Genomic DNA, 64,317 nt, shown 5'->3' with positions numbered 1-64,317 from the left:
GCGGCCGTTTTTCTCGCAGTGCTCGGCTCAAACGCATCAATTGTCGTCGGTAGACATCCCCCGTAATCGTTTCATTCGGTTTCAGTAGCTCATAATACACAACACCCAGCTGGTCCCACCAGATACACAGCATAACCTTCAGGCCATGAATATTCTGCGCCGACGTCGATGTTGAAGCATGGCCAGGGTATCCATACGTTGCCCGACGTTTTGGATTATCGTAATGGACCCACTTTTCATCGCCAGTCACAATTCGATGCAAAAAACCCTTTCTTTTGTGCCGTTGAAGCAGTTGTTCGCATGCCATAAAACGGCGTTCAACGTCTCTTGGCTTCAATTCATACGGCACCCAATGGCCTACCTTTCGGATCATTCCCATGGCTTTTAAACGTTTGGAAATGGTTGATTGATCAACTCCCAAAGTTTTTGCAACCTCTTCTTGCGTTTGAGCCGGATCTTGATCGAGCAATTCCTCCAATTCGGCATCCATGAACTTTGGCGGCGCACCCTCGCGTTCTTCGTCTTCCAAGCCAAAATCACCACTTTTAAAGCGTGCAAACCACTTCTGGCACGTTCGCTCAGATAGAGCATGCTCACCATAAACTTCCACCAAGATACGATGACTTTCGGCTGCTTTTTTCTTCATATTAAAATAATGAAGAAGAATTCCCCGCAAAAACACATTATTTGGCACGAAATTCGACATTTTCAAGTGTGGTAAAAATATTGTTGTTTACGCTTCAAATAAAAAACTTATACTGACGTTTGTGCCTTACGACAGTAGCTCTCCAATGAATGTTTGGAAATGTGGATCGATGGAATAATAATCAAGTTACGCCATCTGTTGTAAAACCGCACGAACTTATAAATAGACCTATTATGTATATAAAAATTAAGCCGAAAAAAGTGTGCATTTGTCCGAGGTAATCTCAGCAATGCGTGTAAGGAAAACAATGAAAGTTTCACACATTGTTGGTGCTGCTTTGGCAAAGGTTTCTGTGAAGTTTGGTTGAAATCCGATAACGCGTGTGTGTGCGGTACGTCGGTTAAGTGAGTGTGTTTTCGCTATTTGCCGCACGTATTTTTTGTACCGCACATAGCATTCATTAGAATTGAATACATTTTGGTCGTGTGTGTCTGGGCCGATTATTATGAAATTTGGTATATATATATATTTTTCCACGGTGAAGGTTAGTATAATATGCTTGTTGATTCCACTCGCCACCAGGTGGCGCTGCCGGAAGCCAAAACGAGGACCCGGGTAACCCTAGGATGTGTTTTTACATTGTGGGTATCAAATCAAAGCTACTGATGAGTGCTTTAATACAGAGTATTTTTTAGATCTCTGAGTACCAGGGTCTCGAGATATAGCCGAAAAGGTGGACCAAGGTACCCTTGGATGTGTTTGTACAATATGGGTATCAGATGGAAGCTGTTAATGAAAGCTTTTAAGTGAAGTAATTTTTACTGCCCGTTTCCGGGATAAAGAAAGGAGATGGAGCTGGAGATGGAAGAGGAAAAGGAATAGCTACAGGAAGAGGAAGAGGAAGACCACTTATTATTAAAAATTAAAAAAAAATTCTAAAAAAATTTTAAAATATTACAAATGAGTGGCTCAGTGCCATCCTTGCCTAACCCTCAAAATTTCATATATGGAGTTATTATGCGACACTACTTAGAAATACTCCAAACTATCCGTGCTAAAGTTTGCACATCCCTAATTTTTGAACGAGACAAGGCTGACACCTAATTAAATGATTCAAACCTTCCTAAAAAGGCTGTTTAATTTTTAATTACCTATTAACTTTGTCACTAATTATTAGGAAATGACTAAATTGAGGCTTAGGCAAGGATGGCACTGAGCCACTCATATACGCTTATTATATAAACGTTAATCTGAAGTCAGTTATAGTGAAAAATTTATTGTATCAATTCCGGTGTGATTGGTGATCGTTTCCTTAATTTTTTGCAGAAAGGTTATGCTAATATGAGATATTACCTATATCATTCATATATTTACGTATTACCTGTGTACTCACAAATATACGGTTGAAGCAAATATATGTCAGTTTTTTTACTCCGCCTGAAAAAGTTTATATAAATTTAAGAAGAGTAAATAGAACTTATTTTATATCAGACTTCACGCAAAAAAGTCATTTGCACCTGAACACATAGCTGGGTTAAAGCGGGGGTGAATAGAACAGTTCTCTTCTCCTTCTCCGCTTTTTCGCACACGTAATTGTATGGGATGAATGCACGATGGCACATAAAAAGTCACTGGAAGCGCTTGATAGGACATTACGAGATTTACGTAGTAAAAATGAAATGTTTGGTCGTGCCTTAGTGCTGCTGGCAGGTGATTTTAGACAAACACTGCCCGTTATTCCTCGAGCAACTGTAGCCGATGAATTGGCTGCATGTTTGAAATCATCATATTTGTGGAGACATGTTCAAACACTCAAACTAACTACAAATGTACGTGTTCTTATGCAAAATGATCCATCAGCTGCTGAATTTTCACAGCAATTATTGGATATTGGAAATGGCAAAGTTCCTTTCGATAATTTAACTGGCTTAATAACTTTACAACCAAACTTTTGTCAAATAAGTCAAACGAAAGAACAGTTAATTCAAAGTATTTTCCCAAATTTGCCTCAAAATTACAAAAATCATGATTGGCTTAGTGAACGAGCCATCATGGCTGGCAAAAATAAAGATGTGAATGAAATGAATGCGGCTATTTTGGCTAACATACCAAGTCCAGAACAAACATATCGATCCGTTGACACTGTTACAAATCAAGATGATATTGTAAATTATCCCACTGAATTGGTGAATTCCTTTGATTTACCTGGATTACCGCCACACGTGCTAAACTTGAAAATAGGAGCACTTATTATTATGTTGAAAAACATAAATCAACCACGACTATGTAATGGCACTCGATTAACAGTTAAGAGATTGATGAATAACGTCATTGAAGCAACAATTTTGAATGGAAAATACTCTGGGGAAGACGTTTTAATACCGCGAATACGAATGATACCATCGGATATGCCGTTTGAATTCAAACGTCTTCAATTTCCTGTTCGCCTTGCATTCGCGATTATTATTAATAAGTTACAAGGCCAAACTTTATCAATTTGTGGTATTGATTTAGAATACCCATGTTTTTCTCATGGCCAACTTTATATTTCATGTTCAAGAGTTGGTAAGCCATCGGTATTGTTCATTTATTCAACAACGCGTGGAAAAACGAAGAATATTGTATACTAAACAGCATTACAATAAAAAAAGTAATAAAGTAAATCACATCAAACGTTTTTTAATTGCTACTACTATTTAAAACTTCTTTCATTACTATTCATGCGCGAGAATTTTTATAAAATACACACAGTATTTTTCGGCTTAATTTAATTATTTAATCTAGATTTTTTTAAAGACGACCAGTGGAACGGGCGGGTTTTCGCTAGTCTACTATAGTATAAGTTCCCTCGATATATGCATAGTATGTGTGGCCTGAAATTATTGAGAGAATACTTCCAAATGAGTCAACTTCCAAAAATATTACTTAGATCAAAACTGTTCCTTAAAATAAATTTCGAAAATATTGCGAGCGTCTCTTGTTACCTGTAAACTTTGGCTTAGGATGCACTTTCTTTGCGATACGCTTTCCGCTTAAAGGGCTCAATAATTCAAATGGCCTTTGCTAGTTTAAGTTAAGGAGACTAAGGGAATACCCCTGGACATGTTTATAAACATACCTGTATGCACTCTGTGAATACTTAAAAATTTTGTCTTATGTATTAAATTAAGTATATATATTTTCTAACATAATTTATAACACTTAAAATTTATTCACATTTTTTAAAACTCACTTTCACCGACCATCACGCTACTTTCTCGTTCCAATCCTCTTCGATCACAATGGCTGCCTTTTCGGCAATGATCGTCGTTGGTCCATTAGTGTTACCACTCGTTATTTCTGGCATTATACTTGCGTCCACCACGCGCAATCCGTTCACGCCCCGCACACGCAAGCGTTGATCCACTACAGCATTCGAATCTGTATCGGCGCCCATTCGACATGTACCCACCGGATGCCAAGCGCCAATATACAAATATTTCACGTAGCATAGCCAATAAGCATCTGAATCGTAGGCCAACTTATCGCACTCCTCAATAGGCACATGTAACATTTGCAAGCCGTAGTTCCTGAATGCCCTTGTGGCACACATGCGCTGCACGAAGCGTACGTAGCGTAACAAAGTCAACTGATCAGCACGCTCGCTAGCATAGTTGTTGTATATGAGAGGGTGCGCCTGAGGATCCGCTGAGCGTAGACGCATCCTGCCGCGCGATTGTGGACGCAGCAGTGAACCGTATATTTGTAAGAGGCTGCGGTTATTGGCGGCGCGCGAAATCCCATCCACTATTTCATCGCGCAGTTGTAGAAATTCAAAGGTGTTGCGGTCGGTACCCGCAGGTACGATTGTGTGCGAAACTAAATGTAAATCAGGAAATTGACTGCTACTGCTGGCATTGGTATTAATGAAACCCATGATACTAATACTGGCGGCAAGTGGACCCGATTGGCGTAGAAAATAGTCAGCAACGCTTTGCGGATCGCCGACACTTTGTGAAACTGCAATTTCACGTTCAAAACTGAGTAACAATGGTAACATGCCATGATCGTGTAGGTTGTGCCCAACGGGCAAATCTGCGAGCTGAGGTATACCCAGCTCAATTAGGTTTTCACCTGGCCCAATACCGGACTGTAGCAAAAGCTTTGGTGAGTTAATTGCGCCAGCTGCAACAAGTACCTCACTACGCACAAGCGCTTTTAACTGGTGGCGACCACGCAACAAAAATTCTACCCCCACTGCACGGCTATTATCTGATGAGAAGAGTATCTTTGTAGCTAAAGCATTTTTGATGATTTGGAGATTAGGTCGGGTACGCGCTACTTCGCCTAAATAAGATTTCGCTACACTCATGCGCCTGCCGCTTTTAATATTCGCTGGAATAGCTTCCGTGTAGCCAACACGTGTACCCTCTGCCAAATCGGGAATATAGCGCAAACCCAGCTCGCTGCTGGCGTTGAGTACCAGACGCGTTAGATCGTTGTGTTCCGCTAGATGTTCAAAATAGTTTAATACTAATTCACCTACGGGTTTAACGGAGGCAGCATGCATTGACGCTGTGGTCGCTTTTTCATACAGCAACTGCATCTCCTCCCATGACCACTGGTCGCAACCTAACTGGCGCCAACGATCAAAATCTTGTTGATTACCCAGCAAGAAAATATTTCCACTCATTGAACCAGAACCACCAAGCATTTTGCCGCGCGGCCAATAGCAGCGACCCATACGCATGCCTTGGCAACAATTGGGATTGGTTTCGGCGTAATCAGTCCAGGCATATGAGCTACGATGTAGCGATGAACTCAATGTGAAGATCTGCGAATGAAGAGGTAGAAATAAAGCTACTGGTGCCAACTAAAGCGAAAGAGCGCAGCTTCAGCACTACATTGTAGTAGGTCGGTCGCACAGAATCAAATCACTCACCTCCGATTCAATTGGCGGATCATCGCCCGCCTCTAGCAATAACACTCTTATGCGCGGGTTTTCGGTTAACCGACTGGCGACTACCGACCCAGCTGTGCCAGCACCCACAATAACAAAGTCGTACTCTCGCAGACCGTTATTGAGCGCTTCTTCCGCAAAGTCGGCTGGCCACTGATCGGCGCGTGTCATTTCACACTTGGCTGCATTTATCGCTGTGAAGAGACTGCCAACAAGCGCTTCAGCGCTACCCACTGCTGAGCTGGCACAGCTGCTGCCTGGCAGTGTGTCATTTGTCACTGTCGGGGGTGAATCGCCGCTGATTACGCTGGCAAGCGTTGTGCTGGCGACCACCGCGATCACCACAATCACCAACAATAACACTGCTGTCGAAGAGAAGATGCTTGAAAATTAAATTTTGTTTACCGTTAAAAGAAACACTTTTACTAATTACCTAAAATGCAAAGACGGCATTGCGAAAAGGTAGCACTGAATATCATATCGAAACGCGCAATCAGGGCGTTGAGGCTTAACTGAAGATCTTACTTTTTCACACAATTAATTTGGAAAGCAGTGAAATGTGTTGATATGAAATTTTAATTATTTTATATTATATGGCTTTTTGTAATCTCTGTATTGTGTGAGCAAGCTTACAAAAACAAAGGCCCACATTTTTTTTTTAAATACATTGTTAGCGTGTTTTTCTTAACTTTGTTTTATAAACAGATTATCATATCAACTCGGCATACTTGCGCTGCAGTAGTCCGCTTAAGCGCCCCGGCCCCTTTATTATCTTGTTACTACGCCTGTTTTTTTGTTTTTGCGCTAAATGACAGGTACAGCTTTTTTCTGTTTGCGTACAGCGCGCAACGAACGATAGCACATCAGTATTTTGAACAGTTTTGACTTTATTTAGATAGGTAGGTAGGGTGGTTGTCGTAAGACACACTTAGACCTTCGGCAGGTCCATTATGATACCACTGGAGCTTATCCTTACTCTACGTGTTCCCTTTCAAACCATCCGGTTGCTTTGATAAACGAGCAGAGCTTCGTTAGTTTTAGATGGGCTATATCCGCTACATCGGTTAGAAATGCTGTATCGAGGGTGCGCAGCCTTCTCCTAGCTAGGCTTTCACACTCACATAAAAGGTGTCTGACTGTTTCCTCTTCTTCTGTATTTAGACAGCTTCTACAGAAATCGAAGTAAGGTAGTCCTAACCTTCTAGCGTGGCTGCCTATTAAACAATGACCTGTTAATACACCTATCATTTTTCTTATAGATTCCCTGTTGAATCTTAGCAAGATCTTCGATCGACCGCTGTTCCAGTTCGGCCATGTCTGTCTGCTTAGTTCGCATGTTGTGAGGTTTTGCCAGATTGTATTTACCTTTTTGATGGTTTCCCTGTCTATAAGTAATTTACAAGTGGCTATAGGCATGGGTATCAGCGCCTTATCCGGTTCGAGATCGAGCGTTGTACCGGCTCTTGCAAGTTCATCCGCCTTACAATTTCCTGGAATGTCCCTGTGGCCTGGTACCCAGATAAGGTGCACCTTGTAGCACTTAGATACGTCATCTAGTAGTTTAAAACATTCTAGAACTGTTTTTGACGAGTGCGTTTTTGATTCCAGCGCTTTTATTGCTGCTTGACTGTCCGAGTAAATGAAGACTTCATTTGTGGATAATACTCTCGTTTTTATTTCTTTAAGCCCCTCTTTTATGGCAGTGACTTCCGCCTGAAATACACTGCAATGATCAGGTAAGCGAAATGATTGGCATACTCCGAGTTTGTCGGAGTAGACCCCTCCACCTACTTTGTTATCCAGTTTTGAGCCATCTGTGTAGATGTTTAAGTCATTTATCTTAACAATGAGCCCGTTATCCCATTCCTCTTTGGAAGGAAATACTGTGACGAAGGATTTATTAAAATTGATGTCCTTGGTCCTACAGAAATCCGTTGTGTTGGGAATGCAGGGGAATTGTTCTAAAATTGAGGAGTGTCCTCTTTGGTTCGTTCTGAGTAGGCCGATTTCTCTTAGTCTGAGAGTTGCTTTGGCAGCTGTTTGCTTACCGTACTGCTCTATTGGTAAAATGTTAAGCATGATATTTAGTGCATCTGTGGGTGTGGTTCTGAGGGCCCCGCAGATGCAAAGACTGGCCATTCTTTGTACGTGTGCCATGGTTCTTTTAATGTACAATTTATCTAAAGCTGGCCACCATACTAATATGCCGTATGTTAGGATAGGTCTGACAATTGCCGCGTAAAGCCAGTATACGATAGATGGGGAGAGACCCCAACTTAGTCCTATCAGCTGTTTACAAGAGTATAGTGCTATTGTCGCCCTTTTTACTCTATCTTCGACATTTGCCTTCCATGTTAGCTTTCGGTCTAGTATTAGACCTAAGTAGCGGGCCTCATCACTAAATGACAGTGCCGTTCCACCTAGAGTCGGAGGAGTTATATTTGGTATTTTGTGTTTCCTGGTAAATAGGATTAGTTCAGTTTTATTGGGGTTGACGCTTAGCCCATTTGCTTTTGACCAGTTTTCAACCATATTTAGTAAATCCTGCATGACTTCTATGAGTGTATTGGGGAATTTCCCCCTTACTACCATTGCAACATCGTCCGCATATGCTACTACGTGTTGTCCTCTCTCCTCTAGGCTCTTTAGCAATGAGTTTAGTGCCAGCACCCATAGGAGAGGGGACAGCACGCCGCCTTGAGGTGTTCCTCTGCTAACTTTTTTCTTGATCTCTGAGGCCCCTAGGGTTGCGATCACAAATCTGCTCAAGAGCATGTTTTTGATGAACTCAACCAGAGCGCCAGAGATCCCGAAATCCGTCAGTGCCTTTATTATGGTATCCGGTAGGATGTTGTTGAATGCGCCCTCGATATCTAGGAAGGCTACCAGTGTGAATTCTTTATTATACATTGACTTCTCGATTTCTGTAACAAGTGAGTTAAGTGCTGTTTCAGTTGATTTCCCTTTACAGTACGCATGTTGTGAGATGCTGAGCTTATTAGGGCTGATGTTAGCCCTAATATGCTCTTCTAAAATTCTTTCTAATGTCTTTAGCAGAAAGGAGGATAGGCTTATTGGCCTGAAATCCTTAGGTGTTGTGTGTGAACTTTTTCCCGCTTTAGGGATAAAGACCACTTTTACCTCTTTCCATGTTGATGGGACACTTTTCAGTTTCAGAGCGGCCTTAAATATGGCCGTCAACCACTCCATGATGTAGTTGAGTGAGTGTTGTATTTGGGCCGGGAATAATCCATCTGGGCCCGGGGATTTAAATGGTTTGAACGTGTTCACTGCCCAGGTTATCCTAGTTTCAGTGATTATTTCAATTCAATTCAATTTATTTGATTTGTTTTGTACATAGTAAGACAGAGTCTTGTGGTAGTACATCTTCTTATAATTCTAGAATACGAGGATGGTATAACTACGTACTTATAACTACGTACTTATTTGTAAAAGATCTTTCCCGTATAATCTAGCACTCCGTCAGCCCTTTAAAACAATATCAATATATATAAACTTTTACTTTGTCTTCATTGTTTTGGACGCACTTAAAAGCGTACAAATGTCGCGTCCGTTACCGTGAAAATGCCCATATGAATCCAAATCTCAAAGTTCACAAAAAAATTAGAAAAAATCCACAAACTTTCCTTACAATTCCACGGTTTTAATTAGAATTTTTAGAAAAATTTCGAGTGTGCAGTTTTATAACCCACTGAATTCTAGTATAAAAAAGTGCAAGTTTGAAGTTGCTAGAACATTTTTTTCTCTGCCGCTGTTACGCATTTTTTCCATGTAACAAAAGCAGAATATTTTTTTTATATTTTGCTGAGCTTTCGTTTTGTGGCTGGGTGTACGTTTCTAGCTTGTTTCCTTATTGGCAGAAGCACTTGCTATAGCTGAAAAATAAATAAAAACTGCAGATTGTTCTTCTTTTTTGTTATTTGTGTTGAACAAAAGTTATTCGCTTGAACTTCAATTATTTAGCAATGCTTTCATAATTCAACTTTTATTATCTTTTCGAGCATTTAATAAAGCATTTAAATTTCGATAATCAGATTTAGCTGTTAACGAACTTTTTACATGAATTAAATACGATTCACCATTTAGCGCTGAGAATGTAGTGTAAGAGCGTGCGAGTGCGAGAGCAGGAGAGCGGAAACTCGATGCCAGCGAGCGGCGAAAATTGCTGAGTAGCGCGACGTTGCACAGTGCGACGTATTTTAGAGGGGGTTAAATTAAAATTTGTACTTTGGTGAATACAAGGAGGCCGATTGCAAAAAAGCAACTTGCATGTTTTTTCGTTGTTTTTATAAATTTCATACTTTCACTGTGTATGATGAAAATTTGTGTTCTTATTGCACTGAAATTAAATTGATACAAAATATAGGAATGATTTTTGTTAAAAACCAATGTTACTAGAGCTATTTACTCGACTTCCCGTTAAAATTTTTTTTCTATTTAAATACATTTTCGTTTTCTGAACTATCTGCTATTTATGTACATACAGCGACTAAAACTCGTTGTTCAAATTTAAAACAGCATTTCGGAACTGTTAATTAAGGGTACCCGGTGGTCTAGAGCACGAAAATTTCACATATTTTACGATTTTTTTTTTTTTGCCATTAAAAATTTAAAAAACGATGTTTCAACTTTTCGGGCTTATTAGAACGTTTATTGAGCATACAACAATTTTTTTTTTTTACTTTTGAAACAATATTTATTATTAAAAAATCCCGCTGAAGATGACCCTCTCGAAAAATCGAACCCGGACGGCGTAGATGATTTCGAGACTTCTACTCATCTGAAACACAAAATTCAAGAAGATTCTTAATCAGAAAGAGTGCAGTTATGGTCGGAACTAGAACAAATCGAAAAAATGAAAAATTGACAGAATGGCGCACTTTTGAAAAAAGTTCGTAAAATCGGGTTTTTTTCACTAGTGTTTTAGTTTAAAAAATAGGAAATTATTTAAACAAAATTATGATTATAGTTCCGACGATAGCGATACATGTCCAAATTCAAGTGATTCGGTTGAATAGTTTTTTTATTTTCATCCCCGCCGTGCCGAAAAAAGTCGTTTCGAAATAAATGAGTTTAAAGTTTGAGGTACAGGAGCGCGCGGACCGCTCTCTACCTAGTCAACGGGCTGTAGAAGCTATAATATTAGGAATTTACGCATGAAAGTTTCACTGTATATTCTAAAAATACTATACTTTCGAAATATCGAAAAAACAAAAAATCGGTTTTTTGAAATTTCTAGGCCACCGGGTGGGTGTCCCCTTAGTTAAGTTTGGAAAAAAGCATATTTGTCAATTGTTTAGAATCCACTCCATTAATTCCCTTAACTAAATAAAATAATGAAATAAAAATAATGAAAATCAATTCAAGTCCAAACGAATAATTACACAAAATTGTATGCCCTTGAAATATTATATAAAACTCCCTGATCAGTATTTAGTGCCTAATTCTCTGGCCTTTATTACTGTTTTTTAAACGTTTTGGCATAGATTCTATAAAGTTTTTACATATGTCTGGTGAAATATTATACCGGGTGGGCCATGTAAAATTTACTTTTTGAATCGGTTATAAAAAAAACCTAATCAATATTTTTTCAAACTTTTTTTTTTATTTTGAAGATTGAACATTGTCATTTATGAATGAAAAATAATATCGTTCAAATGACTGCCACGACTGGCTTTACAGTAGGCCATTCGATCAACCCAATTTTTAAGCACATTTTCGATGGGCTCCAATTTCATGAATGAAAACTTCGATTTCGTGTTTTAAAGCATCAATCGTCTCTGGATGGTTCGCATAGCATTTGTCTTTAACGGCTCCCCACAAAAAATAGTCCAACGGGCTTAAATCACAGGTCCGAGGCGGCCAATTGATATCGGAATTTCGGCTGATTATTCGGTTTTCAAAAAAGGTAGCCAAAAGTTCGAGTGTAACTTTGGCAGTGTGACAAGTTGCACCGTCCTGTTGAAACCAAATGTCGTCCATGTCATCCTCTTCAATTTTTGGAAACAAAAACTCGTTGAGCATGTCACGGTAACGCTCGCCATTTACTGTAACCGCGGCTCCTTGCTCATTTTCGAAAAAAAAATGGCCCGATGATGCGGCCAGATCAAAAACCGCACCAAACAGTGACTCTACAGTAACGTGTGGATTTTTTGAGCCCCAAATCCGACAATTTTGGTTATTGACGTAGCCACCGATGTGAAAATCAGAAAAGAAGAAGAAGACTCACCACTTTGGAAATAGGTTTTCCATATTTCCCAATTTTGTTCAAGAGTATGGCGTCCCATTTCGTAAATGTCAAACCTTTAAGTAAATTATGAACACATTTGACATGTCATTTGTATTACCATTCTGAAGAAAATAGGTGGTTCAAAAAGCAAACGTTATATGGCTCACCCTGTACCAAAATTCGCGCATACACCCTTTTTCGGTGTTTGGCCGAGCTCCTCCTCCTATTTGTGGTGTGCGTCTTGATGTTGTTCCACAAATGGAGAGACCTACAGTTTTGAGCCGACTCCGAACGGCAGATATTTTTATGAGGAGCTTTTTTATGTTATTACACCTTGTTTTAAAATTTGTTTTATGTTTTTATTATGTTTTAGTTTCCTTCATTCACTCTTCATATATGTACTTTATTTTATTTTATTTTTATTTCAATCCATTTCATATGTGCATAAATAAAATTTAGCGCTAAATCTGTTTTACTTTTATTTATTTTAATCGCCGAGGGGCGACCGCTGTTAGAAAAATGTTTTTCTCCATTTTAGTGTTTCACCGAGATTCGAACCGACGTTCTCTCTGTACGGCGGCCGCTAAAAAAATTAGTTTGTTTTTAATTTTTTTCGTTAATTTGTTTCTAATTTTTCTAGTTTTTTGGAGAATTTTTCGCAAGCACGCTCGATTATATTGAGGTCAGGTGATTGGCGGGGGTTTGGAATAGTTTAGGGCAGCTGTATATGAGCCGCATTGCCTAACATTATCTTTAAGGTTTGCAGATATTAAATTTAAATTAAAAAAAATTTAGTTATTGAAATTATAAAATTTTAATATTATATCACTTTCTAACTATAAAATAACTATTTCCCAAGCCTGTGCTTGAAACATACCTCCACTCTATCTCAGAATTACTACCACAGTAGCCTTTACATTATTCCGCTCAGTATTGGTCTTTTTTCAGTCATAACAGTTTCTATTCGAAGCTCTTCGGTTACATTTGCTTAATACCTTAATACAATAAAATAAGTACAAAAATAAGTGATTTAGTTATATTTTATATATGTACATTAGGGCGGGTCGATTTAAAAATCGCTCATTGCTCTGTGAAAATCGTATTCTAGGGATCAAAACAAGAAACTTTGCCGAAGGAACCATACCTCTAAAACGAATTCTGATGTCCTCCAATTTGGGTCGAACGAAAAATCCCACTTTGACCCATTTAGAGTGCTCCAATCGAGTCCAAATGTATGACCGACCCCACTAACTTTGGGCGGCCGATCCACCCATGCCAGTGGCACACCCCCTGGAACTCCCCTGGGGGGTTCCCCATACAATCATTTCAAAATATCACCATTTTTGGCCTTTACGTGAGAAAAGAAACTAAAAAGTTCGACCCAAATTGGGAGACATCAGAATTCGTTTTAGAGGTATGGTTCCTTCGGCAAAGTTTCTTATTTTGATCCCTAGAATATGATTTTCACAGAGCAATGGGCGATTTTTTTGCCTCCCCACAAATCGACCCGGGGAAGTCCAGAAGTCTATGTAAATTAAGTTATACTTAGTCTTGCCATAAATTCTGTGACCAATTTTGTAATGCATACAAGAGAGAACAAATTCCATTATTTTTGATTTTGTTCGTATGCATTGTCTACTCATAAATTATACTTAATTTCGTGGCAAATTTCTCTTGTTAAAAATGGAGTCGGGAGCTAAGGAAAATCGCATTGCAGTGATTGCATTACAAAAGTGTGGCAAAAAAGCGGGTGAGATTTACAAACTGCGGAAAAAACTTAATATTTCGAGAATGTTTTTTTACCGCACGATCAATCAGTTTTTCCAAACGTCTAAAGTGACAGGCAGTAATGAAAATGGGAAATGAATGTTTCGACCAGATCCATGTCAAGACTAATTAGTGATAAACTCCACATGAAAAAGTAGACTCAACAGATGCAAGCAGTTTCTTTGGTAGTACGCGCTTAACGGCCATGAAAATATTATTTTCACAGATAAGAAAATTTTTGACTGTGGAAGAAATTTTTAATAAGCAAAACGACAAAGTCTATGCTGACAATTCTAAATACTCGTACGCGTGACCACCATCCAGCCTCCGTAATGGTGGGGAGTGTCTTGTAAAGGCGTTACATCTCTTCATTTCTGCGAAAAAGGAATTAAGGCCGGGGCAAAAGTGTACCAGGAGGATGTCTTAGAAGGCGTGGTGAAACAGTTGAGGAGCAGTGTTCTCTTCAATAGAGAGCATTCGATTTTTTTATTTATTTATTTATTTATTTATTGTCTTTGAATGGATACATTCTTACAGACTATATTAAGCTAATGTACAATAGTTTAGTAGTATACTAAGAAAAGAACGATTTAAGATGATTGACTAATATGCCATACGGCCATGTATGGCCAGCAAGATTCCGCCTATTAAGGGCTCAAGCTACCAAAGGTAGTGGCTCAAAAACAATGTTCCTGGGTTCATAGTCGCAGAGTATTGGCCATCTGGAAGTCAAGATCTGAAACCATTGGACTACAGTTTGTGGTCAGAATTGGGGAACATGACCTATCGAAGACCTCACAGAAATTTGGAGAGTCTCAAACAATCTTTGGTTCGAGCAACGAAGCCAATATCCATGGAAACCGTGCATGCTACAATAGCTGAAGGCTTGCGTGAAAGCAAAGGATGACTATTTCGAATGAAAATTTAAAATTTTTTTTTTAATATTTATACGATAAAATAAGACTAACTTCCTTAAAAAAAGAGGCTGTCTGTAAAGTCGGTTTACTGACGATAGTTTAACGTGACAACGTCATAAGAAAATGCTGATGGAATGGTTGCATTTTTCAAAAGAAAATTTTAATTTTATTTGCTTGATAGATATTTGGTATGGATTTAGAGAAGAAGGTAAATGGAATCGCAATGGAATAGGTCAAGTTACATTTACACAAACGTGAAAAACTACGAAACATTTATCAAATTCATGAAAGATATGTTCAGTTTCGATTGTGCATCAGGCGTTAATAAGTCAACAACACTAAGAGGCACCATCATCGATTTGACTTTTTCAAGACACATTACACTCGAAACACTCCCTTTCATTTCCTACTTTTTCTATCATCGTCCTATTCTCAACAGAGAAATGGTTTATTACCATGCACACAGGAAGAAGGCATATGCAAATACAAGGTGGCGCAAAAGTAACCCTGCGATGTTTTTTGGCTGTAATTAAAAAAAAATGAAAAACTTTCATTCTTCTTGTGGATTATTTTTATTTGGTCTTTTAATTTTTTTTACATCAAGTCGAGAATATGACGTCATGTAAATGGCCGCCGCCACAGTTGATTGCCATTTGAGCCCTTTTTATGGCATTTTCCATCACTTTGGCCAAAACTTCCGGCGATAGGTCCTCACATTCTTGACGGGTATTGTCTTTAAGAGCTGCAAGAGTCTGAGCCTTGTTGACATAAACCCGCGACTTCAAAAAGCCCCACAAAAAGAAGTCTGGAGCGGTCAAATCAGGCAATCTTGCTGGCCAGTGCAAACCGCCAAAACGGGAGATTAGGCGCCCGGGAAATGCATCCTTCAGCATATCGGTTGTGGCACGTGCAGTGTGTGCCGTTGCACCGTCCTGTTGGAACCACATGTTTTCCAATCCCAATTCATGCTCTGTAGCGCTCACCATTCACAGTAACCGTTTGGCCCGCGACGTCTTCGAAGAAAAAGGTCGGATGACTCCTCCAGCGAAAACAGCACACCATACAGTGACTTTGAGCGGGTGTAATGGCTATTCGTGGGTTACACGCGGATTTTCAGTGCCCCAGAAGCCTAAATTTTGCTTATTTACGTACCCGCTAAGATGGAAATGGGCCTCACCACTCATGATTATTTTTGATGAAAAATCATCTTCCTCTTGGTGGTGATTAAGGATGGCTTGAGCGTATGTTAGACGCGATTGGCGGTCAGCAGCTAACAGCTGATGCACCGTCTGGACTTTGTACGGAAACATCTTCAAATCCTGTACCAAAATTCGTTGTAAAGACCGTCGACTGATACCCATTTGCGTGGCACGTCGTCTGGTCGATGTCGACGGCGCTTCCATGACATCCTCGGCTACAGCAGCAATATTCTCTACAGAACGGCTACTCTGGGGTCTGCCACGCCTGACAGCATCTCGTCTTGTGCCAGTCTCTTCGAGGCGAGCGGCTAAACGTCGCAGTGTTTCACCAGTAGGCGTTGAACGGAGCGTTCTGGAGCAGTGTAGCGTAACATTGTTTATTAACGTGTATTTCGCATGTGTTTACTACACAAATGTCAAAACAGAACTTACATTAGGGGCCAATTGCAAAATTTATAGCATTTTCTGATAGGAGGATTACTTTAGCGCCACCTGTTACAAATATGTCAATTTATATAATAAAATTATATAAATATAATATACATATGCGCATATACCTACATATATATGCTCACTCAAGTAGGAGAGATCTAGATGTCGAACGTTGCCGAACGCGGGGGCCGATTGTGCCTCTTTGTCGTTCGTTCCGCGCTCTCGTTTGCAGTTCAAGCAAGGTAACGACGCATGAGCAAGATAACGACGTACTTTTTAGTGCGTGCAGCCGGCTACATCAAAATATAAGACGTTATCACGTCAAAAAAGTATTATAATTTCATACCTATAACGGACTTAACTTGTAACAAAATTTATTGCAGCACTAAGTAGGTATAAAATAAGACTTTCAATATAATAATAATATTCTTTAGTAAAAAAAATGATCTTATGAGTTTTCAAATAATAAACCAATCAATCAATAAAAAACGACCGTCATACGAGATTATCCCCTTAACCCTTTGAAGCACACATTTTACTTACCAACCGCTTTTATGATTGCATGTAATTTTAAGGGTTTCAGGGGTCGCTGATTACGAATCTGAGGTCAGATTTGAGAAATTCAATATGGCGGATACAAAATGGCGGACCTATTTTTTGAAAACTTGTTGGAAACTCACCAAATTTGATATTAAGGGGTTTTTGGGGTCGCTGATTACGAACCTTGAGTCAGATTTGAGAAATTCAATATGGCGTATACAAAATGGCGGACATATTTTTTGAAAACTTGTTGGATACTCACCAAGTTTGATATTAGGGAGTTTTTGGGGTCCGCCATATTGAATTTCTCAAATCTGACCTCAGATTCGTAATCAGCAACCCCAAAAACCTTATAGTATCATGTCCCATCTTTATACATTATGTACTTTGTTGAAAAATGAATTTTTTCCTGAAAATAGACGATTTTTTCAATTTGTTTATCTGTAATTGTTTATAAATTCACGCAAAACAATTTTCTTAGTTTCAGTTACATTCTTTGATATATGGATTATCATATAAATAAATTTTCTCGGTCCCATTTTCATAAATATGAAATCTGTAGAGAAAAGTTGAGAAAAAAGAAGGTGGGAACCTGGCTTCCCACCATGCTCCTAAGGGTTAAATAAATTTTCGGAGGAAGGTTATACAATTATTTTGGAGATATATGCGAGTTTGCTAGAACATGTCGTGAAATTTAGCAATATTAAAATTGATCATTCCGGCAAGAAGTATCATGGGAGATGAAACAATAACGACACACAGAACAACGAAAGGAAACTGAGGCAATACACTAGCCAGCATGGCAAGGCTGGTAAATACACTTTTGTTTAGTAATTTTTTAAAGCTTCAAAAAAATCCATATGGTAAATAAACAAAAAAATTTGTAAGTTTCGACCTTTCATCGAAAATAAAGACTTATACCAACCTTGATTTATTTCGCCTCCAAACGGTAGCAACAGAAATAACTCTGTCGCCGACAGAGCAACAGAAATAAATTTCGCTTATTAACGGCAGCAACAGAAATAACTCTGTCGCCGAGTGCTTTTCGCCTTCAGCCATCATTGTGTTCAATGTTATTTGCCCTACTTATAAGTGCTCACCCAAGGCGAATTTATTACAGGTGACAGCAAACACATATAAGTAAAACCCTACATGTATTTGTTGTTGCGTTTGGTGCAAGCATCACGTCAAAATCAGCAAGCAAATGTAAACATACGAATGTAAACATACCAATACATACAAACAAAGCATATCATTTTGACATAAGCCATACCTACGGTGAAAAATTCAGCTGGGTGAATGCTGTCACCTTAATAAATTCGCCTTGGTGCTCACCACTTCACTGCGTGAAATTCGCTGGCGTGCAGTCGTCGTTCGCTCTAGTTGAGTTTAGGCTATGAAAGTGATAAATATAACCGCATTGTTTGAAGTGTCCAGTGCTTTTCAAATTGTGCTAGCTTTTTTGGTGAATAGTCAAAGCGTTGGCTATAAATTCTAAATGTACACATTAACCCAATGCTGTTCCAAACTAATTTCAATTCGGAGTGAAAAGAAATTAGAACTTCTAGAGAATTAAAGATATCTATACAAATACATATGTAGGTATGTCTATACTTCTCTGTATAAGTAAAATATTTTAAATGCTCAGTAATTAATACCTACATAGAGTATTGACGAAGAGGAAATACATTTTGCGCATGCACATCCGGCCGACAAAATTCAACTTTTGCGTGCACACATGAGCAAGACCTTCCTACATATGTACGTATAGTCTGAAAATAGGGCTGAAAATAGACGCTTGTATCTGGTCGTTTGTATAGATCAATGTTAGTACGTACAAAATTATTTTTAATTAAATTTACTCATACGACCTTTTTTAATCCAAGCAAATCTAAAGTACCTGTGTAACGGAACTGGGTTACCTCTCTGGTCAAGAGACTGGTTTATTGATTTATTTGTAAAACAAAATAAAATATAATAAAATGAAGCAAAATGAGATAGAATTAAATAAAATAGTAAAATAAATAAATGTAATTAAATCTAATAGGACTATGAATAAGTTCGTGCGGTTTTTTTTCGAAATTTGAAACTTTATTGACGTAAAATGGTTACAAATTTAATATTCAAAATATTGTCCATCGCTTACTACTACTTTTTCCCATCTTTCTGGCAATTCACGGATTCCCTTTGTGAAAAATTCGGTCGGTTTTGCCGCAATCCACGAATCGATCCATTTTTTGACTTCATCGTAATTACGGAAGTGCTGGTCAGCCAGGCCATGTTGCATCGATCGGAAGAGATAGTAATCGGATGGCGCAAGGTCTGGACTATACGGCGGGTGGGGTAGGACATCCCATTTGAGCGTTTCTAAGTATGTTTTGACCACTTGTGCAACATGTGGCCGAGCATTGTCATGTTGCAAAATAACTTTGTCGTGTCTATCGGCGTATTGCGGCCGTTTTTCTCGCAGTGCTCGGCTCAAACGCATCAATTGTCGTCGGTAGACATCCCCCGTAATCGTTTCATTCGGTTTCAGTAGCTCATAATACACAACACCCAGCTGGTCCCACCAGATACACAGCATAACCTTCAGGCCATGAATATTCTGCGCCGACGTCGATGTTGAAGCATGGCCAGGGTATCCATACGTTGCCCGACGTTTTGGATTGTCGTAATGGACCCACTTTTCATCGCCAGTCACAATTCGATGCAAAAAACCCTTTCTTTTGTGCCGTTGAAGCAGTTGTTCGCATGCCATAAAACGGCGTTCAACGTCTCTTGGCTTCAATTCATACGGCACCCAATGGCCTACCTTTCGGATCATTCCCATGGCTTTTAAACGTTTGGAAATGGTTGATTGATCAACTCCCAAAGTTTTTGCAACCTCTTCTTGCGTTTGAGCCGGATCTTGATCGAGCAATTCCTCCAATTCGGTATCCATGAACTTTGGCGGCGCACCCTCGCGTTCTTCGTCTTCCAAGCCAAAATCACCACTTTTAAAGCGTGCAAACCACTTCTGGCACGTTCGCTCAGATAGAGCATGCTCACCATAAACTTCCACCAAGATACGATGACTTTCGGCTGCTTTTTTCTTCATATTAAAATAATGAAGAAGAATTCCCCGCAAAAACACATTATTTGGCACGAAATTCGACATTTTCAAGTGTGGTAAAAATATTGTTGTTTACGCTTCAAATAAAAAACTTATACTGACGTTTGTGCCTTACGACAGTAGCTCTCCAATGAATGTTTGGAAATGTGGATCGATGGAATAATAATCAAGTTACGCCATCTGTTGTAAAACCGCACGAACTTATAAATAGACCTATTAGTAGAATAAAATAAAAAATGAGATAAACTAAAATAAGAAAAAAATAAAACAATTTAAAAGTTAACTTTTATACTGCAGATACTGCGAGGACGAAGATAAGGAAGTATCGAGCAGACATTTGCTGTGCAGTTGTCCCGGTCTAGCCAGAAGTCGCCTCGCTCTTCTTGGCTCTCCAACAATTGACAATCTTTCAGTACTCTCGAACCTGAAAATCGAATCTCTCATCAAATTCTCGAAACGAATTAATATCTTTGACCAAAATCCACAATAAAAATCTCAGTTAGGTGGGGAAATCATGTAACATAATGAGCTCTAGGGCAACACAACGGACCCAACTTGCGGTCTATGTGGCACTCCGATGCGGGGTCACCCTTAAACCAACCAACCAACCAACTTTTATTTATTTATGTATTAAACCAAACAATGAAAATAATTAGAAAAGAAAATAAATGCAAACTTTCATAAAAAAAAATTATTAAATTGAATTGAAGTTGATAGGATATAAGGATAAAATAATTAGAATAGAATAAATGAAAAAATGAAATAAAAATAAATTAAAAATGAAACAAATTAAAAGCTAGATTTTATTTTATTTTTGAAACAAAATATATTTCATTAAAAAATAAAGCAAAATTAAATTAAGTTAAAGAAAATATATTAAATCCAATTAAATTTCAATAATAGGATAAAATAATTAGAATAGAATAAATGAAAAAATGAAATAAAAATAAATTAAAAATGAAACAAATTAAAAGCTAGATTTTATTTTATTTTTGAAACAAAATACATTTCATTAAAAAATAAAGCAAAATTAAATTAAGTTAAAGAAAATAAATCCAATTAAATTGAATTATCTCTAATACAATAAAAAATAATAAAATAAATTAAATTAAATAAAAGTAAAACAGATTTAGCGCTAAATTTTATTTATGTACATATGTATGAAATGGATTCAAATAAAAATAAAATAAATTAAAATAAAGTACATATATGAAGAGTGAATGAAGGAAACTAAAACATAATCTATATATATATAAAAGAAAGTCATGTTAGTTACACTATTTATAACTCGAGAACGGCTGAACCGATTTGGCTGAAAATTTTTGGAGAGGTAGCTTAGAGCCAGGAGACGGGCATAGGATACTTTTTATCCCATTCGAACGCGTTTCCGTGAAGTCACTATAAAATGTGGTATAACAAAAAAGCATCTGATATGGAATAACAAAACGCAAATGACAGCTAATCGTAATTTTGTCTATGGTTAAGTAGAAAATTTGATAATATAAATTTTGTCAGAAATATATAATCACAGTAATTTGTATTCTCTTTGAATCATCATTATAAATGCTGCAAACAAGACGATCGAATCTTTCCCGACAAAGCCGTAATGCAAGAAGGATAAGAAACATTGCGGATGGCGTTCTACTGATGCTCTTGGTCGTATGTATACAGTTCATCCAAAGAATGATGAATGCTTCTATTTGCGGTTATTGCTGGCAAATGTGCGTGGGCCAACGTCATTTGAGTCACTACGGACTGTTAATGATACAATATTCCCAACATATCGTGCTGCATGTGAAGAACTCAATTTACTAGAAAACGATACCCATTGGGATACTACGATCGTTGAAGCCATTATCTCTGCATCTCCAAGTCAGATACGCACATTATTTGCTATCATCATTTCGACATGCTTTCCATCGAACCCATCTAACCTATGGTAAAATCCAAGGATAATATGCGAGAAGATATTTTACATCAAATTTGTGTCAGTTCCAGAAATCCGGATCTTGAGATGAATGAGGAGGTACACTCTTGATCGGGCTTTACTCTTGATCGAAGACATGTGTTACCTTATGTGCGGTAGTTTATTAGTCAGGTTAGGAATGCCAGAGCCAAATCGTAAAATGAATGACGCATTTAATCGAGAGTTTGAACGGGAACGTGAATATGAGCACCAGGAATTAGATTTAGTAGTTCTAACGAATGTACCACTGTTGAATCGCCAACAAAAAAACAAATTATAAAATAAAATTAAAAACTATGTAGAAATAAAATAAAAAACTGAATGAAATTAAAGTAAAATAAATACAATTAAATTAAATTAAATAAAAAAAATGAAGTAAAATAAACTTAATCAAATAAAGCAAATAAAATAAAATTAAATTAAGTAAAGTAAATTCAAATAATGCAATAATTGCAAATTATGCGATACCTTTTTGCTTAAATAGTATTTAATTGGTTCTGCCAGACGGACTGTTCATTAATTTTCTCTCTGAATCTGGTTACACAGTACAAGAAAGTCAGATTTTGGGGATTGGAATAGAAAAGCAATTACTTATATAGTCCTTTTCTGTCAAGAGTTTACTCATAATGAACAGAAATACTTGTCTAGCGAACATTAGATTTAAGTATGCAGATATTTATTTATTTCAATGCAATATTACGCATATTAGACAGATAAGCATTCCTAGAATTCTAACTGGAACTATTACTGCTTTTTCTTTCCATATATGTATTCTTTTATTTGTTAAAATATTTACAATATTTTTCATTATAAATATTTTTCAAATATAGTTAATTATATAACAAAAACCCTATCAATTAAATTTCCAAACTTTGTACCAAATTCACAAAAATTTAACAAATTTCATCAGAATCAGAATCTTTCGAAGACTTCTGGGTATGCAGTTTCATAACTAATTCAATTTTAGTATAATAAAGTAAAAATTCGAAGGCGCTCAAAAATCGCGTTGGTTTGAAAATTTTCTCTTTTACGATGTGTCGCATTTTTTTCCATGTAAAAGACTTCGGAACGTGTACTATATACGAAAGGAAATTTTGATTAATATTTTCGTGATAAATTTTCATTCTCAAACGTCCCATTTAAGATGGAGTTTTAGGTTTTTCTTAAGAAAGCGCTCAAATTGGCTTATAAAAAGTAAGAAGGAGATTAAAATGTTCACAAAAATTGTACTCATGAAGTTCTATTATAGAATATTGACAATTATGTGACAGAAATCCACGTGTAACACTTCTCACACATCACATAACGATTGGTATGGTGATCAACCGTTTAAAAGGGAAATGTGCGGCCTTATAAATTGGTTCTACAAATTGGGCAACTCTACTCCGAAATTATATCGGATTATGTTATATTATTAAATTTTACCAATGTTTCCAAAAATTTAAAAGAAATAATATAAGTTCAGCTATTTTCGTAAATTTTCCAGAATGCGCCAAAAAATCAAATTCTTACCTGCTCTGAAACTTAGAAAAGGAAAAACTCAACCTTCATTCCACACGAAACCTTTTATGATTAGTTTGATTTTTTGCAGTTTCGATCGATTACACACAGTTTATTACTGAATGAGCCATCTATCCTTAATATCTAAGCATTTCATCTTCTTCTTCAATTCTATTTACATACAAGTGACATTTTTTTCGATTACATACATACAAAAAATAAATAAATAGATTACAAAATGTCTCAGAATTACCCGCATAAATCCGAAGAAGAAATATTCTGCCCCATGAAAACGCAGACCCTAACCCGATCACCCTAAGCTACAAACTAAATTATCGTGTTTTTAATCCAAAACTCCTTGATCATGTCCGAGCCCTTTTCTGCAATCATTATTACCGGCGCATTTGTGTTGGCACTCACCAACTTCGGCATAATACTCGCATCGATCACCCGCAAGCCGCGTATGCCATACACACGCAATTGTGGATCCACCACAGCTTCGGGATCCCAATAAGGGCCCATTTTACAAGTGCCCACCGGATGATAAATAGTTACTGTGTAGTGGCGTATCATACACTCCCAATAGGGATCAGTGAACATCTGCAAATGCTGACAGCCGGGCCATTTGATCGATGAGATGCGCGAACCAAAGCGCTGCATGGCTTTTGTGCGCGAGAGCGCCACTGCAATCTTTGCACCCTCTACTAGAGACTTTGTATCGAGTTCATCGCTTAAGTAATTCGGAAAAATGTATGGGTAGTCGAAGGGATTGTTGCTACGCAATTTGATCGAGCCAATACTACGCGGACGCAACAACATTGGTATGATGCTCCAGGCATCGCGATTGTTTATCTTCTCGAATACTGCGCGATAGAAAGCGTCTGTGAGACCATGTGCTTTGCGCAACTGAGAACCGCCATCCGAGTTTGTCGAGCCAGACACGAAGTGAAATTCAATGTCAGGCCAATCAAGCGAAGCGTTGGCATATTTCGTATTCACAAAAGCAAGACCCTCAACGCCGCCAAGTATGGTGAGTGGTCCTTGTCCGAAAACAGCGTACTGCAGCACTGTCGACATGGAGTGAAAGCGGCTCTCCACAATGGAAACTGGTTGATTGACGAGAAATGTGAGTCCACCAAGCCCAATGTGATCCTGCATGTTCTCACCTACATTGAGGTCTTTAATGACAGGTATGCGATGTTTGGCCAACTCTTTACGTGATCCAATACCTGATAACATCAGCAGTTGTGGAGAGTTGACGGATCCACCCGATAAGATGACCTCTTTCGTGGCGCGTATGCGGTAAATGCGCTGATTCTTGACAAATTCAACACCGAATGCTAATTTCGTGACCGGATCGATCATGATGCGTGTAACGTGTGAATGCATAGATATGTGTAGATTAGAACGTAAGCGAGCTGGTCGTAGAAAGGCCTTGGCGCTGCTGCAACGACTACCGCGGCGAGTTGTGCCCTGTGCTATCATAAAGCCTGCCTGTTTCTCGCCATTCAAGTCCCGATTCTCGTAACCCATTTCGACACCAGCTTCAACGAAACTAGCCGCCAGCGGTGTGTGATAGGGAGCCTCACCCACTGTCAAATAGCCACCGGTTGAATGGTAAGGGGTGCTGGCCAAGTAGGGATTTGTATTATCTTCCGACTTTTTGAAGTAGTATAAAGCATCACGATAACCCCAGCCAGGGTTGCCTAGTGCCTCCCAGTTGTCATAGTCGATTTTGCTGCCACGTAAATACAACATATAGTTCAGCACACTGGAACCACCGAGCACTTTACCGCGTGGCCAATTACAGCGTCCATTATTCATAGCTGTGGAAAGAGGAAATTTTTATTGTTATCTTGTAAAGTAAAGTTATCGAGCTTACCTAAACAAAATTTGCCGGAAGGTTCCGTCTTATATTTCCAATCCATTTTGCTCAATTGTAGGTATCCAGCCATCAGTGGCACATCCGAAATTTCAGTTTCATCGCCGCCGGCCTCCAATAGGAGGACATTCCAATTTTCCACCTCCGTTAGCCGGTTAGCCACCACAGCGCCCGCTGAACCGGCGCCTATCACTATGAAATCATAGCGCTCAAGTATCTCATCAGTGGGCAGATCCTCCGCTCTCGACTCGGGATCCATAATCTCCTCGTACTGGAAATAAGCTATGGCCGCAACAAGCATCGGTATAAACCAGCTGTTGCTGGTGGCGGCCGTCACAGCCCCACCTATCGCCGTTGCCGCGCCTACAATTGCGCTCATTTTTAAGAATTACGGGAAAGGAGTTTTACTAGTTTTTACTACTTGTTTGCAAGCGCATTGGAGAAATCAACTGCAATAGAAAATAAAGAAAAATATTAAAATACTTCGAATATTGTTGAGTGACGGACAATATTAGGATGTGCATCTAAGATTTAAAGGCAAAGCATACTCAAGTCGTTTCTGTTTTACCAGACGACCAGTTGAAGAAAAAATACCATCCAAAGCGTATCATAAAATACGGCCGATGTGAAACCACTGCTGACATTAGTAAAGTTTTTAGAGAAGATGTAACTATTCAAGCGAAAATTCATCAAAGGCAACGTTAAAACTGAACTTATATTGTTTTTAAATGCTGTTAAATCTTACTTCGCAATATTTATCATCGATGACTTCATAAGCTCAACACTACCCGTGAATGGGTCCACAAATCTTACGCAGATACACCATGTTAAAAACTTCCATCATGTCGTATTATTTCATCATCTAGGCCTCTACCCCGTAGTTTACAGTGTCCAGTTTGTACAGACAAAACTTTATTTCTGAAGTAGTTACCAAGAAAGTGTTGCCGTTACATATCTTTAATGGCTTAGTTTATGCTGAGTGTCAAGTAACGAGCACAGAAAACAGCTCTGTAAATAAGAGTATTCCTAGAAAATAAAATCCTGGGAACTGGTTAGGCCAATATCGTCAACTTAAGTAGCTTACCATTCAGGTCCCCGGGATTACGTAGTATAATAAATGCACAAAAAAGTAAGTAGTCTTATAAATTTTCTATTTCGTCCTTCAAAGAATTCAGGTAAAGCTGTCTTTTTTTAGAAAACTACTTCCATCTCTAAAGATTCGAGATTCGGCACCTCCTTTTGTCTTACACACATCGTTGAATAGAAAAATTGAATCGTATAGAAGAGCCTCTCGGAGTGGATACCTTCGTTCTTATTGAAGAGGCTGGCAAAAATGTACCAGCTAAAGAAATCGGGGAAAATCTTTGGAAATCATAAAACTTTGTTGTGAACAACCTAAACCTATAGAAAGAACGCAAATGAAGAAGAAATTGTCCAAGCTAATATTATCAGGGCAGGTCATTAGGCATCATGTAATTCTGTTGCAGGGTTACTTAAATTTGGTTCTTAAGTGGCTAGATTGTGCCCATCTATCCTCAATTGATCGTATTCCAATTGTGTATTCTATGCAGAGCGACAAGGGACCTCTTTCCTGGTTTTACCTGGAGAGGGCTACCTTGAGTAAGTGTGTTAATAAAATACCGATTTATGGGGGATGAAATTTTGTAAGACAGGAGATGGCATTTTAATGGACAACAGCTAATCCCACGTTACCTGAATACGTGGGTACCAGATGAAATAAAAATAAATTTGTAAAAGAAGATGCACGCATTGAGATTGAAATTTGCAGTAACAACGTAAACATCCTCATAAATGTGGAGGAATGCTGCTGAAGCCACATCTCTTGTCCAGATATACATAAATCCAAGTTGTTCCGATTACGTAGAACCGCCTGTGGTTGGAACTGCTAAATTCAAAGAAAAACTCTGTGGAAGTGAACGACTATTTATCTTTAGCTCTGCTTATTATTCAAGTTTGAGGTTTCCAATCAAAACTATGTCAATGTTTCCCAACTAATTTTATTTTTTCAATTATTCTCCATACTTTTCCGAATTCCTTTACGACGCGTTTGAACGATTTGCAATAATCATGATTTCAATAACGAAGAAAAATGTTTAAAGCAATAATGTTTCATACTTCAAGAGGATTCAGGTAAAGTTCGCAGAGTAACGCTGTAATTGATCATCTTCAAAGTTTTCTAGACCATTCTTAGTTTTTTTATAAACAATGTTTTTATAATATCCTAATTTAATTGAGAAAAAAGTTAGGTTAAAATAATAATGATGATTTTTTATGTACTATATGAATGCATACTCAACTTATTATATCTGTCACAAATATCAGTCACTAGTTAGAAATTTTCACATAAGACTTAGTTTACGGTTTCAAAATATAAATAAGCAATACACTGACTGGGATTACTTTAGAAAGATACTGTCGGATGATAAAGACAATCCAAAAATAAATAGTAATGAGGCTCTTGTCGATGAAGTATTGATCTTGTCAAACAGCATAATCCGCGCAGCGTGGCGCAGTACCCCAGCCACAAGAACTATCTCAGCGGGGCATAAGTACACTAGAGAAATAAAAGAAATGGTTAGAGAAAAACGCAAAGCACGCCGACGATGGCAGAAATCCAGATCCCCACCTGATAAAATTACTTTAAATAAAATAACAAAAGAACTCTCTAAAAAATTAAAGGCTTTTAAAAACCGCTCTCATAGTGACTACCTAAAAGGCTAACAAATGACCACAGCACCGATTACTCACTTTGGAAATGCGCGAAAAGATTTTGACAACCAGCTATACAATATCCACCAATGAGAAAAACAGATACCACATGGGCAAAAACCAATTTAGAGAAAACTAATACCTTCTCTGAATAGCTTGAAAATATCTTCAAGCCACACGACGTATCAAGAGCGGCTGAAATAGAATCATGTTACCTCAACGAATACGTCGAGATTCCTGCAGTAATGGATTCTGAATTATGTGATGAAGCACACGACGTTTCATCATATCGGACTATATCCCTCCTACCTATTTTGTCAAAACTATTGGAAAAACTACTTGCCAAACGCCTTAATAATATTATTGAGCAAAGGAATCTGATACCAGCGCATCAATTTGGCTTTCGCCCAAAACATTTGGCAATCGATCAAGTTCACAGGCTAACTCAAGTTATAGAGAATGCCTTCGAAAAGAAAAAAGTGTGCTCGGCTGTCTTCCTAGATGTATCCAATGCTTTTGATAAGGTATGTCACGATGACCTTCTTAACAAAATAAAAGAGCTATTACCAATTCAATATTATAACGTTCTAAAATCCTATCTATCGATCATTTCTTTCAAATTAAATACGACGACACGTATTCTGACCTGAAAGAAATTAAAGCTGGTGTCCCACAGGGTAGCGTTCTGGGGCTCATCCTTTATCTAGTTTTCACATCCGATTTGCCTACCAATCAGAACTGCGTCATAGCAACGTTTGCAGACGAAACCGCTATCTTGTCAGTTGGAAATACACAAATTGAGTCAACTGCAAGTCTTCAAAAACATTCAAACAGAATCTATGAGTGGACAGTTACTTGGCGTATAAAACTAAATGAAACCAAATCCGTTCATGTTGATTTCACGTACAATAAAAATCATGTTGATTTCACGTACAATCCACTTATATATAGTGGAAGATCTATATATAAATGGATTACAAGTCCCGTATCATAACACGGCTAAATACCTGGGTATGACTCTTGACACCAAACTCAGATGGAATTCTCACGTAAAAAAGAAAAGAGAAGAACTCGATATTAAATTCAGAAACATGTATTGGCTTATGGGTAAAAGATCCGCTTTATCCATGTACAAGCAAATACTAAAACCAATTTGGACGTATGGGATACAATTATGGAGTTGCTCAAGCTCCAGCAACATACTTCAAATCCAAAGGTTCCAGAATAAAATTTTGCGATGCGCTACTAACGCGCCCTGGTATGTACGCATCAGCGATCTCGAACGCGATCTCGGCATAGAGCCAGTTGCCGTCGTAATTAAAAAAAATGCCCTATCTCATGTAAATAGGCTATCTCATCATGTCAACAGCGAAGTCTCAGCCCTCACTGACCAACATAAATGGTTTGTAAGGCTGAAACGCAAAAAGCCGCACCACCTCGTGCAGTAATCAACTCCTTTGCAACTCCATCATATTAATTGTATTATACAAAAACCGAAGAAAATTGTTCGTTAGTTTATTTTTGTTAACTAGTTACAATAAAAATGAATACAAGAAAAAAAAATTCAGTCAACCTTATTTTTTTTTTCCTTATCTACAACACCAAAACGCACACCACAAATAGGAGGAGGAGCTCGGCCAAACACCGAAAACAAAATATATAGAAGCGTTAAGAAATAGTGAGAAAAAACCTTCCAACCATAGTCGATGAGAAGCTTTTGCGATGATCGTTTGATTTAAACCGCCATATATCATATCTCTTACCATTAGTTGTGGGTCTCCTTCAGCAACTGCTAGTTTTAGTTTCTAATGTAATCGTCTTTCTTTTAACTTTTTTTCGGTCTCGCTTATTCATTTTAAGAGAGTATTTATATTAAAAAATTAAGTTAAAAGTCACAGAAAGCTTTATCAGAATGAAAAGGTAACTAACTTATCTTTACTGCCATTATAAATATAATCCTGCCTTTATTGTCGAAGGATATGGTATATAGTTCGATAATTTATTGCAGTTATAGGTTTCAATTCAGGTGCATATCTCAACTTAGTATAAGCATTTCCTTACATGGCATATTTCCTATTATAAATTTGAAAATTAAGCCTTAAAATGTAAGTTGAATGTCACACCTGCTATCGTGGAATGAGTCAAAAGGGAAATAGAATGGAAAGTAAATACTCGTATAAGAATATTGAACAGTTATGAAAAGAAAGTAAATTCGTTCATAGCAAAAGTAATAAACAAACACACGTTCTTGACACACAGATATCTTTTTCTAGTCAACCTAATCGAGGTGGACATTCCCAAACTGTATTTGCCTTAGCCCTAATTTGCTTGTATGAATTTCAAATATGCGTTATATTACCAAATTTCGTAATCGAAATGCTAATAATTTATGGGAGTACTCGTACATATCAATTCGTGACTCAGGTGCCAAGCGCAGCCGTAACTTCCGCCAAGTTTAAGCGCCATTTGCGTCTTTTCGAATTTGCGTCTACTCACTGAACAATGGTTTATGGCAAATTCGAAAAGACCGAAATCACAGTTATTTATTATTATGCACACATACATACATGCATACATTTATACAGTTTTGAAAAGTGGACTTGAGAAAATTGCAATGAAGTCGAAAATTACGTGGCCTGTAGACCGTCACCTCGCCTCAATCGCACCAGCTAATTGGTATGTATTTAATGTCATCAATGACTGCGTGCTAACCAAACGTTTCCGCGAAGAGTGCGAAGAGTTTGTGAATGTATATTTGTATGTGTGTATGTGTGTATGTATGTATGGATATGAATATCTACTGACATATATTTGGTCAGAAAGAAGAGCGAAATTTGCAAATTTAGGGTATTGGGCCTAAGTACTACACTGAAGAGCAAAACTGTAACAAAATGTAATACTTTCTATTTCAACACATTTTTTTTTAGACATGTTTTAACAAATCAAATATTTTTTTTGCATAACTTTATTGGCATGTATGTACTCTCTCTCTCAAACCGGTTTGGTGTCAATGCAACAACAACAACACTAGTAGCGAGCAATAATGCAAATAAAGACAAATGTTACAGTTTTGCACTCAACCCATTTTTTATTTTTTACAATAAATAAAATAAATATTAATAAGATGTCCAATATCCTTTGGATTTTTTCAGCTCGTGGATACGATTGGGCATACTTCGTGTATACCTCAAGACAAAGTCAGTCGGAATAGCATCCCATACATCGCGTGTTCGCTCCCACAGCTCATTAACTCCACTGGGCGGACTTGAATATTCGGCAAGCTTCGATTTTACATGACTCCATAAATTTTCGATTGGGATCATGTCCGGTGATTGTGGAGGCCACTTCAAGTTACGAAATTTTTGGCGTTGCATCCAATTTCGTACAACATGTGCGGTGTGCTTAGGGTAATTGTCTTGCTGAAAAATTACTTTTTCAGCAGCAAGACCCATACTTTCCACTACACCCGGCAGATTTTGTTGCAATATGGCCAGGTATTCCTCTTTCCGCATTATACCGTCTATTCGTACTAAAGGACCCACACCATTTTTGGAAATGCAGCCCCACACCATAATGGAGCCACCACCATGTTTTACTGTCTGCTTGATGTGATGTGGCTGGACTGCATTTGGGTCTTTAACCCAATACCAGGCCCGACCATCTGACTGAAATCGATTGATTTTGGTTTCATCAGACCAAATAACCTGCAATCGTTTTGAAATTTTATGAAAAAAGGTCTTTTATAATCCATTTATAAAGACGTACCTGATCCCAATCTTCAACTGTCCAGCTTTGGTGAGCCGCAACAAAATCCCGCCTCAACCGCACATGTCTTTTTGTCAGCATTGGCTTGGTTTTCTTCTCCGCTGCCTTTAGCCCCAGTTTTGACAGGTTGCGCCTGGCTGTCCACTGACTGGCATCAATATCCAGCATCTTTAGTGCTTCTTTGGGAGTGACCGCCTTGCTGCTTGTTACCAAATTTGCCAGATGGCGGGCATCGCGGTTTCTTATCTTCCTTGGCCGGCATCCTTTGTTACTGGGAACAGCGTCTGGTACATTTTTCCGCAGCCTTTGCACAGCCATGTGGCTCACTTCGAATTTTTTAGCTATTTTTCTTATAGACTCGCCCTTCTTCAGCAAATCAATTATTTGGCGTTGTACTTCCCGATTTAACATTTTGTCTTATTCACGGTCACGTTTATAATAATTAAAAATCCACCAAATATATAATTACGAGAAAAATAACGGAACATTTGAAAATTAAGAGTGAGTGCAAAACTGTAACATTTGTCTTTATTTGCATTATTGCTTGCTACTAGTGTTGTTGTTGTTGCATTGACACCAAACCGGTTTGAGAGAGAGAGTACATACATGCCAATAAAGTTATGCAAAAAAATATTTGATTTGTTAAAACATGTCTAAAAAAAAATGTGTTGAAATAGAAAGTATTACATTTTGTTACAGTTTTGCTCTTCAGTGTATATGTGCCTTTGACACAATTTTTATTTTAAGCGTTGGCGCATAATGGCATATTTTAAAAGGAAAATTTTCATGCTACCAAATAACTTGCTGGCATTCCTCTTCTGAAGTGTTCAATATCAGCAATTCATGCCTCTTGGGAGTTCTAAAAGGGCTGTGGGTAATATAAGAGAAGCCTAATTTTATACAAGACAAACCAGTTACGAAGGTGGAGGACAAGCAAATTAGTCAACTTGTCTTATTAACACTGAACTCACAGAGAATGTAACTGGTCCCTAGTACTATCAAAAGATTGTGTGTGGAGGCCTTAGATCCTACTAACGATGTACTATTTCGAGAGTTTCAATGAGAGAGAATAGAAAAATAAAGAATCGGGTATATACATAGGTCTGCGATCTGCAAATTATTTAACCAGAAGGCGCCCACATAGTACAAAAAATAGAGTGTGACCAATATCACACCGTTAAAGGTTCTCAGCGAGTTTTAAAGAATCAGCCGATTTACTGACGTAACCGAGGTTATGACAGGGGTTTGTTTACAAAAAAACTAAGATTGTATTGGTGATATACGAAAGAACCAACACAGTCTGCACTCATGTTGCTTCGTTGCCGTCTGAACCAGCACTGTTTGAACGAGTGTGTGAAATGAGCGGACAGTATCCGGACAGCTGCAGAGTCCTCGGTGACGTAGCAGCCGAAGTAACTCCCTCAATTTCGTTTATCACCATAGCTAAAGGTCAAACTTGGTAATCTATCATGCTTGAGTATCCCAACTAGTCACCAGTCTAGAATCTGTCCTTGAAAGTATTAGCAGAAAGTTGGTGGTTTCTTGTGCTACATGATCTAGACATGGCTTTTGTATTTCCACAAGATGTTAATGCATACCACAAGTTATTCGTCTGCGATAAAATATCAAGGGGGACTAAATGTGTGAAACGTTGATAGGTTTGCACCGATTTTGGATCTAAAATTTGCCCACTCCTTACCTGCTCTCTACCTCCCAGACTGGTATAACGTCTTCCAAGCTGAGATCTATGCTGTAGGCAAAGCAGCAAAATCGCTAAGACTAATGGGGTCTGACAAACCTTACCATTTTTGTTGATATTTATTCCGTCAAAATTATTGCCTCTATTCAAGTGAAGCGGAATGTATGGCACTGGTTTGGTTGGTTGGTTTAAGTGGTGATTCGTCCAGAATCCAACTAGCGCTTCCGCACCATTTTGTTGCCACATCCTGGACTCTATAGCACTACTTTATAATCTTTTTGAAATCCAAAAAGGGAACTATGAACTTCTCCGCGTAAGGAAGGATAGGCGCAATTTCAGCTTTATTCTTCCTCAATGTGATTTGTCTATGTTGCTGGGAAACTTAAGTAAAAAATTTAAGTACAGGGCCCGCCATCTATCATTACGGATTTGAACTAGGTATTATTTGAAGAATGGTAACACTTAGCTGCCATCTGATTTGACAGAAAATTAGTTTTATTTTTCCGCTGAACGAAAATGGTTGTGTATACGCTCAAAGAACGCTGGGAAATATTGCGTTTTCGCTTCGCTTCATGGGCTTGGGATCGACTTGAAGAAGATGAAGACTTTTACCGAAAAATCATCTTTTCGGATGAAGCTCATTTCCATCTCGGCGGGTATGTTAACAAGCAAAATTGCCGCATTTGGGGCTCAGAAAACCCGCACGCACTCGAAGATCGCATTATCAGCCGAAATTCTGATATCGTTTGACCGCATCGGAGCTGCGATTTGACGCCGTTGGATTATTATCTTTGGGGTGCCGTCAAAGACCAGTGTTATGCCATTAAACCAGCAACAATTGATGTACTGAAGACCAACATACGCGATGTCATAGCTGAAATACAGCCGCATACAATCGAAAATGTGTTGAAAAATTGGACCGATCGTATGGGATGGTGCATGGCTAGCCGAAAAAACACAGTTTGGAAAAATATTGAGTAGTTTCTTTTTTATAGCATTTTTAATTCTGTAAAGTTATATGGCGGACCCTTTACATCCCAATGTTTTCCTTAACGTCGCCAGATAAAGGCTCAATAAAACATGTTGTCATTTTCACCTTAAATTTGTGAAGTTTTTTTATTTTATTACGCACAAATTCATGATCAATTAATAAAGTCCCTGCTGTTGCTGAGTACTTCTGCTTAAAATATATTTAACTTTTATGAAGCAAAGTATTCTTGCTATGGAATTTATTTGCATTTAATTAACCCATTTACTGTGCTTTTCTCTGTATGCGTCGATTTGTTGAGATTTTTAATTTGCTCATTTCTCCTCTTTTTACGTCTTCTGCGATCAATATTTACTTTGTTCTAGAGTTGTTTTCGGCAGCTTGCTTCGGAGAAACTATCGAAAGTGAAATTTGCCAAAATTCATGCGTAAATTGTACTTGTATTTGTATGTATGTCTATGTATAGGTACACTTTTTTAACAGTTTCTTTATGATAAGTGTTTAATCAGTGGTTAAGTTATCGGTCTTTGTTATTGTATAGGCCATGCATACGTAGGTGCCCATAATTATGAAAATTTAAAATAAATTACTTTATTATTATCAGTTATTTCACACCACTTTATTTTAAACTAAATTTATTCAATGTAATTTTTACGATATCTTTCACAATGCTTGTTCAGGCCAAAATCGTAACATTAAGATAGCATTAACTAGGGTGAAGATTGTTTAGTCATCAAATAATATCATGTGGGCTGAAAAGCTCGGTGCTAACAAATGGCACTAGTTTTATTGATACACCAGAAAACATCAAAAATCCTCAGAATCGTTTTGAATGATCGAAAAGTGAAGTTGCGTGAGTTAGCTGGCATCGTAAAGATATGTCGTGTTGGCTTTATATTGCATGAGGGGGATAGTCAAATATCAACAGTCCCCGTTTCTCTTTAACATCGTTTTGGGCGTTGTCATGTAAAACGTCTCGTCATCTGGAGGCAGTATTACCTGGGGACTGTAAGGACGCCTAGCGGATCTTGGCTATGTAGATGACATCTGTCTTCTGTCCCACAACTATCTTAACATGGCAGCGAGTCAAGTCGTGCGAGAAGCAGCTCAGAAGATCAATATCCAGAAAACCAAAACATAAGTATAAACACAGGAAAGACGCGAAATTTCTCAATTGATGTATCGATTTCGAAGATGTAGAATCTTTCTGGTATTTAGACAGCGTTATATCGGTCTCTGGAGGATCGAGCGATGATATCAGAAAGCGTATAAAGAAAGGTGGGGCGGCATTTGGCTCTCTGCAAGCAATTTGGAATGCATCACACATTTCACCACGCACAAAACTGCGATTTTTTAACTCCACCGTAAAGTCGATTTTACTTTATGGTTGTGAAGCATGGAATGCGACGTCAGCTGACACAAGCTCATTACAAGCTTTTGTAAACAAATGCCTTCAAAAATTCTCAAAATATTCTGGCCAAATATTATCTTCAATGCTGACTTTTGAGCCAGAACCCAGCAGAAGCCAATACATACTATTAGAGGCCTGAAAGATAAAATAGGGCTAGATTAGCCATGTTCTATGCAGCGGTAATGGTAATGGTAACTTAGCAAGGGCCGCCATTGACTGGAACCACCAAGGAAGCCACAGACGTGGAAGACCAGCGAATACCTGGAGAGGACTGCTGGAGTCAGAAACCCGCGCCATGCAGTTTAGCTGGATTGAAGTTAAGAGATTGGAAGTTAAGAAATTGGATTCTTCGAATGGAAGCAATTCATTATGGAATTCATGACGATGATGGTTTGACTATGAGAAAGCTTTACCAAAAACAAGAACGTCTTGATGTATCTGAACAATGGCAAAACTACATGAATTGAACTTCAAATTGCTCTCACATCCACCGGATTCGTCAGATTTGGCTCGAATGAAGAAGTTATCGCTAAAACCGAGGCGTATTTTGAGGCAAAAGATAAATCGTTCTACAAAAGTGGTTTTGAAATATTGGAGCAGCGCTGGAATGATTGCGTTGTTCTTCATGGAGATTACATGAAAAAAGCTTTTTGTTAAAAACATTGCGATAAAAAGAGCCAAAAAAACTGTGAAATAAGATTTTTGGTTTTTAAATAACAGTAACGTACGTACACTTCAGTTCACAATAATCAGAGGGCAATGATTGCCAAGTTTTGACTCTTGTATTTTTTTAATTTTATTTGTTTATAAAATTTTAGGGCATTTTACAGCAAAAACAATATAATTCAAACATTCAGCAGAATATTCATCAAAATTTTCAATTGTTTTTCAGAATGTTTAGAAAACTTCAACTGCTCATTAAATTTTAATCTGATGGTGTAGAGCTTTGAAGTTACTAAAAAATCGCGTTGATTTTTGAAATTTTAGTTTTTTTGTTTTTTTTGGGTACAATGTTGACAATTTTCTGTCTATATATAGTATGTATTTGTATGATACATATATGAAAAATACTCAACACTTCGGCGCAAAAAATTGTCAGAAGTCAAAGAAAGTTTTGAGCCACTTGCAATTCGCACTTTATTATACAAGGTGGCGCAAAATTAATCATACAATTTTGTAGGGGAATAACCTTTTTTCTAAATAAAAAAATGATTTTGAGTGGTGGAAATCTTTATTCTGAGCCACTTGAAATTCGCACTCTGTTATACAAGGTGGCTCAAAATTAATCATCAAATTTTGTACTGGAATAATTTTTTTTTACCAAATTAAAAAAAATGAAATGAACATTTGGTACAAAAATTAGTTTGTGAGGGGGGAAATCTTTATTTTGAGCCAATTGAAATTTGCACTTGGTTATACAAAGTGACGTAAAATTAACCATCTAATTTTTTACTTAAATATGTTTTTTTACCAAATAAATAAAATGATTTTGAGTGGTGGAAATCTTTATCTTGAGTCACTTGAAATTAGGAATTTTTTATACAAGGTGGCGCCAAATTATTTATACCATTTTGTACTTGAATAATTTTTTTACCAAATAAATAAAATGATTTTGAGTGGTGGAAATCTTTATTTTGAGCCACTTGAAATTAGCAATTTATTATACAAGGTGGCGCCAAATTATTCATACCATTTCGTACTTGAATAATTTTTTTACCAAATAAATAAAATTATTTTGAGTGGTGGAAATCTTTATTTTGGGCCACTTGAAATTAGCAATTTATTATACAAGGTGGCGCCAAATTATTCATACCATTTTGTAGTTGAATAATTTTTTTACCAAAAAAAAAAATGATTTTGAGTACTGTAAATCTTCATTCTGACCTTTATGCGCTCTGTTGCTTGTTTGTTTATATACAGCAGCTGTCTAGTACCACAAGTGTCAAATATTATTATAAAACTTATTAAATTAGATTCAATTAAAATTATAAAACTTATTAAATTAATTATTTAATTGCATTATTTTAAATTTAAATTAAATTAATTTGTCGCTGCCTTGCAATAATATCGAATATATCGGATACAAAACTGCACACCTAGAACTTTTTCTACAAATTTGGAGAAAAGAGTAAAAATCTTGATGATCACTTTTTAAATTTGTTAAATTTTTGTGGATTTTGTAAGGAATTTGGAGAGTTAAATGGGTTTGTTGTAGAATGCACAGTATTTTGATAAAAGATAAAAATTAAACAAATTTTAAGAAAAAAAAAATAACCACAACTTGGTAACTTGTCGCGCTCCTATTATGTATACTGAACGTGGCTGTCATCAGCAGGGTTGGTCATCGTGTAAAAAATAACACCGGTACACAAAAAAACAAATTAAAAAAATAGCGAAAATTCGATGTTTTGGCAAAAAAAAATTTTTGAGATCTAAGGAAAGCATAATTTTTTATGTATTTTGATCCGTTATATACTAATTTCGATCGTACTTACTTTTATCGGAATAGAGAAGAGGAGTTCCGGAAGTTTTTCACAAAGGACGATGAGAACTCGGTAGTGTACTGTTCCAAAGTTAAAAGCTTGGTTGATGAATTAAAACCTAATATTATATCTGTAAAAACGATGAGTGGAGACTCTTTATAGATTCATCAACTAGAAGTCTCAAAGTTGTCTTGCTTCACATTGGAAACATATTAGCGCCAATTCCAATAGCCCATTCGACGAAGCTTAAGGAGACCTATGCAAATTTGGAAATTGTATTGGACAAGATAAAGTATTCAGAACACCAATGGTAAAATTGCGGGGATCTCAAAATCGCAACACTTCTTTTAGGCCAACAATCAGGATTCACAAAATAGTCTTGCTATCTATGTTTGTGGGATAGTAGAGACAGAGAGAATCACTATGTGAAAAACGAATGGCCTACGAGAGTGCAATTAAATGTCGGTACTCAAAATGTAATACGAACACCATTAATTCAGCCTTCAAGCTATCTGCTACCGCCACTTCACATCAAATTAGGTCTCATGAAACAATATGTCAAAGCTCTGGACAAGGATGGTGATTGTTTTCAGTACTTGAGAGAAAAGTTTCCGGCGATAAGTGATGCCAAATTAAAACAGGGAATTGTTAATGGACCCCAAATTAGAACTCTATTTCATGATGCTAGTTTTATAAGTAAATTTAATGACGCGGAGAGAGCTTGGGTAAGTTTAAAAAATGTGTGTCGTAACTTTTTAGGAAATAATAAAAGTGAAAATTACAGGACAATAATCGAAGAATTAGTGACAAATTACAAAAGCTTAGGATGCTTAATGAATCTAAAATTACACTTCCTAGATTCTCACATCGACTACTTTCCTGAGAATCTTGGGGAGTACAGTGAAGAACAGGGAGAACGCTTTCATCAAGACATAAGTGAAATGGAGACTAGGTATCAAGGAAATTGGAATATCAACATGATGGCAGACTATTGCTGGACACTCAAAAGAGATATACCAAAAGATAATAACAAACGAAAGAGAAATTCTCTCCGTAGATCATTTGAAAATAAAAGAGTTCGATACCACCGGACAACAGTTTGAAAGTTAGGAAAATCGTTCTTCTAATTCTTTTTATACGTTATTTTCATAGATTTTACAATTTTTTTGCATTTTCAGATTTTAATCTTGTATTTTTTTAATAAACAATACAATAAAATTTATTTGTGTTTAAAAGTTTTTTTTAAATTTTTTCAGCAGCAATTTTCTGCTATTTTATCCATTTTTTGCGAATTTTCGCTAATTTTTGGGGGTTTTTGCAATTTACTCGTAATTGAAGGCTGAACGGCCCAAGGTGACTTGAAATTCGTATTCAGCGGGTCGAAAAACATGGCCGTAGATAGGTGGCACCCGGTGTACAGACAACTTTTTTTTTGTGTGCCAGTGTAATTAGTGCCATAAGCGAATAGTTAAAACACTGAAAAACTGAAAAATGTATTAATGATAATGACTATTATTTTAACTACCACTAAAAAATTAGTGGAAGTGCAATTTAGTGATAGTGCAAAATGCCCAACCCTGATTATCAGGTCCCCAGCATGAGAAAAAAATATCTAACACTTTTGCCACTACATTTTTATACAAACAACAAATGCGAATGATAAAATACTTTCGTGATTTATCACGTGCAGTATTTTTTGTTGACACCAATTTTATGAATCAACCTAAATTTTCATTAATCACACCAGGTTCAAATGAATTTGTATCTTGCCTGCATTTCGCTGCGAATAAATAAATAAAAAATGCGAGATTAACTGCAATAAAAATTAAATTCAAAGTTGATAATAAAATTAATCTTATATCTCGCTAAAATATGAATTAATCATTTTTATGGTGCCAACAACACTACCCATGTATGTATGTATGTAATTGCCTTGTAATTACAGCAAATGTTTCCGAATATCTGTCGGGCAATGCACCCAAACAAATGATGCTTTTACTACTATTTTCTTGAAAACGTTCGACTTCACTTTACTTTTTCGTGTTAATGATACTGTTACGTTATTTTACAATAACTCACATGAGCATGTGCATATGTGTATCTGTATATGTATGTATGTTCATTAGGGGTATTCCTTTTTATGCAATTTTTGTTAAAAGCCTTTAGAATGATGAAATAAGATTTTACTTAAATTTTTTAAGACATGTAAATAATTCAAGACATATAAAAATGCTATAAATGTTTGTTTTTAATTTTCTACATAATCTCCTAGTATGTAAATAAGCAGTGAAGAACTTAAGTCTACATACAGCAGCGTATTTTTAATCCGCAGAAGATATACAATAATTGAAAACAACTGCTAATGTATTTTTTTATTCATAAATTTACAAAAATTAAATTATTTCACTTGCTTTATAACAAAAAAATTAACAAAACAAGAAAAAAGCGGTATGACAAAAGTCTACATAGTGTTCAATTAGCTTGAAAAAACAAATTTATTCATTTTAAAACTCGCTTTTTTGAATACTTTTATTATTTTTTATATATTATTTATATTTTATATTTGAAAGGTCCACCATCGTTATCAAAACACTTCCTCTTCCAGAAACACTTCTATGGCAGCTGTCAGTTCACTCTCGTCGGAAAATTCTCTGCTTCAGGCAAGGAAAGAGCTAGAGCCTTGAAAGATAAGTAAGGTTTTCCAGCAATTCGAAGACCACTTCCAGCAACCAATGGCAACTTCAATTTTAAGTACGGTTGCATTGTCTTTAGAAAACGGGCGAATATCGTTGTTTAAGGCCAAACTGAACCGAAACCGAACAGAACTGACAAAAAATATGTTGTAGGTTGTTGTTAATTTTAATAGGTTGTAGGCGTTTCCACCTTGCTAGCTGCACCCTGTATCGTTATACAAGTAAGGCTTACCGACAGCGCTGAAAAATTGATCCCTACTCCCTAAATTGACCACACTCGATGGACGAACAGATAGATATTGCAAGGAAATTTTTTTCAACAGAAATTGTGAGCTTTTATACTATTATTCAAAAAATGTTACTAAACCTCAAAGTTTGTACAACTTTTTAACAAAAAAAAACAAAAAAATAAGAAATTGTTGGCCAAAGTTCGTTATTTTCTTGGCCGAATCCCAACTAAACCCAATTCAATTTTCCTGTTCGAGCATCACCGCAGCTAGGTCGTCCCCTAGTTGTCTAGTCGCCGCATGCGGATGAGGAGGTGTAAAATGCCTAATGCATCATTAAAGCTGCCGCCGTCGCTGCAATGGTATGTTGCCAACCGCGGAACCGCTTTCGCATTAATTCAGAGTTTCGTACCATCTTCCTCATTACAACATACGTCCAGGTCTCGCTTTTTCAACACGAGAATTTTTTTCGCGAAACCACTGATGATTTTTCACGTTTCGTCGCTGCTTAGCATTTTGTCGTAAAGATTTTCAGTGGTTATGTGACCGGCTGCATCCTTCAGTCTCTGACGTTCTTGTGCCAAACGCATGCATTGGAAAAAGGTGTTATCTTTGGCTACGTCCCGTATATGCATGTGGGATGTTCGCATATCCCTATTTTGAACAGTTCGTTGCACCCATGCTAGGAGCTTGCACTAGTGATTTGCCTTTCAGTTCAGCTCCGTATAAGAGAACGGAGAGCGTTGATGCCTACATTATTTCTCGTTTCCTTTGGGTTGGTCCCCCTTTTTTTGCCATCACTCTACTGAGTAGGAATGCCATCTTAGTGGCTTTCTCTGCTGCGCGTTTTATTTGTGCTCTGAAAGTTGGTACTTTATAATTTTTTTGTGGTTAGTGTTAGTGATGAAGGTATCTTCCAGTTCATGGGCTGTTGTTTCGTCTCTCCAGCTGGCGCAATTTATTCGATATTTTTAGGTATAATACGTAATTGGAAGCACGTCTTCGGTCGATGTTCTGCTCAGCTTAAACCGTTTGGGATATTAAAAGCTGTACGATTTGAAATGTGTAGTTTTACAACAGCAGCGTAAATTAGAGTTTTTTTTTAATATTGTAATACATTCGGTAAGACCCATGAAAGGAGAATCGACACACATAATCTCTTTGTCAATTTTAAAGCTGCACTCGACAGCTCGAAAAGGAGTTGCTTATATGTCACGATGTCCGAATTTGGTAACTCCGCAAAACTAATACGGCTATGCAAGATGACGTTGCTTAATGCTAGTAGTGCCGTCACAAATTGGGACTTCGTAGGACTACTTTAAGGTGATGCTGGAAAAGTTCATGCGTGTCGCAGAACTTAATCGCCCAGACACAAGTTTCTATGGGGCGTAAAATTGTTGGCGCATGCCGATGATTTTGACATCATCGGCCTGAACAACCGCACTGTTAGTTCTGCCTTTTCCAAACTGGATAAAGAAGGAAAGCGAATGGGTCTGGTGGTGAAAGAGGACAAAACGACGTACCTCCTGCCGTCAAACAAACAGTCGGCGCACTCGCGTATCGGCACCCACGTCACTGCTGACAGTTATGATTTCGAGGTTGTAAAAGACTTTGTTTATTTAGGAACCAGCATTAACACCGATAACAATGTTAGCCTTGAAATTCAACGTAGAATCTCTCTTGCCAACTAGTTCTACTTTCGACTAAGTAGGTATTTGAACAGTAAAGTCCTCTCTCGATGAAGACAACTAAGTATCTCATCATGCCCGTCTTAACGTAGGTGGTGTAGAAGCTTGAACGATGACAATATCCCATGAGGCGTCCCTTGGAGAGTGTTTGAGAGAAAGATTCTGCGGAATATTGGTGGACCTTTCACGTTGGTAAGGGCGAGTATCGCAGGCGATGGAATAATCAGCTGGATAAGCTTTACGACGACATAGACACAGTGAAGCGAATAAAGATCTAGCAGCTTCGTTGGCTGGGTCATGTCATCCGAATGGAAACAAACGCTCCGGCTCTGAAAGTATTCGATGTAGTGCCAGCTAATGGTAGCAGAGGAAAAGCAAGGCCTCCTCTGCGTTTGCAAAAATCAGCTGGAGAAGGACTTGACTTTACTTAGTGTGCCCAACTGGGGCCAGTTAGCACGAAAAAGAAACAACTGGCGCGCTTTGCTAAACTCGTCCAAAGTCGCGAACGCGGCTTTCGCGCCAATCAAGAAGAAGAATACGGGTCTCGCTAAGTAACATTGCTCGATAAATTGCAAGTCAAAGTGTAGGGGCTTGTAATTTCTTTGCCAGAACGATTGCAAAGGAGCCGATTTTTAGTGGTCAAATTAAGTTGTCATATTTGCGACCAATCTTTAAAGTATCAATCTGAGTCAATCTGAGCTAAATATGATATAGGATTTTCCAATCAGAGGTGTTATTTTATATTCAAAAATGCTAATGAAATTTTCCATACCCGAATTGCAAAGTGGCTGCCTTATGTCCTCGATAGCCTCTCGAATTCCATCTTTGAAGTATTGAATCGACCCTGGGCTGTTAGCGTGGACCTTCTCTTCCACGTGGCCCCAAAGAAAAAAGTCACAAGGTGTTAAATCACAAGATCTCGGTGGCCAATTGAGATCACCTCTTCGAGATTTCGTTGCTTGTGTAGCACCCAGCGCCGTCTTGTTGAAAATAAACGTTGTCCAGATCAATACAATCTAATTCCGGCCTTAAAAAGTCGTTAATCATGTCTAGGTCGCCTTTTATATATTTAAATAACACCTGTTATTGGAAAACCCTTTCTAATTTCCAGGCAAATGAAATTAAATTTCTGGGAAAATTTTTTCTTCAGACATTTTAACCAATTATTGTCTCTGTTCATTATATTTGACTTGCAAGTACCTAAAATTGGTCCTGCTTAAAAAAAGAGTTAGAGGGTTAAAATGTTTAGGAAGTATATTTTCTGGAAAATTTCGTTATGGGTATTCTTTCACAAAAACTTTGTGGTTCATAAAAATCCGAAAAAAATTTAGAAAAATACAAGTACGTAAAATTTCTCACAGAAACTTTATGTGAATAATAAAAATCCAAAAAACAAATAAACAAAGGAATACGGAGAAACCTCACTTGAGCGAACACGCTTCGTCAGTCAACTTTGGCCGCTCCAAGAGAGATGTCCACTCAAAAACTTCTTCCGACACACAAGATTTAGTACCTATAGAAAAAAATGTTCGCTCAAGGAAGGTATCCTGTTAATAGAGGTGTTTGTTAAGGGAGGTTACACTGTGCATACTTACAGTCCTGTGCAAAAAAAAACCGGACAGTCTGAAAACTCCATTTTTTGAAGTAATATGGATTTTATCAAATATGTTTGAATGTGGTTATATTCCATTGTGTTTTTAAACAAAATTATGAAATACAATCAATAAATTTCATACGTGTTTTTAATATTTTCATACTTTATTTGTTTTAGCATAGTCAATAACGAATGTTTTATTATTAGTTTATCCTTATTATATAATCTTACACCTAATTAATTCAAAACAAAATTAATTATTTCATTACAAATGTTATAATTTGAAGTTTTAATACTTGGTCGCACCGCCTTTCGCCTTAATTACCGCTTTAATAGGTCTCGGCATTGATGTAACCAGGGTTTGCAACAATTCCTCCGAAATATCGTTGTGCCAAGTGTCCATTATAATGTTATCCAGGTCAGTTTTGTTCTTCGGCTTTTTTTCAGCTGCCTGCTTCTTTACAATGGCCCAGAGGTTCTCAATTGGGTTTAGGTCGGGACTGTTACCCGGCCATTCCAATTGGACAATTCCGTTTTTTTCCATAAATTCTTTTACCTGCAACAAATAAGGAATAAATCATTGGTTTTTTGATTCGACATTTAAACAAAACACTCGGGAGATTTAACAAAAATCATAACTTACTTTGTGAGATCGGTGGCATGGCGCAGAATCATCCTGAAATATAACGTCCGTTCTTAGAGAATACTCCTCCTCAATGACAGGTATTAAATGTCTATTTAAAATTGAAATGTAAGCATCTCCGTTCACCCGACTATCAATAAGAGTCAGTGCTTTCATTCCGTCATAGCTGAAGCAGCCCCATACCATTCTACCAACTGACTGTCTTACAGTAGGCAGTATGCATCCAGTTTTATATCCTTCGCCAGATCTGCGCCTCACATGGTGGATACCATCCGATCCAAAGAGGCTAAACTTGGATTCATCCGAAAAAATCACATTCTTCCAGTGCTCGACAGTCCAGTTTTCATGAGTTTTGGCCCATCGGTATCGTTTTTGACGCATTTTTTCGTTCAAAAACGGCTTTTTTTCGGGATGTCTTCCTACAAAACGGGCATTTATCAATCTCCTACACACAGTAGATGAATCTATTTCGACGCCAGTTGCATCCAAGAACTCCTTCCTGATGTCTGCCGAAGATTTGAAACGGTCCTGGATACACATCCGCTTAATCATCCGGTCTTCAGCAGGCGACGTCCTTTTTTCGTCGTCCAGATCCTTTCTTTCGCTCTGTTGAAGCCGTTTCTGCAAATTTCTTTAAAAAAATCGGCAACAGATGATTTGCTGCAGCCTACTTTAGCAGCAATTTGACGTACGGACAATTTTTTCTGTGATAGTGCAATAATTTGCCCCTTAACGACAGCTCCCATTTGCTTCGATCTTGGCATATTTTTGATATTAACACTTGCCACGTATCGACTATTTCACTTATTGGTTAAATTATGATACAAATTAATTCAAAACTGTTCTATTTATACACAAAAAAAGCTACTTACCGCCAAGAAGCTTTATACTCAAGCTATAGAAATTTAAATAGGATAAATTAGCTGTCCGGTTTTTTTTGCACAGGACTGTATGTTATAATCTTTTCGCACAAATCTAGTCCTTGGGGGGTGTTGACGCCATCGTTTTGCAATTAAATTTCTCTTCCCTCAAAACGGCGTCGCACAGTGTAAATTATAAGAAGCAAGAAAAGCATTGGCTCGAGGTGACTACTCCGGAAATAACTGTAAATCTTTTCGTTTCAAATTCCGTACATAGCTCCATACAGCTCGCTTCACACACAACAAATAAATACTTTTATCTTAAACGTTTCCCTATAAAGTGTCAGGCATTCCTCTTTATTTTTAGTGATTTTCACTAATTAATTTGCGAATCAAATGTGTCGACTTTTAATTTATTTATTTATTTTCCATACCTAGCTTTTGCTAACAAAAAAAAAAAAAATACTTAAATCCCAATCATTTCACCCAAGGCGAATTTATTAAAGGTGGTATCGGTAAATCAGCTGTTTTGCTTTTTTTCTTTCGTTGTGCCCATGCGGATGTCAGCTCAGAATGAAACAAGACGAATTCATTCTTTGTTTTCTACTTTGTCGTGACGTGCAAACGCTGTTGTTGGTTGAATGAATGCTCCTTGATTTCAGCCATTCCTCTTTTTTCTTATTGATTTTCACTACGAACTCAAGTGTAACTATGACATTCAGGTCCTACCCCTAATGCACATTTACGTGTACGTAGCTGCACATATTGGCAGATTAAATATTTGAAAGTGAAATTTAACGCTTGCTCACTAAATAACAACAAAAGCGCCGTAACGGCGGACAAACGTAATAATGACAAGTAAATAAAAATTATCAACGAAAATAAAAATTATCAAACAAAAATATAATAAAAATAATCAACAAAATTAAAAAATATACTCGCTGACCTAAGCGCTGGAGCGCATGTTATGTACATACACATACACCTATATATTTAGCTGCACCTATGTATGTATAGATGTATGTGTGTATGTACCTATAAATGAAAAATGTTGCAATCACTTTGTTGATTGACTTTGCGTTGCATTTTTTGCTTATCTATAATTTTTCTTACTCTACTCCCACTTCCATTTGCTTCACTTTTGACGTTTTACAAACCAGATTGCCACTTGCAACAAAAGAACTGGTTTTCTTCCAAAACTCGTACACTTTAACAGTCGACTATTATTTCTTTAAGCGGTTTTGTTTTTATCATGTCTTCTGTTTTGCTATATGTCTTCGTGTGTGTGTGTGAGCGTGTGCAATAGCTTGTTGGATTAGCTCGATTACCCAAGAAAACCTGCTGCCGTGCGAAATGCAGCGCTACTGCAGTGCCCATAACAGTTGGAGTTGCGAGTCAAGTTCAAGGCTCCTTCCCCCTAATTTGTTGGTTAACGTACGTTTTTCAGGGCTCAACTAATAAAGTTTGTCATATCAATTATTTTGTCTCTGTATAAGCACCCTTTCGTGCTAAATTAAACCTTAAAAAAAATATTTTTTTAAATCTGAATAGTTTTGTTTAAAAGCATATGCAATTGAAGAGAAAAAGCTGCGTATGCAAAGTAAGTTACTGCAGCGGCTTTTAGATATCGAGCGGGGCACCCACACTTCCATAGCCCAAGCAGTTTGACATACCGATATTGAGTGTACACTATTTTTGTTTTTTTTTTTGTTTTTTATATTCTTGAAAATATTGTGTATTGCTGGCCAGAACTCATATCCACCTTTTTGGTAGTATAAGAAATTGAGCCTCAAAAAATTGCTCGTCCTTCGACTCAATTTTTGAAATGCACATTTAAATAGGAGTACTAATATTGGGTTGGGGAAAAAGTAATGTCGTATTTTGTCAATTGAGCGCGACATTTAAACATATCTTGCGTTGTTCTAATTGCATCGGGTCACACTAAACGGCGATTTGAAGACGACAATCTGTACTACACGTGTCTCTTTGACAGTGTTGTGATCGTACCTTTCAGTCTTAAGTTATAGCGCGTCAAAGATGGAGTCCACCAAGCAAGAAATTCGTCATATTTTACGTTTTTACTACCTTAGAGGTAAAAATGCAACGAAGGCGGTGGCAAAAATTTGTGAAGTTTATGGGCCTGATACTGTAACGATTCGCACAGCATAGCGTTGGTTCCATCGATTTCGTTCTTGTGTAGTAGATGTCGAAGATGCACCCCGTACTGGTTGGCCAATCGTCGTAGAGACTGATAAAATCGTTGAAATTATCCAAAGAGACCGGCATGTGAGCATTCGCTCGATTAGTCAGGAACTAGGTGTAGACCACAAAACCGTTTGGAACCATTTGCAGAAGATTGGGTTCCAAAAAAAAGCTGGATGTTTGGGGGCCACACGTGTTGACGTAAAAAAATCTCTTGGACCGAATCAACGCTTGCGATTCTCTGCTAAAACGGAAGAACTTGACCCATTTTTGAAGCGGAAGGTGTCTGGCGATGAAAAGTGGATCACGTACGGCAACGCCAAACGTAAAAGATCGTGGTCGAGAAGCGGCGAGCCGGCCCAAATCATCGCCAAGCCTGCATTGACCGCCAGGAAGGTTTTGCTGTGGGTTTGGTGGGATTGGAAGGGAATTATCCACTATGAGCCGCTCAACTATGGCCAGATCCTTAATTCGGTCCTCTACTGTAAGCAACTTGACCGTTTGAAGCAGGCGATTGACCAGAAGCGGCCAGAATTGGTCAATAGGAATGGTGTTGTGTTCCACTAGGACAACACTCGTCCTCACACATCTTTGATGACCCGCCAGAAGCTACGGAAGACTGGATGGGATGTCCTATCGCACCCACCATATAGTCCGGACCTGGCACCAAGTGACTATCATCTCTTCCGGTCCATGCAAAACGCCCTTGGTGATACCAAGTTGGCCTCAAAAGAGGCTTGCGAAAACTGGTTGTCTGAGTTTTTTGGAAATAAGGAGGGGGAGTTTTATAAAGGGGGGATAATGAAGTTGCCTTCTAAATGGCAACAAGTTTGCGAACAAAACGGGGCATATTTGACTTGAATCGGATAATTCTAAGTACGTTAAATAAAGCGTCAAATTTCGATCACAAATACGACATTTCTTTTTCCCCAACCCAATATTATAGTGATATGGGCAGGTCGATAGTCTTAGCTCTACTGCCTTTCGTAATGTAACATAAATATTCATAATTATATTTTTAATTAATTAATATTTTAAATAAAAAATTATGTTTGGAAGTCGTAATGAGTAATACCTGGCCTATAGGGTGGGTGATGTAAGAATTCCTATTACCAATGGGGGCAGACAAGTATGTTTTATTGACCGTAACAACAGCTGATCGAGCTTCGACGGTCATTGGGTTAAGTTAGCTGGTTGCCATCTTTCGCCTATGTTCTCTAAAATAATAGCTGTTTTAAAGACAAACATTGCCAGGCTGAACACGCTTGCGAATTCGTCCATCACAGGGAATTTAGTAAATCGATTTGAAGAAAACTATGTACTTCTATTTTAAAATCGAAAAAATTGCCATGTGGAGATTTTAGTGATATTCAAAGCGGACTTTGCATTGAAAAGGTGTAATCGAATTATTTTCAAACTTAAAATCTCAAGAAAAGATGAAAACCCAGGTGACACATTGAGTTCTGAAGTCTGGTGTATTGAGATGAGAATAGCCCCAGTTTTGTATTGAGTGTATTTGAGTTAAACTTCAAAAAATTTGATGCAACGCAAAGTCATCCCACTATTTTTCAACCAAAGACTCATTCTGTTATTTTTAACCCTCCGGGTCTGGCTTTTTTCGTCCTATCCGAGGATCCTTTTTATAAGGTTATATATTACATATCCGTAGAAATATGTTAAATTCACGTCCAAAGCCGACAAAATCTGGCCAGACCGGAGGATTACTCGTAAAACTAGGTGTAGAAATAGGCCGAAGTGCTCAATTATTAGTTATTATTATTATTTCCAATGGTTCCATGAAGGAAGTGCTCAAAGTGCTTAATTAAATTGGGAGAAATATTTTAGAAATTCGGACAAACTCTTTGTTTTCGCTACAAAAATATGAAAAAATCCATTCGATGTTTTTCGTTTTATTTTATTTTAATTTCAGTCTAATTTAATTGTTTTTTTTTTCATTTTTGTTTTAATATTTTTTCATTTTATTTTATTTTATTATTTTGGGTTGTTGTATATTATTTTATTTTACCTTAATTGATTTTATTTTTAATTTCGTTATTTTAATATTTAATTTATTTTATATTTAATTTATTTTATATTTTAATTTATTATTTGTGATATTTTGTTTTATTAATATTTATTTTAATTCATTTCATTTTATGTTTTTTCTATTTCAATTTATTTAGTCTGTTTTATTATTATGTTATTGAATTTTTTTTTTGTATTTCTTGTTTTCGTGTTTTATTTTTACTTTATTTTATGGTATTCCACTTTATTTATTTTATTATTTTTTGCTCGCATATTATATCCATTTATTTAATTCGTTTTTAATTTATTTTAATATGTAATATTTTTAGTATTTTGATCTTATTTCATTTTATTTAAATTAACTTTTTTTATTAATTTTAATTTTATTATAGTTTTTTAAGTTATGTCTCATTTTTTTTTCTTCATTTTTATTTTAATTAAATAAAATTTATTTTTTCATATTTTTTTTTTTTTGCTTTTTATTTTTCATTTAAATTTATTTTGATTTATTTAATTTTAGTTATTTTATTTTTTATTAATTATTATTTTATTGTATTTTTTTTTCGTATTTCATTTTATTTTATTCCATTTGAATTTATTTTGTTTTATTTTTTAAATTTATATTATTACAATCTGTTGTATTTATTTTTTGGCGGCCGCCGTAGCCGGTGAAACAGCAAAATGAAGAAAAAGTTTCTCCCAATAGGCAGGCAATGGCAAACCTCTGAGTGTATTTCTACCATGAAAAGCTCCTCATAAAAGCATATCTGCCGTGCGGAGTCGGCTTAAAACTGAAGGTCCCTCCATTTGCGGAACAACATCAAGACACGCGCCACAAATATGAGGAGGAGCTCGGCGAAACACCCAAAAAAGGTGTACGCGCCAATTATCTATTTATACAATACTTTTTTATTTAATTTATTTTATTATATGTGACCTGGTCCACGAAAAGGTACCTTACGTGCGAAAACAAGTTTTCGAGAAAACAGCTGTTAAAGTTTAAACTTCTAAAAGCCCTTGTAACTTTTTTAAATATTAATATTTTTCAATCCGGTTTGGCTTATTTTCTTCAGCATAGATCACAGTATCAATAAAATCACAGAAGCGGTGAAATATTATTATTATATTATTATTAAATATTTTAAATAACTTTTGATGTTGAAACAATGCCACAATTCGTGACAAAAATTTTGACAAATCCTTAAAAACTACCATTTATAAAGTTATGAATACATTTTTTGTAACAAATTTTTTGTATCGTATTCATTACACCTCAGACTGTCCAGGAATGGTTCAGTTTTTAATTTGCACAAATTATTGTCTTCGTTATTCTAATTTGTATCATGACAAAAAAATCAGTCTTTTTCTTATTTGTACTTTTCTTTTTTTTTACTTTTAACAAACATTTAAACAAATTATGACTTTCTGGTTTTCACCATTTTAAAGAGCCTTTCAAACACTATTCGAATCAACAAAAAAGTGAAAAATGATTTTTTGACACGTAAGGTACCTTTTCATAGACCAGGTCACATATGGTGTAAATTTAGTTTATTATATTAAATTTTATTTTATGCTTATTTTAATTTTTTTAATTTCAAGTTATTTTAAATTATTTCATATCTTTCATTTAATTTTTTTTTACTCTTTTTTTTTTAGTATTTCATTCCATTTTATTTTATTGTAAGTCATTTTATTTCAATTCGTTTTATTTTAAGTCATTTTTTTTAACTTTATTTTATTTTAATTAAGTTTATTGCAACTTAATATATTTCATTTTTTTTATCTTTCATTTGATTTGTTCCTATTTTAGTTTATTTTTTATATTGTATTTTATTCGCTAGTTTTTCTTTATTCACATTTATTTTATATTATTTCATATTTCTTTATGGTATTTTATTTATTTCATTTATTTTTTATTTTATACTATTTCATATCATTGTGATTTATTTTATTTTAATTTGTTTTATTTTAATTCACTTTTATTTCCCTTTTGTTTTATTTTCATTTCATTTTATTTGTTTTTATTTTAATTTATTCTATTTTTTACATACTTTTATTTTATTTTTTATTTTCTTTCAAATCCATTGCAACAACAGTACTTACTGCTTCAATATTCGTTCGTTGATCTCCTCTCTTAATTCTGCGTGAATTTTCGTTACTCTTCTTTAGTCGCAGCAATTCTAGATATTCGCAGGCTTTGTTCGTTGCTTCTCTAGATTCGTTACACTACTTGCAATTTATTTATACTTTTTTGAACCTTTTCGCATTGAACTGTTGCTTTGCTTTTCACTTCACTTCACTTTTTTACTACAAAAACTTTTTTGTATTTATTATTTGTATTGTTTTGCACATAAGAAAATTCCACATGAATATTTCTTTCAATATTTTATGCACTTTCTTTTTTACCACGCATTCGCTGATCTTCGCTTTTCGCTTCGTACGCTAACAATTTAACTACAGGTCTTTCTAGGCCGCTTGACGCATGCGCGACGACTGTTTGATCGCCAAGTGAGTTGGTACCTTCAAAACCACAAAAACTACCTTTCTTCAAATTGCTTTCCACACACTCTTTCTTACCACTCAATGTACCTATTGGCCAAATACAGCAAGAGCATTGAGGTGAAATGAGTAGCAAAGAAGTTGGCGCGGTCAGAGCTCTCTTTTACACAACTTTAACTGGCGTTTTTCTGTTGTCGATTCAAAAAAGTTTGTCTGCATTTCAAATGGAAAATTGTGCTTACAAACAAATTTTACTTTGCCCAATTTATTTTAGTGACTGACTGATATGATGACCAAGATTTGAATTTGCTCGTCACAAAACAATTGCCTAGTCACTTCCAACCATTATATGAATGCACATACATATGAATGTATATATGTATTTTCAAATGTTACCCACTTACCATCACTTCCTCTACTTTAAATGTCAGCGGCAGTGCCATTACATCTAACCTTTCATAAGTGCTCTGCGTGCGTTTGTAAAGAGCGCCACCCGACGTGGTTGTTTGCACGTATGATAGTGGACCGTGTGCGAAATGCAACTGATTTGACTTTCCGCTTTTCATTGCTTTCTCCATTAATCATACTCACGTTCCTTCATATTTATTTTCATTTGCAATGCTCATTACTGCCATCGTCTGCTTGGTCATGACATTTGGCTACAATTGACAAGTGCCAACAATTGGGTTCGTTTATGAGTATTTCAGTTAGGTACGCAGAGAGTGTATGAATATCACTTTCTCTTGAACAGTGAACTATCGAATATTTCTCTCTTTGGAATACTAAAAAGAGCTGAAAATGATGTTGCTAATTGATTAATTATTTAAGTATTGGGTTTTCGGCGGCATCATTAACTTTACTTGAATATCTTATGTTTACCTATTATGGGTCCCTACTTACTTTCCGCCATCAAATTTGATGATTTTCATACTGTTTTTTCATAATCAATGCAAGATCTTCAGATTATTTATTGTAAGTTGATTTGTATGCACTAAAAAAATGAAAAAAGAAAAATTTGGAATAAATTAAAAACCCTTCCGAGATTCTCCTATCGAATGTTTAGTTTAGTCATTAATTTCCTTTTTTAATTCATTACATTTATCGAGTCTATAGTTACAACATTACGGATTAGAGATACAAGGCGACCTAAAAGTAATCGATTCCAGCTTAAATAAAAAGGGACCTAAGAGAGATAAGTGACCTAGGAAGGGTGAAATTAAGACCAGAAATTTTGAAAAGTCTATTAAATGCATCAATTCCTATAGTTCCAAGTAGGAGCATAGGGCCACCTAGTAATGGATGCATAATTTAAATAATGTAATGGATGCATAAATAAAATAATTGTTTAAAAATTTGAACATGCAACGGAAAGTGAAAACGCAAAACCCTTTGGGGAATATTTAAGCTTATCTGCTCATATGGGCAAGTAGATATGGGCAATTAAAAACTATCATCATCATGTCAATTTCAGTTCGGGGTAAGTCAATGCTCCCTTCACAATCGCGCTCAATACGTCTCGGTTGATTGCGTCGCTTCCCTAGCATTTATAAGACGTATATCTGCATCGTCTGCCCATCTTCTTGGCGGTCTTCCACGCTCTTTACAGCCCATAATGCGAGTGTTGAAGGTATTTTTCGTAATTCTGCTGTCGTCCATCCTGAGTAGGTGTCCAAACCATCTCAACTGCCGAGCTTTAACGAAACGTACAATGTTTTGACCTAAAATCAGCTATTCGATCTCATCATTATGCATATGTAATTCTGTAATTCCCTTACTGGTCCTTAATGGTAATTTATTTTTGAAAAGTTTCAGATGAGAAAAATAACTTATATTTGCACCTTGTAGTCTATAAGTCACGCCGATTGGGAGCTCTACAGCGCTGCTAAGGTTGGCCAATTAATGATACATCTGACAATATCATAGACTTGCACTGGCGAGTCTATTATACGCCTTGGGGAAATATATTTTAAATTTATTAACATACAGCGGGCCCCATTAGACAGGCGTGACTCATTAAAATGAAGCCATTGCAGAGCAAGCCGAGAAAGCTGCGTTGAACTCTTTCGATTGTTTATGGTAGGAATAAAGAGTGTAAATTGGACTCCAAACTACTTAGGCGTACACCAACTTTGAATTCACTTGATATTTCTAAAGCGTTTTCTTAGTATAAGGATCCTTCAAGTCTCGCGCATAATGTCACAGAAAGTCCAAGTTGGAAAAGGGTTTAGAAATAATGGTACCCTGGAAAAACCCTGAGTCAAAAAACATTTATAGCAAAAAGGCGAGCATTAGAAATGTTATAAGTAAAGGTTATCGGATTTCGAACTTTAGCGAAAGTCATGTGAAATCATTTACCGATATAAAATGACAATTGGTTTCTGATACTCCATTCGGATAAAGCATTTAAATCAAGAATAAATAAAGTCAGTCAAAGGGTTTTTCAATTGGCGCGGGTTCGTTTTGGCGCCCTGTGGCAGCCATTTTGTTTGCGCGCATTGCGCCCATTTTTCGGTAGACGTGGTGGCCCTTCAAAGTCGACTCTTCAACGTTTGGTGGCCAAATTTGAGACGACCGGGTCAGTAAACAATCAGCCAACACCCGTACGTTCAAGGAACGCAAGATCAGCCGAGAACATTGCCGCGGTCCGTGAAAGTTTACAGCAGAATCCGAGGCAGTCTATTCCTCGCCGTGCACAAGAACTTGGCCTTTCGCAGACTTCAACTTTGCGAATTTTGCGTCGGGACTTGGGCCTACACCCGTACAAGATCCAACTGACCCAGGAGCTCAAAGTTGATGATCATAGACAACGCCGTTTGTTCGCTGACTGGGCTTCGAATCGTTTGGAAAAGAACCCCAGTTTTGGGTGAAAAATCATCTTTAGTGACGAGGCGCATTTTTGGATGAATGGCTGTGTTAACAAACAAAATTGCCGTATATGGGACGACACCAATCCACACGAGGTTCACCAGGTGATAATGCATCCCCAAAAAGTTACCGTTTGGTGTGGATTTTGGGCCGGCGACGTCATTGGTCCGTACCTACTTTTTTGAAAACGACGTTGATGAGGCGGTCACCGTCAACAGCGAGCGCTACACAACGATGATAACCAATTTCTGATGGCCCATATTGAACCATATGGACCTAGACGACATGTGGTTCCAGCAGGACGGCGCTACGTGCCACACAGCAAACGCCACGATTGACATTCTGCATGAACGATTTGAGGGTAAAGTTATCTCTCGCAGGGGTGATGTGAATTGGCCACCAAGGTCATGCAATTTGACCCCGCTAGACTTTTTCCTGTGGGGTTTGTTGAAGTCTCAGGTCTATGCAAATAAACCACAATCGACCGATGCTCTAAAGGTGAACATAACACAGGCCATCGCTCAAATTCAGCCGGATCTATGCGGAAGAGTCATTGAAAATTGGACTACTCGGATCCGTTCCACCGTAAGAAGCCGAGGCGGGCATTTGAATGATGTCATATTCCACACTTAATGGCATATATGCGCCTTTCAAATAAAAAAATAATTTTGTCAATACGAGTAACTTACACACAGCTTGTTTTATTCCATTTCAACATCTACCCGCCCCTATTGAAGAACCCTTTATAATGCGCCTCTAACACCATCACTCAGAGACTACAATCTTTCGTCAACAAATGCCTCCGCATCATCTGTAGAATATTCTGTTCGAACCCCATCAGTAAAGACGTGCTGTGGAACTCAACGAATAAGAAACCCAAACTACGGCAAATCAAACACAGAAAGTGGCGATGGATAGGTCACACACCAGATAGCATCACGAGAATGGCACAGGAACCCGCAAGGGAGTAGAGGTCGCGGTCGGTCAAAAAAATACTTGCAGAAGGTCGATGTTGCGCGAGCTAGCAGATGCACATGGGACGGCGCAAAAACAATAACCCAGTACCGTGTACGATGGAAGAGTCCTGTCGTGGCTCTGTACTTCCGAGCGGAGCGTACAAAAAAAAAAGAACTGTAATGCGTACAAACTCGACCGCTTTAAAAGTGATAGAGAAAGGGAAACTCTCTCTCTGCTCTGGCAAGGCTACTGCCCTGTCAAACAATTTGAAAACGTATTTATCTACCAGCTATCTTATCCTGGCCAAAAATACTCCCATTGTAGATTTCATTTTTTGGCAGCTACTATTTCGAGCTTATTCAGCATTAACTCAGCAACATTGCATGGATGAACTTAATTCATTTTTTGGCGATGAAGCTCCATCAAGGACCAGTGTTTATCGATGGTATGGTGAATTCAATCGTGGTCGTAGTTCACTCCAAGACGAATTTCGTGAAGGTCGTCCAAAATCAGTTGTTGTTCCGAAAACCATTGATGCTGTGCGCGAACTGATATTGCAAGATCGTCATGTGACCTATCGTGAGATTGAGACAATCTTAGGCATTAGTGGGACCAGCGTACATTCAATATTGCATAAACATTTGATTGTCAAAAAAATTTGTTCGCGTTGGATCCCACACAATTTGTCAATCGCTCAAAAAAAGGCTCGTGTCGATTGGTCGAAGGAAATGCTCAAAAAATACGATCGCGGGACTTCGAAACACGTCTTTGACATCGAGACAGGTGATGAATCATGGATTAACGCGTATGAGCCCGAAACTAAACAGCAGTCGACTGTATGGGTGTTTCAAGATGAGCCAAATCCAACAAAAGTTGTTCGCGCACGAAGCACTTCCAAGCAAATGGTCGCCTGTTTTTTCGGAAAAACTGGACATGTCGCAACTGTACCACTAGAACAACGCAGAACAGTAAATTTTGAGTGGTACACAACCATTTGTTTGCCAGTTGTCTTCCAAGAAATTAGGGAAACCAATCGCCAAAGACGGATCACTCTTCACCAGGACAATGCGAGCTCTCACACATCGGCTCAAACAAGTGCATTTTTGAGCACCCAAAACATCGAATTAATGGGTCATCCGCCGTATAGTCCTGACTTGGCACCGAATGACTTCTTTTTATTCCCGTACGTAAAAAACAAGCTGAGAGGTCAACGTTTTTCGACACCTGAAGAAGTGGTTGCGGCATTCAGAATGTATGTTTTGGAGGTACCTCATTCAGAGTTGCAAAAGTGCTTCTACAATTGGTTCAAACGCATGCAAAAGTGTACAGATTTTCATGGAGAAAAAAAAGTGATTTTCGATGATTAAAATTTGTTTTTGTTCTCTAATCCCGAAATATAAAAGGCACCCCTCGTATGTACAGTATTGGCCAAAACTATAGCAGCACCCTAGTGCATTATTTGCGGTTCTTGATTGTCTCAAAACAATGAAATCAGAAATAAAAATTTGTTGCATATTATATTGTTTATAAAACAGCAAACTTGTGACTAACATTTTTTTTATTCAAAAAAATTAACATAAAATAGTTCATAGTAGTCAAAAATTCAATGGATTTTTTGTATATTTTGTAGAAAATCCGTAACTTTATTTGGTTATCGCGCTACTTCCATCGCTGTCGAAAAATTTACCTGCGCCGAAACTTCCATATTTACTTGGTCCTAATAGATCTCTTGTTGTTTTTTTACAGGTGGTTGCTTTGGTTCCACCAAGAAGCGCACCATTGTTGGCGGTTGGGCATGGGCCTGGTGGCTGGTGACCGATGTGCAGCGCCTCTCCTTGGAGGTGATGACCCTCAATCCAATGTGTGAGAATGTCGAAACGGCACAGGGTGTGCCTTTGACCGTTACTGGTGTGGCGCAATGCAAAATCATGAAGGTATGTTGGGTAAAAATCATTCATCGCTCGCTCTAATTTGCCAACAACAATTCGATTTTGCTTCAAAGGAATTAAAAACAATATATTTCGTTTTTTTTATTCAATACTAATTTCAATTATTTAGTTGTTTAATTAAATTTATGTAGCGCTTTTTGGCTATAAATTTCCAATTCGAAAAATTACAAAAAATTAAATAGTTTCTTTGACTTACTATTTAACAGCGATAATAATGTATTTACAGTTAATTAACATAACTATATATTATTTATTTATATATTTAGTCGTCTGCTGGGTATTGTTGTATTTAGTAAGAGGCTTGGAATACAGAAAATGGCATGCTAGATTAACTATTAATATACATTCGTATCTATTTACAAAAGAGCGTTTACTGATTATTTAGTTTTTATTTAGAAATTAATTTAAAAATTGCCTATCGTTTGAAAGATTTATTTTTGAAATTTTTGCAATTTCTGCTGTACTTTATTAATCGATTTTTCTTCGATATTATTTGTACAACAATAAAAAAATAATGAAACAAATTCAAATCTATGTAGCGTAAAAAGCCTAAAAAAAATAGAAGATACAAAGTAAGTTTAAATTCATTATTTTATTTTACTTTCATAATTAATTAAATGTTTAAGCAAATTTACGAAACCATTTAGCCACACACGCAAGTCAAAATTTGAGCATAATTCGTAATTTGTCCCATCATTATCCACTCTAGGCATAAGAAGTTGCCAAATATGCTTGTGTCAAAAAGTTGATGAATTTCTTACTGTTACTTAATTTCTCTTTTTTTGTAATTTTAATTTTATTTTTTATGTAATTTTTAAAATATTTTTCTGCTTAGATATATTTGGGATGAACTTTTTTATTTAGAAATATTTAGTCCGACATGCAAAACAGTGACTTATTATTCTTAAATGAGGTGACCAGATGAATTGGTAAAACTCAAACAAGGTAACATTTGACTCACAGATTTGACCAAGAGCGACGTAGTTAAAAAAAAAAGATTTTAGATAAATAAGGCAGAAATGAACAACAGCTCCTTCATGTGGTGTGAAAAAGTCATGGTGACTTCAATTAACAGTAAATGATTAAATGTAAAAATGGCTTTACTCTTATAGCTTTGAGACCATTTTTCTGGGCAAATGAGCAAAATGATCTATTCAGAAATATAAGTAAAGAATGGACACGAAAAAAACTCGTTTTACCCACAATGCCATAGCAAAAACTTTAAATAGTCCGAAAAGTATGGTCATTTATGTGTTAAAATAGTTTTATGAAACCTTGTCGGCTGAACAAAGCCTTAAAGTGGAAGAAAAAAAGGATTTGTGTCGCAGTCACCAGTCAAAGAAGAGGTGGCATTATTTAAAAAAAAAACCCTGCCTTTCACTTCGAGACGCTATGAAAGAGATCCATAAGTCGAAATGTTACGTCCAAAAAGTGTGCAAAAGTGAAGGCTTATGATCATACAGGGTGGGCCAAATAAGACGTACTAATGTTAAACACAAATAACTTTTGCAATAATCATTTACTTTGGTTAATTGTTTTTATACATTGCATATATTTTATGGAAATTATGTATGCCTAGTTTGGTGGGTAGCTCTTCAGAAGGGCTACAACACCACTAAATTAGAGAGAGTGCAGAGAACTGCATGTGTGGGCATTACTGGTGCCTGTAGAACATGTCCCACCGCTGCGCTCAACGTTATTCTCCACTTAATTCCTGTGGATCTGCAGGTTAAATCCATTGCTGCTCAGAGTGCTATTAGGCTGAAGGAGATTGGCCTTTGGAGACAACTTCCTGTAGGACATAGTAGCATCCTGAAGCAGATCTCCCCGTCCTTCTGTGATATTCGCACCGACCTCTTCATCCGCAAACTGTGCTTTGAGGGTTGTGCTAGGGCTATCTTTCCGAGCAGGCAAGATTGGAAAGAGGGGAGAATTGGTGCGGATATAGATGCCTCTGTTTTCACTGACGGATCCAAAATGGAGTCTGGAGTGGGAGCGGGGGTCTACTCTAAATCAGCCAGCATTTCGGTCTCCTTTAAACTGCCGAGACAAGTAGCGTCTTTCAAGCAGAGGTGTTCGCGATCTTGCAGGCATGCAAAATGCTTCGGGATCGCTGTTGGGAGGGAGACATTAATATTTTTTCCGATAGCCAAGCTGCAATCAAGGCACTGTCGTCGCTGTATTGCAGCTCTCTTCTCGTGAACTCCTGTAAGGAGGAACTCAAACGTCTCGAACGTGCAGGATACATTTCCCTCATCTGGGTTCCTGGGCACAGGAACATAGAGGGAAATGAAATTGCCGATGAGTTTGCTAGGAAGGGGGCGGCAGAACTGGTTCCAGCTGCCCCCTTCTCAGACATCGGTATCCCCTTGGCCGTCGTTAAAGGGAAACTACACAATTTCTTTCTAAAAAAAGCGCAAGACAGATGGGGGTCTGTCTCATCGTGTGCTATTTCAAAAGCACTAGGGCCTCAATACGATAGAAACAGAACGCCTAAGGTGATGGAAATCCCCCGCCATTCAATTTCCAAACTCATTGCGGTGATTACCGGCCACTGGGTAATCGGCACTCATGCGAAGAAGCTTGGAATTCCGTACAACCCCTATTGCAGAAGCTGTGGGGATCCTGCAGAGAAAGAGACTGTGGAACATTTTCTCTGCAAATGTTCGGCTCTGGCCGCTAGGCGCTTGAGATTCCTTAGCGTGCCCTTTGGCGATGACTTGATGAAATTCTCAAGCCTAGATCCCTTTTCTCTTCTCCGCTACATCAACAGCACTGGATGGCTGTAGACGATTTTCTCTCCTCCCTAAATCCTTTCACAGGTAGTGGTCCACATTATGGTATCAAAACGACACGTAAGTCCTACTTGTAGTGTACCTGGGGTACTCTTGCCATCCTACCTACCTACCTACCTAATAGTCTCTGGTTTATTAAGATATACTTTGTCTTTTAAATATCGCCATAAAAAGAAGTCGGGCGCAGTCAAATCTGGCGAACGAGGTGGCCAAGGGAAATCTGTAGGGTTCTATAATAAATTTCCAACAATTCAATTATAACCTACAAAAGGAGAAAAATAAATATGTCAAAAAATAAAAAAGTTATTTGTGCTTAACATTAGTAGGTCTTATTTGGCCCACCCTGTATATGTAAATAGGTTGTAGCACCCAATCGAAATGAGAAATAAAACTAGAGTGCTAAAGCACATAATTTACTGTTCTGTGTTGTTCTAGTGGTACGGTTGCGACATGTCCAGTTTTTCCGAAAAAACAGGCGACCATTTGCTTGGAAGTGCTTCGTGCGCGAACAACTTTTGTTGGATTTGGCTCATCTTGAAACACCCATACAGTCGACTGCTGTTTACTTTCGGGCTCATACGCGTAAATCCATGATTCATCACCTGTCACGATGTCATAGACGTGTTTCGAAGTCCCGCGATCGTATTTTTTGAGCATTTCCTTCGACCAATCGACACGAGCCGTTTTTAGAGCGATTGACAAATTGTGTGGGATCCAACGCGAACAAATTTTTTTAACAATCAAATGTTTATGCAATATTGAATGTATGCTGGTCCCACTAATGCCTAAGATTGTCTCAATCTCACGATAGGTCACATGACGATCTTGCAATATCAGTTCGTGCACAGCATCAATGGTTTTGGGAACAACAACTGATTTTGGACGACCTTCACGAAATTCGTCTTGGAGTGAACTACGACCACGATTGAATTCACCATACCATCGATAAACACTGAGCCCATATGGAGCTTCATCGCCAAAAAATGAATTAAGTTCATCCATGCAATGTTGCTGAGTTAATGCACGTCGAAAGTTGTAAAAAATAATCGCACGAAAATGTTCACGATTTAATTCCATTTTTGGACCGAGTTGAATCTTTTAAGTTACTGTAAACAACACAAATAGCGCTGGTATTTCAAAACGTTCTGAGTACGTAAAAGCCAAAAAATGTTAAACTTTGCGATACAGCTGTCAGTTGCCAGATCTGCCCATGGGGTATGAAAAGCCAATGTTCCTTACAACGGGCACTATAAATCAAGAACATTAGTTGAAGAACTGTTTGCAAAACATTTGGTGCCATTGACGGGACAACATAAAAACGCAGTTCTGTTCTGGTCCCATCTAGCATCGTACCATTATAGCCGTCTTGCCATGAACTGGTATGAACACCGCGGAGTAAATATTGTTCTCGAGGACCAGAACTCACCAAACTGTTCACAATTGCGGCCTATTGAAAAATATTAGGAAATTGTTAAAAGAAGATTGCTAAAAATAAAAAAAGAAATTTAAAATGAGCAGCAGTTAAAAATGAGTTGGTAGAGAGCTGCAGATTCCGTAAAAATCGGCCCATCGGCTAGTGAGAGAACTCAAATCTAAATGGCGCCATTTTGTTTATAACAAAGGGAATTGATATGAGTTTTTTGTTTAGTACGCTTAATAAAGAAGAAATTAAAATGAAAATGGTTTCGATAACTAACAAAAATTTTATATTATAACGATTTTCGCCCGACCAATAATTTTCGTGTCCATTCTTTAAAAGAATTTTGTGTTTAATTCATGCAAGAATTTTATTAGCTGATGGATTTGTAACCCCAAAGTAAATATACCTTTAGAGAAAAAAATTAAACAAATAAAAAATTTAAGCAACTTTTTGTAAACTAAGCTCAAAACATATATATACAGATGGTTCAAAACAAGACGGCAAAGTGGGATTTGGAATCTTTTCCAATTCCCCTCACATCAATCTATCATTTAGATTACCCGACTACTGTAGCGTACTCCAAGCGGAAGTATGCGCTATCTGGTATGCTGCGAAAACTCTCTTAGAAAATAGAATATCACTAGAGGATATCCGCTTTTTCACTGACAGTCAAGCGGCCGTTCCAGCACTCAGCTCCTCTTATACCTACTCAGATGTGGTTCGATCCTGTCTCTTATCTCTTCACGAGATAAGTGTTCAGAATTCTGTCCAAGTTATCTGGATACCGGGTCACAGTGGATTCGAAGGTAACTGCAAAGTTGATGAGCTCGCAAGAGCTGGAGCTGCGCAATCAAATGTTAGTAACTTACCCACAATCCATCGATCGAGAATTTCACAGCATTGCTGATCGGAGGTGGCGAGTGGAAACTACTTGCGTTACGACCAGACAAATCTGGCCATCCTACAATCTGAAATCAATCTGAGACAAAAACCCTTATAAGTCTTTCGAAACACGAACTAAGGCATATAATATCTCTTATCACCGACCACTGCCTTTTGGGCACTCACGCACGTCGGCTCGGGGTTCCTCAAAACGACCTGTGCAGATACTGCGAGGACGAAGATGAGGAAGTATCGAGCAGACATTTGCTGTGCAGTTGTCCCGGTCTAGAAAGAAGTCGACTCGCTCTTTTAGGCTCTCCAACAATTGACAATCTTTCAGTACTCTCGGACCTGAAAATCGAATCTCTCATCAAATTCTCGAAACGAATAAATATCTTTGACCAAAATCTACAATGAAAATCTCGGTTAGGTGGGGAAATCATTTAAAATAATGAGCTCTAGGGCAACACAACGGACCCAACTTGCGGTCTATGTGGCACTCCGATGCGGGGTCACCCTTAAACCAACCAACCAACCAAGCTCAAAAGAAAAGCTAACAATTTTTTTAAAGAAATTTGTTTAAGAATTTTTTTTTTTTTTTTAATTTTATAATGAAATGACTTATGTTGTGACTATTTTTAAAATAACAAAACAATTTCTTTTTTGACAACAGTTACAAATCGGAAATTGTATCTAAGCTGCTCTAAAAGTCATAATTAGAGTTCAACCACCGAAGAGGTTCAGCTACCTCGGGAAATTCGTGTCACCCTATTATACTTACGTTCAGGCCAC

The 64,317-nt window shown here is 37.3% G+C and overlaps 2 protein-coding genes across 4 annotated transcripts; both read right to left on the bottom strand.

Annotated features, from left to right (window-relative positions):
- Window positions 1-3,639: 3,639 nt before the first annotated feature.
- On the bottom strand, window positions 3,640-6,110 carry LOC128856676 (glucose dehydrogenase [FAD, quinone]-like). Of its 2 annotated transcripts, none has more exons than XM_054091990.1 (3): window positions 6,019-6,110; window positions 5,568-5,950; window positions 3,640-5,459 (listed from the first exon to the last, which is right to left on the bottom strand). In XM_054091990.1, exons 1-3 carry the CDS (start codon window positions 6,062-6,064, stop codon window positions 3,891-3,893), a joined length of 1,998 nt encoding a protein of 665 aa, XP_053947965.1. In that variant the 5' UTR covers window positions 6,065-6,110; the 3' UTR covers window positions 3,640-3,890. The 2 variants fall into 2 exon arrangements, with proteins under 2 accessions (XP_053947965.1, XP_053947966.1); XM_054091991.1 differs by having other exon boundaries at window positions 5,568-5,947; window positions 6,019-6,101.
- Window positions 6,111-23,326: 17,216 nt separating this feature from the next.
- Window positions 23,327-53,167, bottom strand: LOC128858709 (glucose dehydrogenase [FAD, quinone]). 2 transcript variants are annotated; one of them, XM_054095188.1, is made up of 3 exons: window positions 53,062-53,167; window positions 25,151-25,599; window positions 23,327-25,094 (listed from the first exon to the last, which is right to left on the bottom strand). In XM_054095188.1, exons 2-3 carry the CDS (start codon window positions 25,527-25,529, stop codon window positions 23,596-23,598), a joined length of 1,878 nt encoding a protein of 625 aa, XP_053951163.1. In that variant the 5' UTR covers window positions 25,530-25,599; window positions 53,062-53,167; the 3' UTR covers window positions 23,327-23,595. The 2 variants fall into 2 exon arrangements, with proteins under 2 accessions (XP_053951163.1, XP_053951162.1); XM_054095187.1 differs by lacking the exon at window positions 53,062-53,167 and adding an exon at window positions 52,262-52,627.
- Between the last annotated feature and the right edge of the window lie 11,150 nt (window positions 53,168-64,317).

This window comes from Anastrepha ludens, chromosome 3 (assembly GCF_028408465.1).
Source record: "Anastrepha ludens isolate Willacy chromosome 3, idAnaLude1.1, whole genome shotgun sequence".
In the NCBI taxonomy this organism is placed as follows: domain Eukaryota; kingdom Metazoa; phylum Arthropoda; class Insecta; order Diptera; family Tephritidae; genus Anastrepha; species Anastrepha ludens.
This window is presented reverse-complemented; position numbering and strand designations above follow the sequence as displayed.

Bases quoted from the DNA above. Each gene is read 5' to 3' on its own strand.
- LOC128856676 (XM_054091990.1), bottom strand. From the start codon at position 6,064: ATGATATTCAGTGCTACCTTTTCGCAATGCCGTCTTTGCATTTTAG. The intron at 5,951-6,018 runs GTAATTAGTAAA...TCTCTTCGACAG, and splicing joins ATGCCGTCTTTGCATTTTAG to CAGTGTTATTGTTGGTGATT. The intron at 5,460-5,567 runs GTGAGTGATTTG...CTTCATTCGCAG, and splicing joins ATCCGCCAATTGAATCGGAG to ATCTTCACATTGAGTTCATC.
- LOC128858709 (XM_054095188.1), bottom strand. From the start codon at position 25,529: ATGAGCGCAATTGTAGGCGCGGCAACGGCGATAGGTGGGGCTGTGACG. The intron at 25,095-25,150 runs GTAAGCTCGATA...CTCTTTCCACAG, and splicing joins TTCCGGCAAATTTTGTTTAG to CTATGAATAATGGACGCTGT.